The 72,089-nt window shown below is 43.7% G+C and overlaps 2 protein-coding genes across 2 annotated transcripts; both read left to right on the top strand.

Moving 5' to 3' along the window:
- The first annotated feature begins 42,890 nt into the window (after window positions 1-42,890).
- On the top strand, window positions 42,891-47,539 carry LOC127344423 (ethanolamine-phosphate cytidylyltransferase). Its single transcript, XM_051370692.2, has 10 exons — window positions 42,891-43,171; window positions 44,126-44,531; window positions 45,005-45,240; window positions 45,422-45,558; window positions 45,937-46,008; window positions 46,118-46,185; window positions 46,345-46,462; window positions 46,611-46,670; window positions 46,766-46,888; window positions 46,989-47,539. Exons 2-10 carry the CDS (start codon window positions 44,161-44,163, stop codon window positions 47,058-47,060), a joined length of 1,257 nt encoding a protein of 418 aa, XP_051226652.1. The 5' UTR covers window positions 42,891-43,171; window positions 44,126-44,160; the 3' UTR covers window positions 47,061-47,539.
- A 5,002-nt stretch (window positions 47,540-52,541) lies between these two features.
- Window positions 52,542-58,018, top strand: LOC127344424 (uncharacterized). Its single transcript, XM_051370693.2, has 3 exons — window positions 52,542-53,220; window positions 56,636-57,354; window positions 57,564-58,018. The coding sequence occupies exons 1-3, from the start codon at window positions 52,792-52,794 to the stop codon at window positions 57,598-57,600; spliced, it is 1,185 nt and encodes a 394-aa protein (XP_051226653.1). The 5' UTR covers window positions 52,542-52,791; the 3' UTR covers window positions 57,601-58,018.
- The last annotated feature ends 14,071 nt before the right edge of the window (window positions 58,019-72,089 follow it).

Genomic DNA, 72,089 nt, shown 5'->3' with positions numbered 1-72,089 from the left:
CGATTAAATAAATGTTTAGTTTAATGAGACAATGGTATTGTAAGTTAAGTTGGGTTCGCCTCGAACCCAGGAGTTATCCTCTTAGGACCCAAGAGGAGCTCCGAGACGACTTGTGTATGATGATTGTAATAATATGTGAATGAGTTATGGACCTTGCTATGTTCTGTTGTACTACTCTGAGGGATGTAATATTTGCGGAATGGTACTTCGCGAATGTTATATCAACGACTGGCATACTACAACATGCAGTGGTATGCGGGGTCACCACAGGTTGGTATCGTAGCAAAAGCTTTGACCTTAGGTTGGAACCTAGTAAATGGGACCAAACGTTAGGAGTCAAATAGGATTAGTAAAGAATTCTCTAAAAATATGGTGTATATTCAATTGAGAATACAACAATCATATCTTTTAGTGCGATAATTCTTTATTATCTCTATTATGATGCATTATTACTAATCTTATAATCTTTCTATTTCTACAGCCAACATGGCAAGTTCACGACCGGGAAGAAACGTGAAAGTTATGGATTCCACACTGAACGAATACCAAGGAGGACTTGCTGATATCCTACGAGTCATGTTACTGGAATTTGGGTGTGATCCCCAGATTCCAGTAAAGAAGTACATGTTCTATGATGGACCGGTGTTGGCCAAGTGCAGAGTAGGACTGCGACTTCCCGAATCTTTGGGAATGAGCATAGTCATGCCAGCTGGAGAAGCTAGGACAACCAACACAAATTTTCTACCATATAGCTGTTATGAGAGCCATAACCGACATACGGGAACATAAGACAAAAGAGCTTATGGATTCCGAGTTTTCCCATATTCCCCATAATCAGGAGGAAGAAGATCCCTTGCTCAACCACTACAAATACGCCAAACGCAAACCCATAGCAGCGGCAAAATATATGGATAATAGCCGTAACTTCATATCATTACTCTTTCAGCTGAATCATCATCTGATAGGAGCTATTGATACGATGTTAGAGGAATTTACCGAACCCAAGGAGGAGAGTAGGGAGAAAGAACCTATGGAGAATGTAGTGCACACACCAGTTTATTCAGCTGGTGACTACATCAGCTTTGATCCACTTGCACGTGAACCTACACCTGCTACACACAGGAACTACCTCGGGTAGTTCCTATGGGGGATACGAAGGCGGAGCGGAATCCGGAAACAACCAGCGTTCCGAGACTCCAATCGAGAATTCCAGGGGTTGGCGTTGGGGTAATGATACTGGAACCCATAGTACTACTGAGTATTATGATGGAGAGATGAACGATGATGCAACAACCCAGAACCAGAGCTATCCTAGTAATGAAGGAGTGGATGGAGGATATCCGACACAGGTTGAGTCGGGTATGGGTTTTGGTAACCCTTATGGTGGGGCTACAGGAGAGTACACCCGATGGGTGGACTATGATGCACTCAACGATCAGTTTGTGAACACTGATTTCTCCTTAGGGTCATCATCGGATTCGAACTACAAGCCAGCGGGGAGACCTTATGTTCCAGGGTCTATCAGGAGGACGACACGTTCGACCGGATGGAAGCCTGGAATGTATCGGGAGTGAAGACCGATTAGAAGTCCACCAAGGGAGGCGTGGCTATAATACACAAGTACCACGTGTATTATAGTTGTAATGTTTGTATAATTTGTACATATACTTTAATAAGTGAGTTTGCATACTCACATCGACTTGAGTATTGTAATAAGACCACTTATGTATGTATATACAGGGTATATGTTTTGTATGATTTGGATTTGCTTCTTGATTTCCATTGCGTGACTAGTTCTGTGCACAAAGTTGAGCTCAGAAAACTTGCGCATGGAGTAGTTATGAGTATCATCTTGTGTTGCAGAACTAGGGGGATTATGTCGGGAACGATAGTAGTAACCCATGTCAAACAAAAACAAGTCATTATGATCAATAAGTGCGCGTTTGACGCGGACCTGTTCATTTTACCGATGAAGGACATTGATGTCATTCTTGGTATGAACTGGTTAGAAGCTAATGGAGCATTGATCGACTGTGTAAACAAGACGGTGTCATTGAAAAGTCCCGATGGAAGTAGAATGATCTACCAAGGCGACAAACATACTCAGATTGAAGTGGAGCTGCAATGAACAAGATGAAGGAGGTGAAGTTAGAAGATATACCTGTAGTAAATGAATTCCAGGATGTGTTTCCTGCGGAATTACCTGGTATGCCACCAGATAGGGAGATAGAATTCACTATCGACCTAATCCCAGGAACAGCTCCGATTGCTAAAGCACCATATAAAATGGGGCCTAAGGAATTGAAAGAACTGAAGGAGCAATTGGATGACTTGGAACAAAAGGGATTCATTCAAGAGAGTGTTTCACCATGGGGATCACCTGTGATCTTCGTGGATAAAAGGGATGGAGGAAGAAGGATGTGCGGAGACTACAGGAATCTGAACAACGTCACAATCAAGAACAAGTATCCACTTCCAAGAATACAAGATCTATTTGATCAGGTTAGAGGAGCGGGAGTCTTTTCCAAAATTGATCTAAGATCGGGTTATCACCAGATAAAGATCAAGAAGGAGGACGTTCCGAAAACGGCTTTTGTCTCAAGGTATGGACACCATGAATACCTTGTAGTACCTTTTGGATTAACCAATGCCCCAGCAATATTCATGAATCTCATGAATAAGATTTTCATGCCATATCTAGACAAGTTTGTCATCGTATTCATCGATGATATTCTGATATACTCCAAGAACAAGGCGTAACATGCCGAACATTTGAGGTTAGTGTTGCAAACACTAAGGGAACACCAACTTTACGCCAAATTCAGCAAGTGTGAATTTTGGCTGGATCAAGTGGAATTTCTTGGACATGTCATTAGCAAGGATGGAATCGTTGTCAACCCGAGCAAGGTAGCAGCAGTTCTAGAATGGGAAGCACCTAAGACCTGTCAAGGAAATCCGAGGATTCCTAGGAATGGCAGGATACTATCGGAGATTCATTGAAGGATTCTCTAAGATAGCAGGACCTATGACAAAGTTGCTAAGGAAGAATACACCATTCGTGTGGTCAGAGGGGTGTGAGAAGAGTTTTCAAACTCTGAAGGAGAAACTCACCACGGCACCGGTGTTAGCAGTTCCGGAAGTTGGCAAGGATTACACCGTGTCTTGTGGATGCATCCAAACATGGATTGGGTTGCGTACTCATGCAAGATCGGAAAGTGATATCCTATGGATCGAGGCAACTCGTGACCTCATGAAGTGAACTATCCAACACATGACTTGGAATTAGCAGTTGTCGTGTTTGCATTAAAAACTTGGAGACATTTTCTCTATGGAGCTAAGTGTGAGCTCTATACAGATCATAAAAGCCTCAAATATTTCTTCACTCGGAAGGAACTCAACATGAGGCGTAAAAGATGGCTAGAATTGATCAAGGATCATGATCTGACAATCAATTACACACCAGGGAAGGCTAATGTTGTAGCAGATGCCTTGAGTAGGAAGAGTACCGGAGGAGTGGAACAAGAAATATCACCGGAGCTGAGGAAGGAAATAAGCCAAGCCCAAATACAACTTTGGGAGAAGGAAGCCCATGAAGGATTATCGGCGTTGCAAGTAGCCGATGAGTTGAATGTCAACCTGAAGAATGAGATAATGATGGGTCAGTTGGACGATCCATTCATTGTAGAAGAGATGAGAAGAATAGATGAGGGAAGACCATCGAATTTCACCGAGGAGAATCTGGATCTTTGTGGTTCCGTAAAAGAATTTGCGTTCCGGATATTGCTGAAATTAAGGAAGTAATACTCAGGAAGCTCATCAAACACCATATTCCATACATCCGGGAAGTACAAAGATGTACATGGACTTAAAGGAACTATTCTGGTGGAATAACATGAAGAGGGAGATAGCACAATATGTGGCAGAATGCCATACCTGCCAGCGAGTGAAGGCTGAACACCAGAGTCCGGCAGGGAAGTTACAACCTTTACCTATTCCAGAGTGGAAATGGGAGGAGATAGGAATGGATTTCATCACCGGACTACCCATGACTAATAAAAAGAAGGACATGATATGGGTAATCGTGGACCGGTTGACGAAAAGTGCACACTTTTTAGCGGTAAACCAGCAGGATAAAGGAGAGAAACTCATCGATCTTTACATCAAAGAGATCGTGAGTAAGCATGGAGTGCCTAAGAAGATCATATCGGATCGAGGATCCGTGTTCACATCAGCATTTTGGAAGCAACTTCACGAAGCTTTAGGATCCAAGTTGGACTATAGTACCGCTTATCATCCACAAACCGGTGGACAAACCGAGAGAACCAATCGTATCTTAGAAGATATGCTTAGGGCTTGTGCCCTAGACTTCGGAGGATCATGGGAGGAGCATCTACCTTTAGCGAGTTTTCATACAACAATAGTTATCAAAGCGGCATCAAGATGGCACCATTTGAAGCTCTGTATGGAAGGAAATGCAGATCACCAATATGTTGGTATGAAGCCGAGCAAGCAAAGAGTTCAACCCTGATTATGTCAAGGAAAAACAACAAATCATTGACATTATCCGAGACAAAGCTCAAAATAGCCCAGAGCCGGCAAAAGAGTTATGCCGATCAGAAGAGAAGGACATGGGAACCACAAGTTGGAGACATGGTTTATCTTAAGGTAAGCCCGATGAAAGGACTCCAGAGGTTTGGAGTAAAAGGAAAACTCAGTCCTAGATATATAGGACCTTTCAAGATACTGAGTCAGAATCGAGGTTTAGCCTTTGAGTTGGATTTACCTGAAGGCTAGCTCAAGTTCACAATGTATTCCATGTTTCACAACTTCGGAAATGTTTGAAGACCCCAGATGAACCCATATCACATGACGAGCTCGAGTTACAACCAGACTTAACTTATATCGAGAAGCCACCAAGATTCTCGAAGAGAGCTGAAACAACTCGAAACAAGGCGATCAAGTATTGCAAGATACAATGGAAGCATCATCCCGAGAGGGAAGCCACCTGGGAAAAAGAGGAAGACTTGAGGAAAACATACCCCGAGCTGTTCAGGTATTACAACCACAACTTCGGGACGAAGTTTTCTTTAAGGGGGAAAGGCTGTAATGTCCCAGGTTTAGAGACGATCGAGGGGTAGATTTTAGAAAGGGATGTGCATTGCATAGTAAATTGGGAAATTTCGCGCTTTTAAACAAAAGCGCATCGAAGGGGGACAAGTTTCTCTCTCGACACCTTACAGGGTTAGGGTTTCGAGAGTGCGACAAACTTGCATCTCACTTCACTAGTTTAGGGTTTTGAGAAGAGAGGGGAGAGTTTGCTTGATTGAATTCTAAATAATATGACATGGTTGAATTCAAACCAAGGTTGAATTTGAATTTCAAATTCAAACATTAAATAATTACCTTAAATAATTCAATTGAGGAAATTCATTAAGTATATAATCAATAATAAACAAGATGAACAATTATATTAAAGTAAAGCTCATTAGAGAAAACTTTGAGCTTTATTGATCATCACACACATTACAATGTCATTACAATATTCATAAGTGAAATAAAAGAATAATACAACACATTACATAAATGGGCAGAATAGAAGAAAGGAAAATAAAGAAAAATTACAAGTTAATAATCCTAGTCTAAATTCTACAAGGTCATCCTCATTTGATCTTGTATTTGATGAATTCCTTGTCCATTTTGCTCAATGGATGATCCCTGCACAAAATCACAAAGAAGAACAAATTATGTTAGAACAGAAGTTAAAATGGTGGATAATATCACAGCTCTGCCGAGCTGATCCTTTCCAAGCCAGATTCACAGGATCTGGTTCACACAGACACACAAGCAGCACACACATCAGGTGTGCATGCTCAACACCCAGTGCATCGTTGTGCATGTGGCACAGCTCACTCACACATCATCATGAGTCACCAAAGTGACCAGGCCAAGTCACGACCAGGGAGAGCACGAAGCACCATATTTAACCTTTCCAAGTAGCCCAAACCCTAGCCATTTGTTCATCCATCGACAAAGCGAAAGTGGTAAGTTCATCAAGAACACCAAGAACACTTAGAATAGGAAAAACCACAAGCCACCGTAAACCATCCAGTGGACAGTTTCACCAAAAACCGTCACATGTAAGCAAGTACCAAATGGAGTAAAGTACCACAAGCTTGTAAGGAGGAGAAGGGCAAGCAAACCAAGCATCACAGAAGCAATCCTCTACAACAACACTTAATTCTAGGAGCTGGAGTGAGGTATACCACACAAGAGCCTGAGCAAGATCATATCTTGCTCATACTTAAGCATGATTGCATCACAGAGCACATGTATGGGTAGAAAACCCTAGGTGTATCATCATTTGGTTACTAAACCAATTGGTGCCAAAGTACAACTAAGGCTAACAGAAAATAAACCAGGGAACACCGATTATGACAACACAGTTGTCAAAACCAGAGAAATCCGACATGGAATTATTCCTTGCACCCAATCGGGATCACAAAGCACCTATTGACCTAGCTAAAACCATCGAGACATAGACAGAATATCGTCTGCTTGTTTTCAACATCAAGAGTTCTCGCCATCCAATAAATGGATCACCAGACAACATTTGGTAAGTAACAACAAGCCAACAGATAGGGAGCCATCCCAGGGCGGCACATGTATACCGCCAGATCACCTCAACCCTTAACCAATTCCAACAAAGAAACCATGCACAGTATATCATCACCCAAAGAGGGTTCAAAAGGAGGGTTAGGTACACAAGCAGGTGTTGGCATCCATCTAACCCTACCAAATCCAAAGTGAGATGATCATCACTAAATCTCAGTTCACATCATTTATCCATCTAATCAAGCAAGGATAAACAGATAAATGAAACAGACAAGCAATTGATGCTTAAGCAAGCAACAGCACACATCAGGCCAGGCCTGTGTGATACACAAGAGAGCAACAGTGAGGCACATACACCAAAGGGCAGCTGTTACAAGCAACTGGTGATCATATGAACACCAGAAGCTTGATAGAGCATGCTACTGCATGCTAGAACTCTTTCTAAGCAATTAACACATGAACAGATAATTAAATAACTGAACAATTGCATCACAGATAAGGGCATCAGGCTTTATAATTGTATCCAGAAGCACATCAAAGGCTTGATGAACCAAAGGATCACAATATACAAGAAAAGCACATGACAATTCATCACTGAATCATACTGCTAAGCAAACAGTACAGCTCAATGGAGCATAATCATGAATCTGAACTCAATGAACTAGCCCAGAGGCACTGGCACTTGCTAATATGCAAGAATTAACCACCACAATCAAGCCAGGGATGTGATTAAGCACACACAAGATGCCCTAGTGACAAGAAAAGAATAGGAGCATGCCAGTAGGCCATGAGCATCACTGGATGCTCATGAGCAATCACAGGAGGGCCACAGCCAGAGATGAAAATGAACAGAAACAGCTAGGAAACACAGAAGCATGGTAATCACAGCACAGTAAGCAGCATATGCATAGTTGTAGAGCCAGCTAGGAGCCATGGCGCAGGTAGGCAGAGCAGCACGGGCACAAGGAACAACAAGAATGGCCAGAGCTAGTCTAGAAGGAAGGGGAGAGAGAAAGATCAAGCAGTAGAGCAGAAGGGAGGCGGTGTACACTTACGAGTAACGGAGGAACACGGCCATGGCGGCTACGGCGGCACGCGCCGGAGCACGGCGGCGCCAAGCCAAGCCGGGCCATGGCGACACCACGGCACCAACCGCACCACGGCGGCGGCTGTGGCGGAGTCCAAGCACCAGGAGCGCCAGGAACGGCGGGATCGAGCGGATCCCGTAACCCTAGCCGCCGCGAGGGAGGACGAAGACGAGCTGGAGCAGCGCCCGCTCCAGATCGACGTGGATGAAGATGACCGCCGTCGAGAGGCGCGTCGATTGCGCCCCATGGCGTAGGCCATGGCGGCCGGAGTCCGCCGGAATCGACCGGCGACGGTGCGGGCGACGCAGGTCGCCAGTGAGAGCGGAGGGGATTAGGGTTAGGACGAGCGGCGCGTGGCGAGGGAGTGAGCGACCGACCGCTCGGGTCGGTTGGACCCGAGCTGGTCTAGCCAAACCACTGGGCTCCATCGACAGTGGGCCCAGGGGCAAAACAGACTTTTCCAAATTCCATTAAAAACCAGGAAATTGGAAATTCAATAGAAAATTGATAAAAGCTCTAAACAAATAATTAAAAATATGAAAACAGATCAGCATAAAATTATCTATCATAATAAAATACAAAGGAGAGTTTTTGAAGACAATTAAAAATAAGTCTTCATTTGAGGATTTAAATAATCATCTAAATCACACATCAAATTTTCAATAATAAAAATAAGTCCATTAATGACTTAGGACTTCAAAAACACCTTGACAACATTTCAAGGTTGGATTTTACTTTAAATCATGTATCCCCAAATTATTCTTAGTATTAACCTCTTACATGAAATAATAACGATATCGGAAGGGGGGAACAAACCCTAAAAATGGAATCATGCATAATTGCTTCTTTAACCATTGCCCTTATCGGACAATGATGCTATTTTTCAGAACAGGAGGACAAGGGTCAGTCCATACCTTCCAACTGCAGAACTTTGCAGTGTTCAGGCAAGTTCATCGCTTGCTCATGTCATTTGAGTATTTTTACCAAATTACTTGCAAAGTACTATATTTATCACTATTGCATGAAAAACAAAAACACTATTTTCATAACTATGAATATGACTATGTGGTGGGCAATGGAACCATGGATTGTGTTGATATGGTGGAGGTTCCATTGCAAGGGTTTATATCCATCTAGGATTAAACAACAAATGTCGCCAGTGATTCTTGTGCCGTAATACCCGTGTTAACCATAAGATCTGGAGTGGGACGGAATAGTCAAAAGTGTTTCCACCTCTCGTTCATCAACGGATGCGCTTACCGTAGCGCTTGTGTCCAGGCGGAACAACCGGAGGGTGGGGAGCCCATTCTAATTCCCCACGGTAAAGCATTGCTTGCCGTAGCAGTTGTGTCTTGCGGAACAACCGGAGGGTGGGGATCCCATTCTAATTCCCCACGGTAATGCGGTCTATGATGGGTTGCAGCCACCGGCGTAGGAGTGTATGGTAGAGCCCAAAGATCGTTGTCGTGGTCGGGGTCCACCCTGAAATTACGGGAATAATGGGACCGACGTGGACCCGTGGTCGGCGCATGCAACAAAGGGTGGGTGTTCGAGGTAGCGGAGGAACATGATTGGCTAGACCTTATACCGGGCCTCACACCAAAGGAAGTGTGGACGGAAAGCTGCTCCGGTTGGCACCAAGGTTAAGATCTCTTATGGGTAAAGCAACACACCTCTCGCAGTGTAAAGAACTGTGACCTGTCACTCCCTGTTCCGGGATTGAGGAACTGCGAACGCGGCCGGAAAGGAGCTCCATGAAGTTCTAGTAAACCGGTGAAGGCTGACGGACATAGCTCTTTGAAATAAAAGCAATCTCTTGAAGAAATGTTTATCAAAACTTGCATTGGTATTAGACTTTCTGGTCTAGTATCGTAGCTAGTGCATAAAACACCTCTTATCTATAATGAACTTGTTGAGTACGCCCGTACTCATACCACTCTTAAACCCCATGCTTAGATTGTCTGAACCGTCTGGAGGAGGACTACGACAGCAATGATGGAGCCGAGATCATCGGCTACGAGGAACCAGACCTCTCAGGAGGAGTGGAAGGCGTAGACTACATCATCGTCTACGGATCCGGGGAGGCTTCCGGAGGAGAGCAAGCCTAGAGATCTCTGAGGAGTAGTAGTAGCCGAGCAGCACAAACTCTTACTACAGAGCTGCTCGATTAAATAAATGTTTAGTTTAATGAGACAATGGTATTGTAAGTTAAGTTGGGTTCGCCTCGAACCCAGGAGTTATCCTCTTAGGACCCAAGAGGAGCTCCGAGACGACTTGTGTATGATGATTGTAATAATATGTGAATGAGTTATGGACCTTGCTATGTTCTGTTGTACTACTCTGAGGGATGTAATATTTGCGGAATGGTACTTCGCGAATGTTATATCAACGACTGGCATACTACAACATGCAGTGGTATGCAGGGTCACCACAACCATTTTACGCTCTGATAAAGCAAGGAGATAAATTCCAGTGAAACGAAGAGGCCGACAGAGCTTTCGAGGATTTGAAACGCACAATCTCGACACCACCAATTTTGGTGGCGCCGAAGGAAAAGGAACCTCTCCTGCTGTATATTGCAGCCACGCCTCAAGTGGTTAGCACGGTGCTAGTCATTGAAAGAGAAGAAGAAGGAAAACTCCATGGAGTACAAAGGCCAATATATTTCATCAGTGAAGTTTTATCGCCTTCTAAACAGCGGTACCCGCAGTACCAGAAACTAGCATATGGAGTAATTGCAACGGCAAGGAAGTTGCGTCACTATTTTTCGGCACACCCGATAATAGTAGTCAACGAAGCACCTCTTTCAAATATACTGAACAACCCAGAAGCTACAGGGCGTGTCTCCCTTTGGGGAGTAGAACTTTCCCCTCGGGACATCACGTATGAAAAAAGAAAAGCAATCAAGTCGCAAGTTCTGCCAGATTTCATTGCAGAGTGGATGGAGCTACAAAACACGGGACCCCCAGATTTGTCGAGAACCTGGACCATGAACTTCGATGGGTCCAAGAGAGTAGAAGGAGCTGGCGCAGGAGTGGTACTTATATCACCTGAAGGCGACAAGTTGAAATATGTCCTTCGGATGACGTTCCCTAACGCATCCAACAACGAAGCAGAATATGAAGCCCTCATACACGGGATGAAGATGGCGAAAGCTTGCGGTGCAACTCGACTAAAAATCTTTGGCGACTCACAATTGGTGGCTCAGCAAGTTATGAACCAATGTGATGCAGTCAATGATAGCATGATGGCATACAAGGAGGTGTACAATGAGCTCGAGAAGTTGTTTGATGGATGCGAGGTAAATCACATCAGTAGATTGAGCAATGATGAAGCCGATGTTCTCGCAAACATCGGGTCGTAGTGCCTCCCAATCCCGCCAGGAGTATTTTGGGAAGAAATAGCGGAGAGATCCACAAAGCCAAAAAAGGTGCAGAAAAAAGCAAAAGAAGAGAAAACTTCGACGCCTCTCAAAGAAACCACGGAGGATGAAGAGGACCAAGAGCTTGTGATGATGGTACAAATTCCTTGGATGCAAGCGTACATATCATATATCCTCAGGAAAGAAATACCCGGCGATCCAGTTGAGGCAAGGCGAGTTATTCGACGATCCAAAACTTTCACAGTGATCAAAGGGGAATTATACAAGCGAAGTATTTCAGGCGTCCTGCAAAGGTGTGTCACACCCGAAGAAGGAAGAATAATTCTGAAGGATGTACACGAAGGAACATGTGGCCACCACGCAAGTAGTCGAGCTATTGCAGCCAAAGTTTTTCTGGCAGGATTCTATTGGTTGACAGCAATTGAGGATGCCAAAGAAATAGTAAGAACTTGCGACGCGTGTCAAAGATTCGCCGCCAAACCTCACTCTCCAGCGGTGGAATTAACACCAATACCATTGTCGTGGCCCTTTGCGCAATGGGGACTCCATATGGTGGGCAAGTTGCACAAAGCTTCCCCAGGAGGATATGAGTACTTGCTGGTCGCTGTCGACAAATTTACTAAGTGGGTAGAAGCGAAGCCAATAAATTCACCAGATGCAGCGTCGGCAATAAAGTTTGTGAAAGGCCTCGTTTTTCGGTTTGGGATGCCTCATAGTATTGTTACAGATAATGGTTCAAACTTCACATCCAAGGAATTCAAGGAATACTGCGCAGAAGTAGGCATTAAATTGCACTTTGCGTCAGTTGGGCACCCGTAAACTAACGGACAAGTCGAGAAAGCCAATGGTATCATCTGCAACGGCCTCAAAAAGCGCCTGCTAGGACCGCTTGAAAAAGCTCGACATACTTGGCCAGAGGAACTGCCAAGTGTTTTGTGGAGCATCCGAACAACACCAAATACGGCGACACAAGAAACTCCGTTTTTTCTCGTCCACGGAGCCGAAGCAGTACTACCAATTGAAATAGAGCATGATTCTCCAAGGGTAACAGAGTATGACGAAGAAACATCACAAAAAGCTCGGGAGGATGATATGGACGCACTCGACGAAGCTCGCGATGAAGTACTTTCACGAGTCACCAAATACCAGCAAGACCTCAAAAACTACCACAGTCGACGGTTAAGACCACGATCTTTTCAAGTTGGGGATTTGGTCTTACGATTAAATCAAAAAAGTACTGAGAAGCTCGAATCACCATGGTTGGGGCCTTACGTCGTCACAGAAGTCATCGACGGAGGAGCATACAGGATCAAGGACAAGAAGACAGGGGCTCCCGAAAAAAACCCCTGGAACGTGGCGCAGCTCAGGCGATTCTACGCCTAGAGTTGAAATATAGTCCTCCTCTGTAAAAATACAATGTACTGAAACGCCCGCGAGTTTTCAGACGCACTCTTTTCCTTTTCGGGGCACCGAGTGGGGCCGAAAAGGTTTTTAATGAGGCGGGCTCGCGGTGCTGCAATATAATAAATATAGTGGAGATATATTTCTTATTCTTCGACACACTCGGGGGCTCAACGCCTTCAAAGTCTCAAAATACGTACAATATAGACAAACTAAACTTACCGAAATATTTCGCCTTGGTACACTAAATACCTCGCCAAATATCGGAAGCTAACAAAATTATAAATATAGTGTACACGTCAAAAATCTTATTGCTTTGGTCCACGAAACCTCGCAACAAAATATAGAACTTCGACATTAAGATATTTGGAGGCTTGCAATCTATTCGGTGAAAAATAAAGATATCTCCTTACGGCAAGAAGAAAAGTCTTCGAGATGGAAAAAACAGTACAAACTCTAGCCAGAAGGCTCGGGGGCTCCAACAATATAGAGCACTTTTACAATATACAACAAATTTCTTTGGAAATTAAAAAAGACACAGACATAATGTTGTCCAATATAGTACAAATCAGTCAAAGCCTAAAATACTATCTATGGACAAGCCTCTGGTTGTTTTATGCTCAGCATAGGACCCCTTGACGAAGAATTCTGAGTCCATCCGAAGAAGCTCATCTATCATCGACTCGGCCACAGGAGTTACCATTTCATTGATTGAGTCAATATCATTCTTTCGCCGCGATTTCTTGGCCAGGCAATCAGCAACAATCTTCGTCAGGTCTAATTTTGGATGGCAAATATTTATCATAATCATGGCGAACCTCGCTCCAGCAGTTAATTGAGCTCGCACAAAATTATGAATGCGGGGAGCATCTCTGAATACCTCCAGCAATTCAGGAAGAGTTTTGGGAACTTCATTTCGAGGAAACAAAGTCTTGTAAACAAGGGTTAATGTTGTCGTGCAAAAATTGAGAAACTCGCGCACTTGGCAAGCACGATCTTGAAACCTGACAATTTGTTGGGTTCGTTCAGGGGAGGCCCAGAATAAACAGCCATGGTTAAGGGAAAGATTGACGAGAAGATTTGTTCTCTCGTTCACTCTTCGATCTTCTAAGCGGCATCAAGAACCGAGCCTATTAAGCGACAAGGCAAGAAATTTGAAGGGGGGCACAGCAAAATAAAGAGGAGGCATTGCGAGGTTGGAAAAACATACCTAACATATCTGTGCTAGCCTCCAACATTAGCTCGAGCATGCTATTCTCTCGGGTAGTGGCTCCCTTTGCTTCCAATAGAGCAGTATCCTTGGCAGCCATAGCCTCTTTGGCTTGTTGGAGAGCAAGTTTTTCTTGTTCGGATGCTTTCCGAGATTGTTCCATCATCGCAAGAGTTTGTTTCTTCATGGATTGAAGTTGTTGTCGAAGTTCTTGCAAATCTTCCGACAAATGTTTACTTGAAGAACCTTCGAGGGGGTTATCATCGATTAGCATTTTCTTCGAGAAGGAAGAAGCAGGAGAAGCATCGGCAGAGCAAGGATTGGTCGAATAGTTGTCAAATATTAACTGGAAAAGAAAGCGCCAGGATCAATGATAGTGCCAGAGGGAATTTCATTAATTTCTAGAAATATTTACATAGACATTACAAAAGAAGTTTCTCCTAAAGGACTACCAGGATAATTGTCGCCACAGCTAAATTGGCGACAAGGGCAAAAGAAACAGAGAAAGCAAAAAACAAAGAGGCATGCAACTAGACCTCCGGCCTTGATGAGCTAGGAGTTGAAGATGGTTTGATCCCGAGATAGGCCAGGATTTTCTTCGTGTTGGGCTTGGCTGCCTTAATCAACGACCTCCATCTTGATTGCTCTATCTGATCGGTGTCGCCAACCTTCATCCAATCAATAGTTTGTTGGCTGTCAGCAACCAAGGCAACAAAGGTTTCAACAAAGCAATCTTCATGTTCTCCGGCGCATTTTCAGTCCAAGGTCCTCTCGATGAATTGAAGCTCGGGCAAGGGCAAGGAAAGTCGTGGGCTCCTCTTTCTTCGGGAAGAAGTAGGGGAACAGCCTTCTGACAGTCCCGCACAAGATTCACCACGCCTTCACGAATTTCGGATCCATGAAACTTCAGATAAGAAATTGCGTCAAGGAGAGGATCATTGTCGAGATTCTCCAGATCAAACTACTGGTTTGTTTGGCCTGCCACACGAAATAAACGTTGGTCAAAAACAAGAAAAAGCAGGTCCTATAAAAAATAGAAGAAATCGATAAAATTACCTTTGAAGCGCCGACTTTGCGAGTTCAGGCGCTTGAGGATTCCCTTTTCACGATCAGCCTGTGCGGCTTTGTGCTCATTCAAGGCAGCCTCAGCATCCTCAAGTCTCTTCTGCAGTTCCTCGACACTAGCAGCTTTTGCTTTGGCTTCATCAGCCTCTGCTTTGGTTTCGCTAGCAACAAGTTCGGCTTTCTTGCGGGCCGCTTCACTTTGCTCCAGTTTTTAGCAAGTGCGTCGGCACGTTTGTTGGCCTCTGCAAGTTTCTCTGTAGAAATAAAAAAGAAAGGTCAAAAATTGCGACAAACGACAGGAGCAAGAAGTCAAAAACAACGACAGCAAAAAAGTTATTACCTTCGGTTCTGCTGGCATACTCACGGTACCCAATGAATTGGGATCCGATGCGGATAAGCTCTTTGATCATGGGCTGTCAAAGAAGAACAAAGAAAGAAAAACATCGGTATGGAAAAAGAGTGAAGGCGTAAAAAAGCAAAATAGAGGAAATATAGATATTGGCAAGAAAATTAAAAAACTTACATCATCCAAGAGCAGGGTAGAAGAGCTACCCAATTGAGGGGCAGGCTCAATGATCGTTTCAATCCTTGTCCTTTTTGGTGAAGGAGCAAGGGGGCTTGATGGTGGAGTAGTGGTGATGACGTTTTGTTGAGGAGGCGAGGATTCTTCTCCTTCAACTAGCGTCTCCGAAACAAGTAAAGTACGTGACGCGCTCGTTCGAGGAGCCACGTCACGAGTTGGTACTTCTTCCTCATCATCACTGCGATTACAAATCGACAGCATAAAAAGCAAGACAAAACAAAAATTTCGAGTACAGAAATGAGGAGAAATAAAAATGACTTACGAACTGACGAGGGATTCAAGATAAGGATCATAAGCTGCCTTCTGACATGAAGGATCAACTTCTTCGGCTTTGGAAGTGCCGGAATCTTCGACATCATTTCTCTTCCTTTTGCCTTTTGGAGAAACAGCGGGAGGAGGAGATAATGCCGAAGCAGTGCCTTCGGAAGATCCCGCAGATTTTCGAGAATCCACAGTTTCATTCACAAAAGACGGAGCTTCTTGATTGTCATCAGTGACAATGGCCCTTTCTTCGACTTCTCCACCTTCAGGAAGAGGAGGAAGCGAGACAAGGTCTGGATGATTCTGTGCAAAATAAAACAGGGAGAGATATCAGAAATAAAGTTACAAAAAAGATAGCAAAGCAATAACAAGACAATAGATAAAGATTACCTCGGGAAGTGGATTGGCGGCGCTAAATGGCGTCACACGGCAAGAAGAAGGGACAACATCTTTTTTGTTGAGAGATGAAATTTTTCGGACAAGTTTTTCTAAATCCTTGACCTCCAAATTCACCGACAGCCGATCTACGTCCTTGTCGCCGGCATATTTCCAGAGAGGATGTTTGCGAGCCTGAAGCGGCTGCACCCTAGTCCTAAGAAAGTATGCAGTGATTTGGATACCCGATAACTCTTTGCCGCGAGTATTTTGCAACTCGTGGATACGAGCCATCAAGGTTTCTGTCGACGCCCTTTCTTCTTCGGTGGCCTCCGCGTCCCATGAGCGGCGGCGAAAGATTTTCTCGGCGCCATCAAAAGGAGGGATGTTGTCCTCCGCACATCCATGGTTCTCCTCCTGAATGTACAACCACTTCTTGCGCCATCCTTGAACTGAGTCGGGCAGCTTGACGTCGAAGTAGTCGACAGTGGGCCGAACAGAAATCACAACGCCGCTGCGGTGACCCAGCATACCACTGCATGTTGTAGTATACAAGTCGTTGATATGATCTTTGTGAAGGGGCTTCCTCACAAGTTGCCATATCCCTCAGAGTGGTACAACAGAAACATTGCAGGTCATAACACTCCATACTTTATTACAAACATTGTCTTAACAAGTTGGTATTCTCATAGGTCCTATGGGAACAACCTAAGATATTACTTAAGTACGATTACAACTCATAACAAATATATAAAGAGCTCAACAACTTATTTAGGTAAATTCTACGTTGCTCGGCTCTAAGATACTAGGGTATGTCACTACTCCTCCACCTCCGTGTCATCTGGTCCGTAGACTATCCCATAGTCTACGCCTTCCACTCCGCCGGTAAGATCAGGTTCATCGTAGACCAACTCGTAGCTTCCTTCTGGTGCTCCATCGTTGATAGCCTCCACTTCCGGATCACAGTCTAGCAAGGGTGTCGAAAGAAAGTGAGTACAGAGGTACTCAGCAAGTTCTAAAAGAATAAAAGGTGTTTGATGCACTAGCTACGACCATTGATCAGGAAATCGCAGGTCAATGCATGTTTTGAAAACATTTCTTCAAAAGGTTGTTTTTATTATGAAAACTATGCCCGTCAGTCTTCACAGGTTGACTAGAACTTCGTGGAGTTCCTTTCTGCCGCGTTCGCAGCTCCCTTCCCGGAACAAGGAGTGACAGCCACAATTTGATACACTCTGCAGAGGTGCGCATTTTTCCCACAAGAGATCTCACCCTTTTTGCCATCCGCAGGGACTTGCCCCCGTTCACACTTCCTTTGGTGTGAGGCCAGGTATAAAGATCCAAGCCCACACCGCCTTCTCCGCGACTGCAAACCCACCCTTTTGTCCACCCGCACACCTCCAGTAGACTTTCCCCCGATAATACGGCTTACTCATGGTGTACTTTGGACAATCCTTCATAGATCGGAAGAGATTAACATCACCAATGGATGGGGATTTAAAAGGATTTCCCAACCTATTGCGGCAGTTAGCCTCCAAGACCCCACCGTCTCTCCGATCCGTTGGCGTGCGAAGGGAAAAGATACAAACTGGCTTTCCCAGAGCCATTATAGATCTCATGGTCAACGCGATTTGTACGGCGCTAGAATCACTGGACGGCATTGGTAATTAATCCTAGGGTGATATAACCCATTGCAATGGAACCTCCACCATATCAACACATACCATGGTTCCATTGCCAGCCACATAGTCATATTCATAGTTGGAAAATAACATTTCATTTACGATGCAGGAATGATAAGTATATAGCTTTGCATTAAAGTAGTAGAAAATAATCAAGTTGACATGAGCAAGGGTGAACTTGCCTGTGGACTGCGAGATAGTGCAGTTCAATGCAGTTGTTGGAACCTGGACCTCGGGTTCTCAGAAGAAGCATCATTGTCCGGTAAGGACAATGTTATGAAAATCCAAATAATGCAATCATGGATGGATTATTTTATGTTGAATCCCTTTATCCCAATGAGTTATTACAATTTAGGGTTGTATTTAAGATTTATGTCTTTGACGGTAATTTACAATTAATTTAAAAGTATTAATCATTGTAATTCACACAGAGTACAACAATTTAAAGTAAAATGATTTTACTTGATAATTACCTTAGTCATTCCAAAAATAATTTGAAATTATAGAGTTATCTCTATATTTTTTGGAATAAAAAGGAATATAGGATTTTTCTGGGTAAAATCCCCCTTTTCAAAGAAATGACTTGGAATAATAGAATTTCATTTTGAAATATTTGAAAATAAGTATTTGAACTTATTTGAGATTTTTCCTTGAATTTTAATTACAAGGAAATAATAATTTTAAATTCCAAGTTATTATTTAAATTCTGAAAATTCATCATTTTGAATTTGTTTCATAAATTCCATTTCATATTTTATTCTTGTTAAGATTTATTTTTCATTCATAAATCCAATTTTTATTGGATTTTTAAAGTTGTTTATGATTTATTAAAATTTGGTAAAGTTTTGGTCTTTTATTAAATGTAAAAAGACCAAAATACCCCTCGGACTCATATTGGGCCCAGCCCAATAACTCAAACCCAGGGACGGCCCAAATAGGCTGGCCCTTTTTGGGTTCGGTGGCGCCGAAGCGGCCCACCTCACTCACTCGCACTCGGCCCTCTCCTCACTCGATCTAACCCTAGCCTCTGGCGACCCCGTGGCGATGGCGTCGCCGCCATGGCCGCCGCCCTGCTCCGGCCATCGCCGAGTTTCTCCGCCGTAGCCACCTATCGATTCGGAACCGCCGCGAGCAGATCTATCGATCTGTCCGCGCCGTTTTTCCCCTCTCGTCCTCTCCTGGCGGATCGCCATCGATCTGGATCTCCTGGTGAATCGCCTCGGGCGATTGTGAAGCTCCGACGAGCTCTCGCCCACGCCGTCGATGTGTGCGCCTCCGAGACCGACCTGGCGCGGGTGCTGCTCGCAGCCGCCCGTGCCGTCGTCTCCGTGCCGTGCCGCCGTGGTGGTGTTCGTCGGCGTAACGCCGGCGACTTCCCTGGCTTTGCAGCTGCTATGGCCGCGCGGGCACTGCCTCGCCATGCCATAGCTTCTGCCTCCAGGCGCGGGTAAGGTCCTCTGCTCCTCCTCCTACTCTTCTGTGCGCCTCCCTTGCCACTGTTCTTCTTCCTCCTCATACTCGATGCTCTCTCGGTGGTCCCGTGATCATCTAGAGCCATGCCATGGCTGCGCAAGCCGCCTGTGTTCAGCTTATTTGCAAGCTCATGGCCCATTTACCATTTCTTGGTACTGCACATGATGCTTTGCTTGCTGTTCATGCTATGCTTGCTTTTCTGCTACTCCTAGCATGCTCTCTACTTATCATGCTATGTCATGCTTGCTTATGGCTTGATATACCTCATTGTTCATGCTTATGGGCTTGCTATGCTTACGGGTTTATCATGCTTGCTTGTCTAGGTGTACTTGTGTTGCATCCGTGACACTTGTGTGTGTGCCGTAGGTGCCTGTGATATGATTCAAGACTTCTTATGCAAGCCAATGATCCATTGGATCATTTCTTGCTTGTTGGCTAATCTCTCCGTGTAGCTTGGCTTGCTATGATTGGTTAATTTGATCAATTGATTGTCGTTGATTGTTTCATCAAGCTAACACCGTGGCTATATGATTCACTTATCTCTGGTGATGCCGATGCGCAAGCATCCCCGTGTCAGTTGCTTACTTGTACCGTTGCTTATTTCTAGCTATCTAGACTTGCTCTAGTGGCTATGAATTAAGTTGTATTGCTTAACAAGATGTCATGTCATGCTTAGCATGGATCTGTGATAAATTCATGCTTGGATTACTTAATTATGATGAACTCGCTTATGCAAAGTGATGATTTAAATGTCTTGCTTGTATATGAGTTTGTCTGTTCATGATTCTTTTACAAGCAATTAAAATCAATCCATTTCGGATAGTGATGTGATCTATTTGGCTTTCGTTAATTGGTGCTAAGTGTGATGTGACCTCGTAGGCCTTGCTACCGATCGGTTGCTCACATGATTGGTTGGATCTTGTTGGCTACTCAACTTTGCTTGCATATTAGGGGATCATAGTAAGTATGAATGCCAATATGCTTGCTCGTGAAGAAATCTAGGGTTTCGATGGTTGCTTGCTTAGGATCTTCTCGTGTAGTCTTAGCTGCTAATCTATGCTATCTAATGGTGCTATCTCATGCATGTGATCTTGCTAGTGTGCATCTCGTGCATGCTTTCTAGCCTCTCAGGCACATGATCTCGTATCCTGGATGGTTTCTGTCTTAGTAGCTTTTGGATCGCAAGAATCCTTGGTGAAAACCAAGTGATGATCTACCCATATGAGCATCTGCTCATCCCATGCTTATGCATATGATGGATTAGATCCATTGGATCTTTTCCAGAACTAGGTATACCTTGTTCCAGCCTCCTAGAAAGTAATGCTTTGTTGATGCAGATTTGGGTTTGTTCACAGCCCTTCACCTCCGTGAGCTTGGATGATCTTCTAGGTCACCATGATCTCTGGTGGCTTGAATGGTTGTGTGTGTTGGTTCTGTTCTTGCTCAAGAACAGATGAACTATGCTTGTTTTTGCTTCCCCCTACCTCGGTGATCTTATCTGGTCGACTGGTCACTGGTTTTAGGGTTTGTGCTCCTTTTATATGATCCCTACTTCTCTCCCTGCATTGACACACAAGCCTGGCATGCTTGGTGACTATGCTTTTGCATGGCCTTGCTGTTGCTGCCTGATACGTCTCCGACGTATCGATAATTTCTTATGTTCCATGCCACATTATTGATGTTATCTACATGTTTTATGCACACTTTATGTCATATTCGTGCATTTTCTGGAACTAACCTATTAACAAGATGCCGAAGTGCCGATTGTCAAGTCTGCTGTTTTTGGTTTCAGAAATCCTAGTAAGGAAATATTCTCGAATTGGACGAAATCAAAGCCCGTGGGCCTATTTTCTCACGAAGCTTCCGGAAGTCCGAAGGAGAGACGAAGAGGGGCCACGGAGGGGCCACACCATAGGCGGCGCGGCCCCCCTTGGCCGCGCCGGCCAGAGTGTGGGGCCCCGTGCCGCCTCTTGACCTGCCCTTCCGCCTATAAAAGTCTCCGTGACGAAACCCCCGCATCGAGAACCACGATACGGAAAACCTTCCGAGACGCCGCCGCCGCCGCCGATCCCATCTCGGGGGATCCAGAGATCGCCTCCGGCACCCTCGCCGGAGAGGGGAATCATCTCCCCGGAGGACTCTACGCCGCCATGGTCGCCTCCGGTGTGATGTGTGAGTAGTCTACCCCCTGGACTATGGGTCCATAGCGGTAGCTAGATGGTTGTCTTCTCCCCATTGTGCTATCATTGTCTGGATCTTGTGAGCTGCCTAACATGATCAAGATCATCTATCCGTAATTCTATATGTTGCGTTTGTTGGGATCCGATGAATAGAGAATACTTGTTATGTTGATTATCAAAGTTATGCTATGTGTTGTTTATGATCTTGCATGCTCTCCGTTACTAGTAGATGCTCTCCGGCCAAGTAGATGCTTGTAACTCCAAGAGGGAGTACTTATGCTCGATAGTGGGTTCATGCCCGCATTGACACCGGGACAAAGGATGTAAAGTTCTAAGGTTGTGTTGTGTCGTTGCCACTAGGGATAAAACATTAGTGCTATGTTCAAGGATGTAGTCACTAGTTACATTACGCACCATACTTAATGCAATTGTCTCGTTGTTTGCAACTTAATACTGGAGGGGTTCGGAGGATCACCTGAAGGTGGACTGTTTCGGCATGGATGCGGTTGGATGACGGTCTAGGTTCTTTGTCGTAATGCCCAATTAAATCTCACTATACTCATCATGATATGTATGTGCATGGTCATGCTCTCTTTATTTGTCAATTGCCCAACTGTAATTTGTTCACCCAACATGTCGTTTCGTCTTATGGGAGAGACACCTCTAGTGAACTCATGACCCCGGTCCAATTCTCTTTATCGAAATACAATCTATCGCAATACTTGTTCTCATGTTTTCGCAAACAATCATCTTCCACACAATACGGTTAACTCTTTGTTACAGCAAGCCGGTGAGATTGACAACCTCACTGTTTCGTTGGGGCAAAGTACTTTGGTTGTGTTGTGCAGGTTCCACGTTGGCGCCGGAATCCCTGGTGTTGCGCCGCACTACATCCCGCCGCCATCAACCTTCAACGTGCTTCTTGGCTCCTCCTGGTTCGATAAACCTTGGTTTCTTTCTGAGGGAAAACTTGCTGCTGTGCGCATCATACCTTCCTCTTGGGGTTGCCCAACGAACGTGTGAAATACACGCCATCAAGCTAAATTTTCTGGCGCTCGCGTTCTGGGAGATCAAGACACGCTGCAAGGGGAGTCTCCACTTCTCAATCTCTTTACTTTGTTTTTGTCTTGCTTAGTTTTATTTACTACTTTGTTTGCTGCACTAAATCAAAATACAAAAAAATTAGTTGCTAGTTTTACTTTATTTGCTATCTTGTTTGCTATATCAAAAACACAAAAAAATTAGTTACTTGTTTTACTTTACTTAATATCATGCATGTTTTTATTTCACTAGTTTGGCATAATGGACAAGAATGAGCTTCTATTTCTATTTCCTGATTTAAAACATGGATTGTTTGATGCGGAAATTAAAAAACCTATGGAATCTTATTTGCATGCTGGTAGTAATATTAGTATGAACGCTTTGAACACCATTGTTGATAATAATATAGAAAGTTCTAAGCTTGGGGAAGCTGGTTTTCATGATCTTTTTATTCCCCCAAGCATTGAGGAGAAAATTTACTTTGATGATACTTTGCCTCCTATTTATGATAATGATATTGGTCTTTTAGTACCGCCTGTTATGGAGGACAAATTTGATTATGATTACAATATGCCTCCTATATTTGATGATGAGAATAATAATGATAGCTACTTTGTTGAATTTGCTCCCACTACAACTAATAAAATTGATTATGCCTATGTGGAGAGTAATAATTTTATGCATGAGACTCATGATAAGAATGCTTTATGTGATAGTTATATTGTTGAGTTTGCTCATGATGCTACTGAAAGTTATTATGAGAGAGGAAAATATGGTTGTAGAAATTTTCATGTTACTAAAATGCCTCTCTATGTGCTGAAATTTTTGAAGCTACACTTGTTTTATCTTCCTATGCTTGTTACTTTGCTCTTCATGAACTTGTTTACTTACAAGATTCCTATGCATAGGAAGCATGTTAGACTTAAATGTGTTTTGAATTTGCCACTTGATGCTCTCTTTTGCTTCAAATACTATTTCTTGCGAGTGCATCATCAAAACTGCTGAGCCCATCTTAATGGCTATAAAGAAAAGAACTTCTTGGGAGATAACCCATGTGTTATTTTGCTACAGTACTTTGTTTTTATTTTGTGTCTTGGAAGTTGTTTACTACTGTAGCAACCTCTTCTTATCTTAGTTTTGTGTTTTGTTGTGCCAAGTTAAGCCGTTGATAGAAAAGTAAGTACTAGATTTGGATTACTGCACAGTTCCAGATTTCTTTGCTGTCACGAATCTGGGTCCACCTCCCTGTAGGTAGCTCAGAAAATTAAGCCAATTTACATGCATGATCCTCAGATATGTACGCAACTTTCATTCAATTTGAGCATTTTCATTTGAGCAAGTCTGGTGCCATTTTAAAATTCGTCAATACGAACTGTTCTGTTTTGACAGATTCTGCCTTTTATTTCGCATTGCCTCTTTCGCTATGTTGGATGAATTTCTTTGATCCACTAATGTCCAGTAGCATTATGCAATGTCCAGAAGTGTTAAGAATGATTGTGTCACCTCTGAATATGTCAATTTATATTGTGCACTAACCCTCTAATGAGTTGTTTCGAGTTTGGTGTGGAGGAAGTTTTCAAGGATCAAGAGAGGAGTATGATGCAACATGATCAAGGAGAGTGAAAGCTCTAAGCTTGGGGATGCACCCGGTGGTTCACCCCTGCATATATCAAGAAGACTCAAGCGTCTAAGCTTGGGGATGCCCAAGGCATCCCCTTCTTCATCGACAACATTATCGTGTTCCTCCCTGAAACTATATTTTTATTCCATCACATCTTATGTGCTTTTCTTGGAGCGTCGGTTTGTTTTTGTTTTTTGTTTTGTTTGAATAAAATGGATCCTAGCATTCACTTTATGGGAGAGAGACACGCTCCGCTGTAGCATATGGACAAGTATGTCCTTGGTTTCTACTCATAGTATTCATGGCGAAGTTTCTCCTTCGTTAAATTGTTATATGGTTGGAATTGGAAAATGATACATGTAGTAATTGCTATAAATGTCTTGGGTAATGTGATACTTGGCAATTGTTGTGCTCATGATTAAGCTCTTGCATCATATGCTTTGCACCCATTAATGAAGAAATACATAGAGCATGCTAAAATTTGGTTTGCATATTTGGTTTCCCTAAGGTCTAGATAATTTCTAGTATTGAGTTTGAACAACAAGGAAGACGGTGTAGAGTCTTATAATGTTTTCAATATGTCTTTTATGTGAGTTTTGCTGCACCGGTTCATCCTTGTGTTTGTTTCAAATAAGCCTTGCTAGCCTAAACCTTGTATCGAGAGGGAATACTTCTCATGCATCCAAAATACTTGAGCCAACCACTATGCCATTTGTGTCCACCATACCTACCTATACTACATGGTATTTTCCGCCATTCCAAAGTAAATTGCTTGAGTGCTACCTTTAAAATTCCATCATTCACCTTTGCAATATATAGCTCATGGGACAAATAGCTTAAAAACTATTGTGGTATTGAATATGTAATTATGCACTTTATCTCTTATTAAGTTGCTTGTTGTGCGATAACCATGTTCACTGGGGACGCCATCAACTTTTCATTGTTGAATTTCATGTGAGTTGCTATGCATGTTCGTCTTGTCTGAAGTAAGAGAGATCTACCACCATACGGTTAAGCATGCATATGTTAGAGAAGAACATTGGGCCGCTAACTAAAGCCATGATCCATGGTGGAAGTTTCAGTTTTGGACAACAATCCTCAAATCTCAAATGAGAAAATTATTAATTGTTGGTATATGCTTATGCATAAAAGAGGAGTCCATTATCTCGTTGTCTATGTTGTCCCGCATGGATGTCTAAGTTGAAGAATAATCAATAGCGAGAAATCCAATGCGAGCTTTCTCCTTAGACCTTTGTACAAAGTGACATAGAGGTACCCCTTTGTGACACTTGGTAAAAACAATGCATTGTGATGACCCGGTAGTCCAAGCTAATTAGGACAAGGTGCGGCACTATTAGTACGCTATGCATGAGGCTTGCAACTTATAAGATATAATTTACATGATGCATATGCTTTATTACTACCGTTGACAAAATTGTTTCATGTTTTCAAAATCAAAGCTCTAGCACAAATATAGCAATCGATGCTTTTCCTCTATGGAGGACCATTCTTTTACTTTCAATATTGAGTCGCTCACCTATCTCTCTCCACCTCAAGAAGCAAACACTTGTGTGAACTGTGCATTGATTCCTACATATTTGCTTATTGCACTTATTATATTACTCTATGTTGACAATATCCATGAGATATACATGTTACAAGTTGAAAGCAACCGCTGAAACTTAATCTTCTTTTGTGTTGCTTCAATATCTCTACTTTGAATTATTGCTTTATGAGTTAACTCTTATGCAAGACTTATTGATGCTTGTCTTGAAGTGCTATTCATGAAAAGTCTTTGCTATATGATTCACTTGTTTACTCATGTCATATACATTGTTTTGATCGCTGCATTCACTACATATGCTTTACAAATAGTATGATCAAGATTATGATGGCATGTCACTCGTAAATTATCTCGTGTTATCGCTTTACCGCCGGGACGAGCAGAACTAAGCTTGGGGATGCTGATACGTCTCCGACGTATCGATAATTTCTTATGTTCCATGCCACATTATTGATGTTATCTACATGTTTTATGCACACTTTATGTCATATTCGTGCATTTTCTGGAACTAACCTATTAACAAGATGCCGAAGTGCCGCTGCTTTGTCTCATTGCTTTTGGTTTCGTAAATCCTAGTAAGGAAATATTCTCGGAATTGGACGAAATCAAAGCCCAGGGGCCTATTTTCTCACGAAGCTTCCGTAAGTCCGAAGGAGAGACGAAGAGGGGCCACGGAGGGGCCACACCATAGGCGGCGCGCCCCCTTGGCCGCGCCGTCAGTAGTGTGGGGCCCCCGTGCCGCCTCTTGACCTGCCCTTCCGCCTATAAAAAGTCTCCGTGACGAAACCCCCAAGATCGAGAACCACGATACGGAAAACCTTCCAGAGATGCCGCCGCCGATCCCATCTCGGGGATCCAGAGATCGCTCCGCACCCTCGCCGGAGAGGGGAATCATCTCCCCGGAGGACTCTACGCCGCCATGGTCGCCTCCGGTGTGATGTGTGAGTAGTCTACCCCCGGACTATGGGTCCATAGCAGTAGCTAGATGGTTGTCTTCTCCCCATTGTGCTATCATTGTCGGATCTTGTGAGCTGCCTAACATGATCAAGATCATCTATCTGTAATTCTATATGTTGCGTTTGTTGGGATCCGATGAATAGAGAATACTTGTTATGTTGATTATCAAAGTTATGCTATGTGTTGTTTATGATCTTGCATGCTCTCCGTTACTAGTAGATGCTCTGGCCAAGTAGATGCTTGTAACTCCAAGAGGGAGTACTTATGCTCGATAGTGGGTTCATGCCTCGCATTGACACCGGGACAAAGGATGTGAGAAAGTTCTAAGGTTGTGTTGTGCCGTTGCCACTAGGGATAAAACATTAGTGCTATGTTCAAGGATGTAGTCACTAGTTACATTACGCACCATACTTAATGCAATTGTCTGTTGTTTGCAACTTAATACCGGAGGGGGTTCTGATGATAACCTGAAGGTGGACTTTTTAGGCATAGATGCAGTTGGATGACGGTCTATGTACTTTGTCGTAATGCCCAATTAAATCTCACTATACTCATCATGATATGTATGTGCATGGTCATGCTCTCTTTATTTGTCAATTGCCCAACTGTAATTTATTCACCCAACATGTTGTTCGTCTTATGGGAGAGACACCTCTAGTGAACTGTGGACCCCGGTCCAATTCTCTTTACTGAAATACAATCTCTTCGCAATACTTGTTCTCTTGTTTTCTGCAAACAATCATCTTCCACACAATACGGTTAACTCTTTGTTACAGCAAGCCGGTGAGATTGACAACCTCACTGTTTCGTTGGGGCAAAGTACTTTGGTTGTGTTGTGCAGGTTCCACGTTGGCGCCGGAATCCCTGGTGTTGCGCCGCACTACATCCCGCCGCCATCAACCTTCAACGTGCTTCTTGGCTCCTCCTGGTTCGATAAACCTTGGTTTCTTTCTGAGGGAAAACTTGCTGCTGTGCGCATCATACCTTCCTCTTGGGGTTGCCCAACGAACGTGTGAAATACACGCCATCACTGCCCAGCACACTTGAGCTGTGTGCTCTCATATGCTGAAACTTGAGCCCTGGTGTGTGCTCAGGTTTGGTCTGCTGCTGCCCTTATCTTGTGCTGTCCCTGGTTTTGGACAAGCACAAGTGTGCTGTGACTTGGTTCTGTCCAAACTGAATATTGTGTCACTTGCTAACTGTCTAAACTGAATCTTGAGCTAACACTTATATTCTGGCTAGTGTTGGTGCTTTATTATTGCAGGTTTGTGAAGATGGACATGGCCAGAAGATCTTCTCCAAGCCATTTAGTCTAGGTTTTAGTTTAGGAATAAACTTGTAATCTGCATTTTCATTTCTGTTTCTTATTTATCAATTCTTGTATCAAGAATATTGTAAAGACTTTGTAATCTGTGTTGTTATCAATAAAGCCCAAGTTTTTTGTTTATGAGCTTGTGATTATGTGACATTTATATTCTGGAATAAATATTGTATTTGTGATTCACTTTGAAATTCAAAGTTGTTTGAATTCATAAGTTGTTTGAATTATGAATTCCATTTATATTGTTCAATGTTTATTGTTTAATGTATTGACACTTGTCAAATGAAATCAATTCCTCAAATCAACAAGATACAAAAGAGATCATGTCGAAATTTCCCTAACTCACAATGCCTAACCCTAAGTGCAAAATGAGAGAGAACCTCGATCCCTCTTAGGTTTAGTTGCAATAAGGCGCGAAAATTTCCCCCGTTTTGCGATGAAATGCACATCCCATTTCTAAATCTACCCTTCGTTGTTCCTATGTTCTGGGTTATTACAGCCTCTCCCCTTAACGAAACTTCGTCCTGAAGTTAAGATTGGTACCTGAACATCTCGGGGTAAGACTTCCTCAATTCTTCTTCCGTCTCCCAAGTTGCTTCTCGCTCAGGATGATGTTGCCATTGCACTTTACAATATTTGATTGCCCTGTTTCTTAACTTCTTCCATTGAACTTCTAAGATCTTTTTAGGCCTTTCTACATAAGTTAGGTCAGATTGCAATTCTATTTCTTCATATGTGATAGGATCATCCGGTGCCTTCAAACATTTTCTGAGTTGTGATACATGAAATACATTATGAACTTGACTTAATTGTGCCGGTAACTCCAACTCAAAAGCTGTTCCTCGATTCTGACTGAGTATCTTAAATGGTCCGATATATCGAGGGCTTAACTTTCCTTTCACTCCGAACCTCTTAAGTCCTTTCATTGGGCTAACCTTCAGATAAACCATGTCTCCCACTTTCGGTTCCCAATCTCTTCTTTTTAAGTCGGCGTAACTCTTCTGACGACTCTGAGCTATCTTGAGTCTATCTCGGATCACCTCGATGACGTCTTGTCTCTCCTTGATGTAGTCCGGTGTAAACTCCTTGTTTTCTCCGGTTTCAAACCAACAAATTGGTGATCTACACTTCCTTCCGCATGCTGCTTCGTACGGTGCCATCTCGAATGCTACTCGATAACTATTGTTATATGAGAACTCCGCTAAAGGTAAATGATCCTCCCATGAGCCTCCAAAGTTTAGAGCACAAGCTCTAAGCATGTCTTCTAGTATCTCGATTGGTTCTTTCGGTTTGTCCTCCGGTTTGTGGATGATATGTCAGATCAAATCCAACTTGGATCCCAAAGATTCTTGTAGTTGTTTCCAGAATGCTGATGTGAAAATCGAACCTCTATCTGAGACTATCTTCTTTGGTACTCCATGCTTACTCACAATTTCCTTTACATATATATCCACAAGCTTTTCCGCAGTATCTTTTGTGTTTACGGCTATGAAATGAGCACTCTTGGTAAGTCTGTCCACTATTACCCATATCATATCCTTCTTCTTACTAGTCATTGGTAAACCAAGAATAAAATCCATTCCTATTTCATCCCATTTCCATTCCTATCTCTAGTGGTTTGAGTAATCCCGCAGACTCGATGCTCTGCCTTCACTCGTTGACATGTATGACATTCCGAGACATATTGTGCTATTTCTCTTTTCATGTTGTTCCACCAACATCTCCTTCAAATCCATATACATCTTCGTACTTCCCGGTGTATGGAATAAGGGGTTTCATGTGCTTCTTTTAATATGATTGACTTCACTTCTGGATCATCTGGTACACAGATCCTTTTCTGGAAGTATAATGAATCAAAATCCCCTAGATGAAATTCCGATGGTCTTCCTTCGCCAATCCTTTTGATCTCCTCTTGAATGAACAAATCATCCGCTTGCTTTCGGATAATCTCATATTTCAAGTCTGAGTACATCTCATCCATAATCCTCATGGTTGCTATACTTCCTTTGACATCACCTTGAATAAACAAAATCTGAGCATCCTCTAACTCTTTCCGAAGTTCCTTTGGAATCTCCCATTCCGTAGGTTGATTCTCCGTACTCTTCCTACTTAAAGCATCTGCTACTACATTAGCTTTGCCTGGGGTATAGTTGATCTTAAGATCGTAATCCTTAATCAACTCTAGCCATCTCTTCTGCCTCATGTTTAATTCTTTCTGGGTGAAGAAATATTTCAAGCTTTTGTGATCGGTGTATAACTCACACTTGGATCCATATAGAAATTGTCTCCAACTCTTCAGAGCATACACAATCGCCGCTAACTCGAGATCATGTACCGGGTAGTTGTGTTCATGTGGTTTCAACTGTCTTGATCCATAAGCTATTACCTTCCGATCTTGCATAAGAACACATCCAAGTCCATTCTTGGAAGCATCACAATACACCGTATAATCCTTTCCAGGTTCAGAACCGCCAATACCGGTGTGGTTAACTTATCTTTGAGTGTTTGGAAGCTGGCTTCACACTCATCAGTCCACACAAATGGAGTATTTTTCTTGAGTAACTTGGTCATTGGTCCTGCAATCTTCGAAAATCCCTCTATGAATCTCCGATAGTAGCCTGCCATACCAAGAAATCCTCGTATCTCCTTAGCATTTTTGGGTGATTTCCATTCCAATACGGACTGAACCTTGCTTGGATTCACCGCTATGCCTTCTTTGGTTATAACATGTCCAAGAAATTCAACACTATCTAACCAAAATTTGCACTTGCTGAACTTTGCATATAGCTGATGTTCTCTCAAGGTTTGCAAAACTATCTTCAAATGCTTGGCATGTTCTTCTTTATCTTTGGAATAGATTAGAATATCATCTATGAATACTATCACAAACTTGTCCAAGTACTTCATGAATATCTTGTTCATCAAATTCATGAAAATTGCTGGTGCATTTGTTAGTCCAAATGGTACAACCAAGTATTCATGGTGTCCATACCTTGATACGAATGCTGTTTTTGGTACATCCTCCTTCTTGATCTTGATTTGATGGTATCCTGACCTTAAATCAATCTTCGAGAAGACTCCTGCTCCTTGAACTTGATCAAAAAGATCTTGAATTCTAGGTAAAGGATACTTGTTCTTGATAGTTACATTGTTCAAATTTCTGTAATCTCCACACATTCTCTTTCCTCCATCTCTTTTATCCACAAAAATAACTGGTGTACCCCATGGTGACACACTTTCTTGAATAAATCCCTTCTGTTCCAGTTCATCTATCTGAGCTTTAAGTTCCACTAACTCCTTTGGTCCCATCTTATATGGTGGTTGTGCTATTGGTGCTGTGCCTGGGATCAGATCGATTGTGAATTCAATCTCTCTATCGGGTGGCATTCCCGGTAGTTCCTTAGGAAATACATCCTTAAACTCATTCACTACAGGGATATCTTCAATTCTCACTTCCTTCAAGCTATTGAGTTCCAATCCGATCTCCAACTCACTGTACCTATCTCCTTGGAACACTATTCGACCTCCTATGGAGTTGCGAAGTGATACTGTTTTGTCTCCACAGTTAATCACCGCTCCATTTTCTGTCAACCAATCCATCCCTAAGATGACTGATATGTCCTTCATGGGTATGATGAATAGGTCCGCGAAATACACACAGTCGCATATGGTTAGGACTTGTGCTTCTTTCACGTGGGTTACTAAGATCGTTCCCCCCGCGGATAGGACAGTTATAGGGGTTTCTAACTTAGAACATCTAAGCCCGAATTTTTCCACAAATTTCAATGCAAGAAATGATGTGGTTGCTCCAAAGATCAAATAATACTTTGCCAGGATGAGTAAGAATGCTTAGCGTACCTAAGACTGTTTGATCTGACTCTTCCGCTTGTTCCAAAGATGTGCAATTCAGCTTCCCATAAGGCTTTCCCTTCTTGTTGTTGTAGTTATAGTTGCGGTTATTGTTGTTGTTGTTGTTGTTGTTGCGATTGTTGTTGTTGTTGTTGTTTCCACCTCGTCCTCCAGAGCTCTGTCCGCTCCAAGATGACTTGTTCGGACACTCCGGCTTGATGTGTCCTTCCTTCCCACAACCATAGCAGATGATTCTGGGTTTCTGACAATCCTTCTGCAAATGCCCTCTCAGGCCACAACTGTTGCAGATGATCTGGTTAATTGGGTTCTGACTCTGACCTCCCCGGTTGTATTGATTACCAGTAGTAGGTCTGTATCGAGGTTTGAAACTCCGATCAGGTAATGGTTTACTGATTGGGTACTTCCTTGGCTCTATACGAGCTCTCTTCATCCTGTCCTCCTGGACTTGCCTGTAGTCATCCTCGAAAGTGATTGCCGAGTCAATCGCTTCTGGAATTCGGCAGTCCGTGCCAACCTCAGTTGCATCTTCATGTATGGATTCATGCCTTTCATGAACCGCTTCTTCCGCTTCTCCTCTCAGATCCACATCCTCGTGTGCATACCTGGATAACCTATTGAAATCCCGAACATACCGCATGATTGGTGCAGATTCTCGCCTTAGTTCTTCAAACTCCCTCTTCTTTAGCTCCACCACGCTGTCCTAACATGAGCATCCCGAAACTTCTTCTTGAACTCCTCCCGTGTGAATACCTTATCCGAGGGTGTACTGCTACAAGGTTCTCCCACCATGATGTCGCCGGTCCCGACAATGATAAGTGGTGTATCTAATCTTCTCCTCATCGTTACAACCAACGGTCTTCAACTTCCGTTCCGTATCCATGAGCCAATCTTCAGCGTCCATTGGTTCTGGAGCTGATGTAAATGGTAGTGGTCTTGCATTTTGGAAGTCCGATAGTGTTACTCCCTTGCCTTCATTACCCCTATCATTGATGACATGGGTAAAGAAATCCTGCATATTCTTGCTCTGGCTTTCCTGGTAACGCCTCCTATCTTCCTCCATTGACCTCATATCTTTGTTGGAAGTCCGGGTGCAACATTGGATGTGGTGGTGGTGGTGCGTTTTCGCTCTAGCTGCCGCATCTGCCTCCTCTTTCTCTCTCGCTTCCCGCTCTCTGCGAGCCTCTTCAGTTTCTACTAATGCCATTTCCCCTAGTCCTGTAACAAAGAGCGATTACTCATAATTACACCATGCAAATGCTTTCTGAGCTCAACTCAATGCCCAGAACTAGTCACACAATGAAATCAAGAAGCAAATCCAAAACAAACATTTATTATGTATATACACCGTATAATACATAACACACTCACAAACTTATATTACATGTGGTACATATAAACCACTTATTTGGCTCAAAGCCCAAGCCAACGGGAATTTAAAATACGTTCTATTACAATACCACCTAGATTACTTTATTCTTCATTGGAGCCCTACTCCTCATCGTCTTCATTCGCCTCCGCGTACATCCGGGGTCCATCCGGCATAACGGTCTGTCCTCCGAAGACCGTCCTAATGAAAGTTCTTCCCGTAGGTATGTAGTCCGAATCGGACGAAGTGCCGAGACAGAGATCTGTCATGCCAAAGTAACTAGATAAAGACTCATACATATCCCCAAAGGAATACATCTCCTCTTCCCAGTCATCCATGGAGGATTCCTATTCACTTGACACCTCATCTTCTTCTTCTTCTTCTTCTTCTTTGTTCCAACTCTCACCTACGACGCATCGGGATGTTTTGGGTAATCCCATCTCCAAATCTAAAGAAATGGAGTTGGTGTCTTTCTCTTCTGCTCAAAGCTTTGGTTAACATTCGGTTAACCGCATCACTCTCATCTCCGTATCATATGGAATTGGCTCCTCCTCATCACCGAAAGGTTCCCCGAAACGCCAACCCGTCGAGTTCTCGATCGGCGACTCCGAGCAGCTTTATGTTCCATGAATGATCTCCCCATATCCAAAGATCATATGATGCTGACACGTGTGGATAGTGCGGAACAAAGTTAGGTGTAAGTGGATCTCTTGTAGGTAGATTTCTCTTGAACCACTGGTCACTCAAATCTACATCGCTATCTGGGTTAAAGAAGGGTGTAGTATGTTGTGGTTGTGCCCTCAAATCACGCATCCGAGTTTGGACTTTGTCAGGGTCCGTGAACTCAGCTAGCATGTGGTCAATCTCACCTCTCATCTTCATGTGTAAAAGGTACATCGTGGTCAATAAAGACTTACAACTATCCATGTCTTTGTCTTTGCGACTTCAGGACTTACATTGTGCTAACACCAAATGATTAAGAGTGGGATCCTCATCTTCCTCGGCATGAGGTATATGAGAAAATTCTGAACATAGGAGTTCTACTGACTTGTGCTGCCTTATCTCAAGGATTGCCTTGAATAGGCCCATATGGTAGGCTGTGGTGATAGTTTTGGCTTCTCCGTATGGCATTATACGACTCATCGCCAGCTTTTTCCGGTAGTTGGACCGATACTCGCACTTGGCTAGGATTTCTCCATCATAGTAAGTATACTTGATAACAGTATCCGTGGATCACAATGAAGTTCCTTCAAAGATCCCACACAGGAGAGCTGTTATTGGTCCATCATAATCACCGAGCCAACCCTCAACTTTCCTCAAAGTCCTCTTAGGAAAAGTGTTCGCCATTATGGCTGTATACAAAAACAGAATATTAGTGGTGATAATGTGTCATAATAGCTATAATAAAGAATTATCGCACTAAAATATATGGTTTTGCTATTCTCAAGTGAATAACCACCATATTTCTAGAGAATCCTTTACTATTTCTACTAGACTCCTACAGGTTTCTTCCCTATACTAGGTTTTTCCAACCTAAGGTCGCAACATTTGCTCTGATACCACCGCGGTGACCCAAAGATACCACCGCATGTTGTAGTATACAAGTCGTTGATATGATCTTTGTGAAGGGGCTTCCTCACAAGTTGCCATATCCCTCAGAGTGGTACAACAGAAACATTGCAGGTCATAACACTCCATACTTTATTACAAACATTGTCTTAACAAGTTGGTATTCTCATAGGTCCTATGGGAACAACCTAAGATATTACTTAAGTACGATTACAACTCATAACAAATATATAAAGAGCTCAACAACTTATTTAGGTAAATTCTACGTTGCTCGGCTCTAAGATACTAGGGTATGTCACTACTCCTCCACCTCCGTGTCATCTGGTCCGTAGACTATCCCATAGTCTACGCCTTCCACTCCGCCGGTAAGATCAAAGTTCATCGTAGACCAACTCGTAGCTTCCTCGGTGCTCCATCGTTGATAGCCTCCACTTCCGGATCACAGTCTAGCAAGGGTGTCGAAAGAAAGTGAGTACAGAGGTACTCAGCAAGTTCTAAAAGAATAAAAGGTGTTTGATGCACTAGCTACGACCATTGATCAGGAAATCGCAGGTCAATGCATGTTTTGAAAACATTTCTTCAAAAGGTTGTTTTTATTATGAAAACTATGCCCGTCAGTCTTCACAGGTTGACTAGAACTTCGTGGAGTTCCTTTCCTGCCGCGTTCGCAGTTCCCTTCCCGGAACAGGGAGTGACAGCCACAATTTGATACACTCTGCAGAGGTGCGTTACTTTTCCCACAAGAGATCTCACCCTTTTTGCCATCCGCAGGGACTTGCCCCCGTTCACACTTCCTTTGGTGTGAGGCCAGGTATAAAGATCCAAGCCCACGCCGCCTTCTCCGCGACTGCAAACCCACCCTTTTGTCCACCCGCACACCTCCAGTAGACTTTCCCCCGATAATACGGCTTTACTCATGGTGTACTTTGGACAATCCTTCATAGATCGGAAGAGATTAACATCACCAATGGATGGGGATTTAAAAGGATTTCCCAACCTATTGCGGCAAGAGCCTCCAAGACCCCACCGTCTCTCCGATCCGTTGGCGTGCAGAAGGGAAAAGATACAGCTGGCTTTCCCAGAGCCATTATAGATCTCATGGTCAACGCGATTTGTACGGCGCTAGAATCACTGGACGGCAGTGGTAATTAATCCTAGGGTGATATAACCCATTGCAATGGAACCTCCACCATATCAACACATACCATGGTTCCATTGCCAGCCACATAGTCATATTCATAGTTGGAAAATAACATTTCATTTACGATGCAGGAATGATAAGTATATAGCTTTGCATTAAAGTAGTAGAAAATAATCAAGTTGACATGAGCAAGGGTGAACTTGCCTCGTGGACTCGCGAGATAGTGCGCTTCAATGCGCTTGTTGGAACCTGGACCTCGGGTTCTCAGAGAAGCATCATTGTCCCAAGGACAATGTTATGAAAATCCAAATAATGCAATCATGGATGGATTATTTTATGTTGAATCCCTTTATCCCAATGAGTTATTACAATTTAGGGTTGTATTTAAGATTTATGTCTTTGACGGTAATTTACAATTAATTTAAAAGTATTAATCATTGTAATTCACACAAAGTACAACAATTTAAAGTAAAATGATTTTACTTGATAATTACCTTAGTCATTCCAAAAATAATTTGAAATTATAGAGTTATTTCTATATTTTTTGGAATAAAAAGGAATATAGGATTTTTCTGGGTAAAATCCCCCTTTTAAAAGAAATGACTTGGAATAATAGAATTTCATTTTGAAATATTTGAAAATAAGTATTTGAACTTATTTGAGATTTTTCCTTGAATTTTAATTACAAGGAAATAATAATTTTAAATTCCAAGTTATTATTTAAATTCTGAAAATTCATCATTTTGAATTTGTTTCATAAATTCCATTTCATATTTTATTCTTGTTAAGATTTATTTTTCATTCATAAATCCAATTTTTATTGGATTTTTAAAGTTGTTTATGATTTATTAAAATTTGGTAAAGTTTTGGTCTTTTATTAAATGTAAAAAGACCAAAATACCCCCTGGACTCATATTGGGCCCAGCCCAATAACTCAAACCCAGGGACGGCCCAAATAGGTCGTCTCTTTTGGGTTCGGTGGCCGAAGCGGCCCACCTCACTCACTCGCACTCGGCCCTCTCCTCACTCGATCTAACCCTAGCCTCTCGCGACCCCGTGGCGATGGCGTCGCCGCCATGGCCGCCGCCTGCTCCGGCCATCGCCGAAGTTTCTCCGCCGTAGCCACCTATCGATTCGGAATCGCCGCGAGCGCATCTATCGATCCGTCCGCGCCGTTTTTCTCTCGTCCTCTCTCGCGGATCGCCATCGATCTCGATCTCCGGCGACCGCCTCGGCGATTGTGAAGCTCCGACGAGCTCTCGCCCACGCCGTCGATGTGTGCGCCTCCGAGACCGACCTGGCGCGGTGCTGCCAGCAGCGCTCGTGCTGTCTCCGTCTTTGTCTTCTTGTGGTGGTGTTCGTCGGCGTAACGCCGTGACTTCCCCTGCTTTGCACCGCTATGGCCGCGCGGCACCGCCGCCATGCCATAGCTTCGCCTGTGCGCGGGTAAGGTCCTCTCGCTCCTCCTCCTACTCTTCTGTGCGCCTCCCTTGCCATCGTTCTTCTTCCTCCTCATACTCGATGCTCTCTGGTGGTCCCGTGATCATCTAGAGCCATGCCATGGCTGCAAGCTGCCCGTGTTTCGATTATTTGCAAGCTCATGGCCCATTTACCATTTCTTGGTACCGGCACATGATGCTTTGCTTGTCGTTCATGCTATGCTTGCTTTTCTCGCTACTCCTAGCATGCTCTCTACTTATCATGCTATGTCAGTGCTTGCTTATGGCTTGATATACCTCGCTGTTCATGCTTATGGGCTTGCTATGCTTATGGTTTATCATGCTTGCTTGTCTAGGTGTACTTGTGTTGCATCTCGTGACACTTGTGTGTGTGCCGAGGTGCTCGTGATATGATTCAAGATTTCTTATGCAAGCCAATGATCCATTGGATCATTTCTTGCTTGTTGGCTAATCTCTCTCGTAGCTTGGCTTGCTATGATTGGTTAATTTGATCAATTGATTGTCAGTGATTGTTTATCGGCTAACACTGTGGCTATATGATTCACTTATCTGGTGATGCCGATGCGCAAGCATCCCCGTGTCGTTGCTTACTTGTACTCGTTGCTTATTTCTAGCTATCTAGACTTGCTCTAGTGGCTATGAATTAAGTTGTATTGCTTAACAAGATGTCTTGTCATGCTTAGCATGGATCTGTGATAAATTCATGCTTGGATTACTTAATTATGATGAACTCGCTTATGCAAAGGATGATTTAAATGTCTTGCTTGTATATGAGTTTGTCGCTCATGATTCTTTTACAAGCAATTAAAATCAATCCATTTCTCGGATAGTGATGTGATCTATTTGGCTTTCGTTAATTGGTGCTAAGTGTGATGTGACCTCAGTAGCCTTGCTACCGATCGGTTGCTCACATGATTGGTTGGATCTTGTTGGCTACTCAACTTTGCTTGCATATTAGGGGATCATAGTAAGTATGAATGCCAATATGCTTGCCTCGTGAAGAAATCTAGGGTTTCGATGGTTGCTTGCTTAGGATCTTCCGTGTAGTCTTAGCTGCTAATCTATGCTATCTACTGGTGCTATCTCGTGCATGTGATCTTGCTAGTGTGCATCTGTGCATGCTTTCTAGCCTCTCAGTGCACATGATCTGTATCCTGGATGGTTTCTGCCTTAGTAGCTTTTGATCGGCAAGAATCCTTGGTGAAAACCAAGTGATGATCTACCCATATGAGCATCTGCTCATCCCATGCTTATGCATATGATGGATTAGATCCATTGGATCTTTTCCAGGAACTAGGTATACCTTGTTCCAGCTCCTAGAAAGTAATGCTTTGTTGATGCAGACTTGGGTTTGTTCACAACCCTTCACCTCCAGAGCTTGGATGATCTTCTAGGTCACCATGATCTCTGGTGGCTTGAATGGTTGTGTGTGTTGGTTCTGTTCTTGCTCAAGAACAGATGAACTATGCTTGTTTTTGCTTCCCCCTACCTCGGTGATCTTATCCGGTCGATCGGTCACCGGTTTTAGGGTTTGTGCTCCTTTTATATGATCCCTACTTCTCTCCTCGCATTGACACACAAGCCTGGCATGCTTGGTGACTATGCTTTTGCATGGCCTTGTCATTGTCGCTCAAAGACACTTGAGCTGTGTGCTCTCATATGCCGAAACTTGAGCCCTGGTGTGTGCTCGTGTTTGGTCTCCGCTGCCCTTATCTTGTGCTGTCCCTCGGTTTTGGACAAGCACAAGTGTGCTGTGACTTGGTTCTGTCCAAACTGAATATTGTGTCACTTGCTAACTGTCTAAACTGAATCTTGAGCTAACACTTATATTCTGGCTAGTGTTGGTGCTTTATTATTGCAGGTTTGTGAAGATGGACATGGCCAGAAGATCTTCTCCAAGCCATTTAGTCTAGGTTTTAGTTTAGGAATAAACTTGTAATCTGCATTTTCATTTCTGTTTCTTATTTATCAATTCTTGTATCAAGAATATTGTAAAGACTTTGTAATCTGTGTTGTTATCAATAAAGCCCAAGTTTTTTGTTTATGAGCTTGTGATTATGTGACATTTATATTCTGGAATAAATATTGTATTTGTGATTCACTTTGAAATTCAAAGTTGTTTGAATTCATAAGTTGTTTGAATTATGAATTCCATTTATATTGTTCAATGTTTATTGTTTAATGTATTGACACTTGTCAAATGAAATCAATTCCTCAAATCAACAAGATACAAAAGAGATCATGTCGAAATTTCCCTAACTCACAATGCCTAACCCTAAGTGCAAAATGAGAGAGAACCTCGATCCCTCTTAGGTTTAGTTGCAATAAGGCGCGAAAATTTCCCCCGTTTTGCGATGAAATGCACATCCCATTTCTAAATCTACCCTTCGTTGTTCCTATGTTCTGGGTTATTACAGCCGCCTATATTATAGGCGACATTGGGCGAGCCATTACGGCGGCAGAAGAAAATGCGCTTCCATAGCGCCCAGTTAGGCTGGACGCCAAGGAAGGCCTCGCACAGAGTGATGAAAATAGAGATATGGAGGATTGAATTTGGCGTGAGGTGGTGGAGTTGCAGACCGTAGACAAAAAGAAGTCCACGGAGAAAAGGATGAATGGGGCGGAAAGACCGCGGATGAGGTGGTCGACAAAACTTACCCGATACCCCATTGGAGGGGTTGGGTAGCTTTCCTCACTGGGGAAGCACAATGCCTTGGGTTTCTTGCTGATCCCCAGCTTCCTCAGCATGTTGACGTCTTGAGTGGAAATCTTCGATCTCTCCCACTCCGCTGTCCCCAGATCCGCGGCGGCCATGGAGGATTCCGGCGTGCTGTGCCTCGTCAATCGACGTGGTGGCATCAACAATGGCGCGAGATTCGCAGCTTGGAGACGAAGAGCTTAGGTGGCTGTGGGTCGCAGGAGGAAGTTTGCAGATGAGAGCAGGAGGACGGCGCGAGCGGAAGTCCCCAAGGAGGAAGAAGACGGATTTATATACGGGTGCGGTGAAACGACGAACCGTTGGATAAGGAAAATGTGTGACAGATGATAGCCACGTGGCAACAAGGGTAAAAAAGTAATTCAACGTTACGGAAGTTACGGTGACTGCGCCAGAAAAAGCGGAGGACGTGTGTCCCCCACTTGCACGACGTGTCAAGATAGTGGATTAATTGGGCCCGCATGCCAGCGGGAAAAGACTTGTCACAAATTTTTGACAAAGCAATCGTGGCTATCGTCAGCAACAACGTCATCTTGGCAGAAGAAAAAATTCGACTCAATAGCTTCATAAAAGGCGACACGGAAAAATAATGTTGAGCCTTTGAATCAAATACAAGTTTTTGATCAAATGCTCGGGGGCTACTTTGGAAAAAAGAAAAAAGATCCAGAAAGACAAAATAGAAATGGCGTGAGCCTATGACCAAATACAAATATTTGTTCATAGTCTCGGGGGCTACTCCCATCGGGAGCGCTGTTCGCGCACCCGAGAAATTATAAAACTTCGGGAGATAAAAGAAAATATATCGGCATAAGGCGCGGAGCCTACACCCAAGTACAAGTCCTTGACTGTAGCCTCGGGGGCTACTCCCATCGGGAACGCTGCTCGCGTGCCCGATGAAGTTATAAAAAGAAAGAAAGAAAGAGAAAAAGAAAGATAGAAGAGCAAAAGAGTATATTTCGAGTTATGATTAACTCTACATATACTCCCATCGGGAGAGCAATATAAGTCATCTTTGACTCAATAAAATGTGCCATTCCAACAGCCGAAAAAGCACTCGACAATATATTCTCAGAACGCCAAAGTTGCGATCAATTTCTGAATGCCGCAAATTTGCGAAGGTAAGACCCCAGATCCGTTCACGTGGTGTGGTATCGTCGAAGACTCGCGCTCACATTTTTATCCGTATCAACAGATACGAAGAAAAATCCTAACGGACGTGTTAGGTACCCGATAAATTTTACTAGGACTCGACAGAATGGTAAGACCTTAAGCGGCGCCTGTCGAAGTTTACACTGGTATCCCGAGGTCATGTCCAGGGACGTGATCTTGAAGTAGGTTTTTGCGGATTGCCACTAGAGCAGTTAACTAGTACCTGATCCGTCAGATGAACTAGCCCCAACTACCATTATCCCTGTACAATATAGATGTTTATGAGAAGAAATATAGAAAAGTCAAAGCTGTCGAATAAAGATAAACAGTGGAGATTTTCCTTGACCCTACGATTCAAGCAAAATCTCGGGGGCTACTGACATAGGCATCCCAAATGGGCCTGCCGAAGATAGTACCCGGGGTTTACTGAAGGCCCACTACCCGAAGAATAAGAAGATTCGGAAGCCCAAGATATTATTAAGTAAAGCTAGAATTGTAATAGGAAGCGTTATTTGTAATCTTACGGGATGAGTTAGAAACCATCCCGGACTCTGTAACTTGTACAACACGAAACCCTCGGCTCCGCCTCCTATATAAAGGGGGAGTCGAGGGACGAGGAAGGCATCGAATCATTGTTACAAACCCTAGTTTTCATAATCGTCGAGTACTTTTCGGCTGAAACCTTCGAGATCTACTTGCCCTCTACTTCCAACTAAACCCTAGCCTACAATCCATAGGCATTGACAAGTTAATACCTTGTCACTGGGAGCCTGGTGGACACACACACGTAACCTGTTCGACGAAATGCAATAAGAACAGAGTAGATGTAGCTCATAGTGGTGGATGTGCCGGTGTTGATCAGGAGTGAGGACTGGAAGGAGCATGGGCGTCTCATTGGTTAAAGGGCTGGAGGAGCAGAGGGCATGGCGCGCGGCAGCCCCGACCACAACTACAACGTCGATGGCGTCTTGCCGACCTTTGTTGGAGATAAGCGTGGTGTGGTACGTGTGTGCCGTTCTCCGTATGTACCTAATCAATCTAGCAAGTTGCATACGTGAAGCTAGCTAGCACGTTTCGATCAAGCATTCAAGCTAATTGATCGTGCTGCTTGCTTGGAGTATGGATTTCGATCAAATCAGAGCTGTGGAGCCTGGGCTGATGGATCCCGTGCTCGCTTCCACCTGCTGCCAGCCGTTGGTGTGTCCGTGTGCCCCGTGCGTGCGTGCGCCCGCGCGTGGCTTCCACGCGAAGACACATCTTTACTCGATGGTTTGGAGCTGTGCTCTTGGCGGTACTTCGGCAACACAGTGGTCCGCCGTCTGCACATCGGTATCGGCCATGGTGGCCGGTCGTCCACTCTGCTCATATAGGAACTACAACGTGAGGAGAGATGGTTCTGGTCAGCTAAACAGGCATTGTGGCGCTACATCAGGACGACGTGGCATCCACATCTGTAATACCAGTCAACAAAACTGGTTTTGACTCAGCAAAACAGCTTTCACTAGGCCCGAGGGGGTGTTTTGCCCGGTTTTTGATAGTTAGGGGGGTTAAGTGTGCTAGTTTAAACTTGAGGGGGTGCTGGGTCCAATCTCGAATACATGTGGGGGTTATATGAACTTCTTTCTTAATTGATCAATAAAGCATGAAGTTCTATAAAAAAAAACCCACCTTTTGCAAGCCGGTGCAAAATCAGCAAGATGGGAGAAGAGGAGAGAGCACACGTGAGGCGAGACGCTGATATTTAGCGAGCAGGCGCAGGGTGGGGGAAGCAGTTGGTGAAGGGGAGGAGCCCACACACAGCACCACACGCCAATTTGCGAGACGTACAAGACCTGTCGTCTCGTTCTCGTCCCGTGCGCGTCTCGTCTCCGGCTGGCTGGCTGGCTCTTCCCCTGAAAAACCGGGGACGGGCGGAGACAAGACAGACGCAGGGATTCTTCGCCGCGCCACACGCAGCACCGCGTCGCGGCAGTGGCAGATCTCTCCCTCCCCGCCGCGCCCCGCCCCGGCGGAGATCCCCGCGCCACCCGTCGCCCGATCTCGCCCGCCGCCGGCTGCCGTTGCCGCCTGCCCCCCTCGTTCCGGTGCGCCTCTTCTCTCCCTCTGAATCTCGCGCGTTGTTCAAGGAAAACAAAATCGCGAAAATTGTTTGTACTAGTGTTTTTTTTTTCCTTCCCCCAACTTTCGGTTCAGCATCTGCTGGCACCTTACCGATCGATCCATGCCGCATCTGACCACGGATCGTCCGCGGGTGGACGCGCGCGTGCACGGCGCCATTTGATCGTATCTGCCGTTTGCGGCATTTTGGAGTTAGCATTTCACTGGTGGGGCGATTTGAGCTGTTGCATTCGCTCTCTCCCATGTCCTGTGATTGTGTCCGTGCTCCTCCTCCCGGTTGTGGCTACGCACCTATAGATTCTGCTTAGTTTTGTGCATATTTGAAATTGGGCTAGGCTGTTTGCAGTGGGAACCAGATTAGTCCTCACTCGATTATTGTGAGAAATTCGAGGTTTCAATAGCTCAAGGTTATTGTCCCATTTTGCCAGGTTTTCCCCTTGTGGTACAAATTTAGATGATCAGTTGCTTCAGATTGTTGCGTGACAAAAGTTTCCACATAGAAAAAAAAACAACTCACGGATTCCTGAGCTCCACTAGTTGCTACTATGTAACTTGTACTCAACGCAAATACAAGTTTGTTCTGAACTCTCCAGCGCTCAGACTGTAGCTTTCCAAAATGTCTGGTGGTTACGATTCTGTCAACGTGACTTCTTAGCTAACCACGTTGCGCAAATTTAGTTAGTTCTGGTTATGCGTCCAACATCAATCTGACCTTTCACAATTAAGTATTGAAAGCGGTGCATACTACTTTTGGGTCACTCTCTTGTTCTAAACACAACAAAATATTTGGGCTGCAAAAGTTTGGACAGCGAGACTTTTTTTTTTGTTTCCATTTACTTACATGTATGGGTACCCTTTCTTGCCATGGGGATGCATCCACTGTGAAGTCTCATTTTGGCCATATACTTTATTTATTTCAGAAGCAATACCCCGGACAGCACATCTACTCCTCAAGATGATGATGGGTATGCTAGCGTTTGAGAACAACCAGGGGCTCTGGAATGGTGGGTATTATTCCCAGTTTTTCGGAATCGGGGGAGTTATGGTCACCGTAGCAATTCTTTGGTTATCTACGGGCTACTTTGGAGGAATTGGTGCTCCTTTTGCTCCATACTTTTGGCCATATCTAGGACAACTTCCCAAGAAGAAGGAACAGCAAAGGCCCGTGAGAGTGTACATGGATGGATGCTTTGATCTCATGCACTATGGCCACGCAAATGCGTTGCGACAGGCCAAGCTGCTGGGAGATCAGCTGATCGTGGGAGTTGTCAGTGACGAGGAGATTGTGGCGAATAAGGGTCCGCCTGTGCTTTCGATGGAAGAGAGGTAACTACACTACTTTCTTTGTCCTGTGAAATGCATTATTCTGTTTCAACAGAGCGTGTTGATGACGTTAGCAATAGTATAGCAAATTTATCTGGAAAGCTTGTCAAAATAAGTATGAGTATGCCATATTCTCTGAAATTTATCTGAATACCTGGATTTCGTGTCTCTCTCATTATTTACTTATCTAATATTGCAAGTTAGCTGCAAGAGTTGGGATTCTGTGCTAATCTTCTCATGCATAAATCTTCTGAATTTAATTTTGCGAATGCTCAATTATATCATCGATGAAGTTACGTTACCTTTACCCCCTGCCTCAAAAGATCGATTTCGTACTTTTTTGTTCCTCGCGAAATATAGAAGTATTGAGATGGTCTAATTCTGTCTTATTTTTGCAGCAACTTTGAATTACTAAGTTTTCATAAATGTATATTCTCACTTACTATTCTGTGTTTATTTATGTTTTGACATTCTAGGTTGACACTTGTCAGTGGATTGAAGTGGGTGGATGAGGTCATTCCCAATGCGCCCTATGAAATTACAGAAGAATTCATGAATACGCTCTTCAGTAAATACAACATTGATTACATTATACATGGAGACGATCCTTGTCTTCTACCTGATGGAACGGATGCTTATGCGTTAGCAAAGAAGGCAGGACGATACAAGCAAATCAGGCGAACTGAAGGTGTTTCAAGCACCGATATAGTCGGTAAGATGACCATATGGATTAGTAATGCCACTAGTTTTTTTTTTTTTTTTTGAATAGGATACTCTTAATGCATATTATTTATAATCTTGTATAATAGAAAAATGCTTTCCATGCTCATCCTAGAGAATATCATTTTCTTGCCCATTGCAATCTTACATGGGAACAATTTCTTTCGACACAGGGAGAATATTGCTAACATTCAAGCATAAACAGGGCAGTAATGAAAATGTTGGAGTTGAATCATGCGATCAGAAGAAACCTCAGCTTTCCAATTTTCTTCCAACTTCCCGCCGGATAATGCAGTTTTCAAATGGGCAGGTATGAGATTTTAAGGAACTCCGTCTCAGTTGTTGCTGCTTATTATTCTTACTTGATAGTTCCTTTATTGATCAGCTTTCTAGGCACTTATAGGAAAAAATGTCCTGATAGATTTCAGTTAATGTAACCAAATGTTAAAAAATGGCTTACCCAGTGCTGAAAGCTCCCACACAGTGTGGGGTCTGGGTGGGAGCTTTCAGCAATGGGTATGCCGAGCTTTCAGCACTGGGTACGCCCTTTTATTTTAACCAAATGTAAAAGTACTACTTAATGCCTCAACTGTACCGTTTTATCCATGGTCTTACTGCTACCTTTGGCAGAATTACATTGACTATGCCATTCCGTTCCATTTATTGAGAAGTACTCATGTGCATTCAGGCTCCTTCGCCAGGTGCTCGCGTGGTGTATATAGATGGTGCATTTGACCTTTTCCATGCCGGCCATGTTGAGGTACCTTTTGTGGTTCTCATGCAAATTATTTTCTCAACACCTCACAGAAGATGGTCTTTGGTGTGGTTCATATGCTGTCATTAAACCTAGATGTTACTGTCTAATGTAGATCCTAAGAATTGCCAGGCAACTTGGTGACTTCCTTCTTGTCGGTGTTCATGATGACCAGGCCATCAGGTGCTTATTTAATATCTTTACTTAAGATTATTAAGGGATTTTTTGAGCATAAATTAGCATCAAATATATATTGTTACGAGTGTTACTACAAAAAAAAAAAAACATGTAGCTTGTCTTGTATAAGGTTAGCTGCCATGCTTATGAGAACCAGTTGTCCAGGGAAAGAAGAGGCTGTTGTCCTATCATGCACCTCCATGAGCGTACCCTTAGTGTACTTGCTTGTCGCTACGTCGATGAAGTTATAATAGGCGCACCATGGGAAGTTTCAAGGGATATGGTATGTTACAAAATTTTGCAAGTTGATTTAGTCTATTTCTTGAACCTGAGTGTTAGTTTCAAGCATATGGTTTGAAGGATAATTGAATACAATGCAGAGATCTTCTGCTAGCGGACCCTCACATATTTTGTTTTGTCACATGATGCAGATTACTACGTTTAACATTTCATTGGTTGTACATGGGACAGTAGCCGAGGGTACTTCTGTTGTAAGTATATAATTAAACCTAATGTATCTTGATGGCAAACTTACCGAAATTAGGTGCACAAATTGATATTGAAACTTGTTGGACGCATGCTGCAGGGTGAAGATGATCCCTACGCCCTTCCAAAGAGCATGGGTATTTTTCAAATAGTCACAAGCCCTAAAACTATAACATCAGTTTCAGTCGCTACAAGAATTATTGATAACCACGAAGCTTACAAGGTATACACTGCGGTAGTGTAACTTGCTTGATAAATATACATATTTTTCCCTAGGATTTTATACCCTACTAAACATTATTCTTGGGGGTTTCTCCGAACAGAAAAGAAACTTGAAAAAGAAGGCGAGTGAAGACAAGTACTACACGCAAAAGAAATTTGTCTTTGGAGACTGATGCTGCAAAAGGAGCTTACAATTTTGCAGCAAGCTGAGGAAAGGCATGGTGCCTCCCCATACTGAAAGCTATTCTACAACAGTATTTGCAACACTTACTCAGCTATGGAAAGTAGCCAGTCGTAATTTGAGGCCATTTGGCAGAGGGAATCAGCTGAAGAAATTAAATTAAAAGACTGTCATATTCTTCTAGTGTTGGCCCTTTTTCAGCTGGAATGTCCACTTAGCAACATGAGTTCACATACATGATTCTTTTTTTTTCATTGTTATCCCTGGAGGGGAAATATTCTTGGCTGAACACCTTCATCAGATCATTGTTGTATACTTGTATGTTACAGTATTACCTAAGAGTTTATGAAGTGATTAGAGTTGCACCCTCCTAATTGTACCAAGTATATACTTGATGAAGAACTAGTGAAAGTCATCTGGGACTTTCGATTTTTCTGACCGTAGATGGTTATGTTCAGCTTTCCTTGTTCATCCGTATTTTGTCATTACCAGGGTGCACTAGAGATCTATATATGCTGTGATGCCAGTATGCATGATTATTTGCTACAGAGAAAAAATATGTTTTCTTTTTGAGAAAATAAGTAATGTATTATTAGCTGAACATATATGTATTCTTTTTGAGAAAATAAGTATATCCCTAGGTATTTTTTAGTTTCATAATGCCAGCATAAAAGATAGCTAAAGTTATTTGAAAATGTTATCAACGCATATACTTTGTACAGCTGAATGGAATTGAGGCTATGATCTTGTGCACTGGGGAGATCCAGTCCTTGCAGTGGCATGAAACAGTTAGTTTATTAATTCTCAGATATTCAGAGTCGTACATACAAATAATTCCAAAATCATGTGTACCTTCCGTAAGGATCATGGTTAACAACAAATCTGCGGACAAAGTTGATACTCTACATTTCAAAGCATATTCTGCTTTTAGGTGACGGTGAAGATTACATGCTTAATGGTTACATTAGCATATTTAGAGCAGCAACATGTACTTGTCTAGATGGTGCCCACGTGCTTACACCACAATGTTCAGTTGAATGTACACTAGAAAGAAACCTGCAATTGGTAGGATACTTTGTATTCGCTTGGAAAGAAACAGACGCACAATATAGCTTCAAATAAATCTAGCTTCCCAAATATTTACATTCTACATGCTACCAGGATCCAATAGACTCAACATGTCAACTTTGTTCTCTTTGGTAAACAATGTTAGACAAACTTGAATTAAAGCTCCGACAAATATTATGGATTGGAGGGACTAATATTTGTGCCACCTGGGCTAACCCATTTCTATTAAGACTTATCTGAAATAACAGAGCGAAAGAAAGGGAAGTGAGTTCGTGCACATATTGGAAACCAGCTGTAGATGCTCTCACAAAACATCTACTACGGATCCCTCCGTTTGCAAATAAGTGTACTTATAGCTTCTATCTTAAGTAAAAAAATGAGAAATTTATAAAGAAATGTAGCAACATATATGGTACTAAATTAGTATCAATACATCCATTTTAAAATGTTGCAAGGTGGATATATTATATGGATATATTTCTACCTTATGATGCAGATGAAGTCCACACCTTGATGATGAAGGTTATGGTGCGTGCCTGCCTGGTACCCAGAGTAATCTTCGGTCCTTTCAGAGCAGTACTTATAGGCATGGCCTTGATATGAAAATGCATTCTCAAACTAGTTCAAATGCTATCCCTTATGGAAACGAAAGCATGTGGGATTTGATTTGGAAACCAGATGTTCCTCCGAAGGTAAGAGTGTTCACCTGGAAGCTGGCGGTCAACTCCTTTTTTGTTGTGTAGGCCAACAAATGTAAAGAGAATTGCTAATACACCTCCCTTTGGGTCATGTGGTATGCTACGCTAGCACAACATAAATTTTCTACTGCCACGCCGATGAACAATGCTTAGGTGTTAGATCAGGAGGTTACCACTTGACATGTAGGCCCGTGTCGATAGTAGAGTCGACATAGCGCGTCATGCTAGTATAGTCATATTAATTGATATTTCATCCTTGTTTGATTCCCTCGAAGAGCTCAGCGCAGATCCCACATGTTGTTCGTCCAAGTGTCACAAGTGCAACACTTCCAAAGTATATACACGAGGAGGAACATCAAGCAGAGAATTGCTAGATCAGATCGTACAACGTGGGCTTGGAGGTGGTGGTGGATAGGGTTTCCAAAACCCTCGAATCAACTCTTCACTAACCGGCATCTATTGTCTACACCACACCTTCAACTTATATAGACGTTCTCTTTGGCCCACAACACTTGTGACCCGATAGGACTCTAACGTACTTCTACTAAGATCACATCCAGGTAGGTTCCTAACCCCTGAATTGTGTGACCATATAGGTCCACAATCACAAGGACACGACTTGCCCTTTCCGAGTTCCCACATGTGGTGAGCTCTCGGACTTAAGTCGATAGCTGGTAGCGCCTGCTAGCACAGAACATGCCAACTCCCGAGTATCGCAAAGTCATTCCGAGGAACCTCGACAATGTGTCATATGGAACACTCCTTTTGCCTCCGATATGTATTGTTGATCTCAAGTCGAGTGTGGATAGTTTGACCTATATTCTCGATCCCTGATACATATTCCAAACTGGGTTAATTAGCTCTTGACCAAGTCGCAAGGCCATGCTTTACGAATTTGATCACTCAGAGATGGCTTAGAGAATATATATCTCCAAGCCAGATGGGCAAATCCCATATGGTCGACCAAAACCTTGTAGATTGTTTCACGACTAACCTGAAATCTACCTTTATAACTAGCGAATTAATAAGTAGCATTTGATAAACCCTAAGTAAGTCAATTCTCAACTCGAGAACATGCGAATACTTTAGGTCTAAGACATAGCATATACATTGTACTTGAGACTAACAAATGAATATCATCTCGTTGTCTCAAAGTGGATATGTCCAACTCAGTGGTATCGATCCCCGAGTCAATACTATCGAGTCATGATCACCATGTACATTACTCGTGAAACATAGTCAACAACCAAATAAGTGGAGATGTGTCCCCACAGCCTTATCGACCAGGGGACCATTAGAACTACCATCATACAATATATAGTCTCACAAACAAGTAATGTAGATACTTGTTGATACGTAGAAGTGTTCAAGAACAATATTAATAACTCATTAGTACATAGGAAAATATCATCACCACATGATTGTCCCGAGGGAATATCTCAAAACAAGATGAATTCGTAACAATTGATATTGCATGGTTGTAACAAAAATTGTGCTACTTAATTAATACACAATTTTTTTTTAGAAAAGTTGATCGTCAAATGGCTATGGATAAGTCTTATACATTTAAAAATCACTCTATGTTTCGCTCATTGCTTCCTAATTACTCAATAGATTCATTTTTCATACATGAGAGAACTATTAGATTTTCTTACTGAATTTTCTTTTTGGTGATGTTCTTTATTTGCTCATCAAGATTTGCATGCTATTGGAATCTTCCAATATTTTTATATATCATAGATTTGTAGGATGATATGTTTATGTGGGATTACATTTTCTATGTGCTTTAAAACATCGATTATACAAGAGTCTTTATAAAGAGTGTGCAAGTTACCCGTGTTGTTTTATGTTTATATTTCTCTTCCTCATAAACAACATTCCAATAAGAAAACATGAAAAGTTATCAGAAGTATGGTAGTAAATCTGAGGAGGCTTGTATTTTCTTCATGTTTTACATTAGTCAAACATGATTGGCACACGTGAGGTTACTAGTTATCCTCTAGGTTCTCACATTTTTTACACAATAGCAAAATATAAATTGTTTGATAAGAGTACGAAGCAGTGCTAGATTTTAGTCCTAGTGTGCATTGTGCAAACATTGCTATGCCGTCACTAAGATTCACTTGATATTAATATTTTGGATGTATTTTATCTCTTAAACAATATACCCATGTGACGATCAATTTTTATTATTTGCTTAGTATCGACTCACGAGGAGATTTTCAAAACTAGATCACATATTGAAATATTTTAACAACTTTTTTTTGTAGACAATGGTTAGATTGCTGACCTTACTTGTCAGGCTATATTTATCTGGTTATTTAAAAATTATTGGCATGTTCCTGAACATCATTTACACAAATGCAAAACTCTTGTATGAACTTGTATGGTATGGTTATCTTCTAGTTATTGATTGATTTGCGTATCCACCCTCTATCCTTGCAAAACATTACAAGCTTAAAATCATGTCGAAATTATTTGGCAAATATGCTCTATTATCGTGATAAGTGTTCTTTGCCCATCTAATAGCATGTGCATATTATATTCTGGCCTTGTGGGAAACATGATCTAGTTTTGAATCATATAGGTTGTCGAGGCGTGCTCGACAATGAGGATTAGGAGTGCGAATCAATTAACAATTTAGAAATGAAAACATTTGTAGTTTCTAAATTTAGCGATTAATGTGATAATATCAGCGCGAGTTGACATGTTCATCCATGCATGTGGAGACAGGAAAGAAGGCAATACATTAAAATTACGCTTGCATGCATTACTAATTTGATTCTACATAAGCCATTTAGCACAATATCGCCTATTAATAAATATGAGATGAAGTGACGCTAAATTATGTTTGGTGGAAGAAGCTCAGATGGTGAAAAAGGAATAAAGCTGTCATGTCTAGGTTAGAACCTAATTTAAGGTGCTAGCAACCGACTCAATAGTATTATTACAATATACACAAATTGCTCGGTACATTGACTAGTTGAAACTTTGGGAAGCATCATGTAGTATGGAAATAGAAGTGGATGCTCGAGATGAGACAAATAAGTGCTCCCTCGGTTGGATTCATAAACAACGTGAGATGATCGGTGCTCTTGAGAAGCAGACGTTTAAGAGGAAGGCCGATGCATGCATTGGGCTCAAAGCGCAAACTTGAGGTAGATGGTGGATTCACACGCTCATGTCGTAGAACTTAAGGAAGACGGAGACAATAGATTCATCGAATCTTCGTCTTCATCCTAAACCCTAGCCTCATCCATCTCGTACATTGTTGCTTCACATCTTGCTAGGGTTAAACAGGAAGGAATAGAGCACGGCGACATGTGAGAGATAAGAGATACATAGTATATGCATATACGAGTGGACCATTTATATTTTTGAAGGTTTTTTTAGGAAAGACCATCATAGCTAGCTTTATATATTTTTCAATGGCTTATATTATCTTATAAAATTAATAAAATGGCTCAAATCATCGCGCCTTTGGATGGTCCATATAAAGGGAAACCCTAACCCTAGCAATTCATGCATCTCCTTCGTCCGATAAAAAATAAGTGACTCAGATTTATCTAAATTCACATATATCTATACAGCCTTTTCAAATCTAACAAATTCAGCTCACTAATTTCCAAACGAGGCAGCACATAAAGTAAATCTCTTGGAAGATATATACAGTAGCCAGGAGGGGCGGTTTTGACAAAGTTTCTTTCACCCAGGCCCAACACGCTGGCCTCCACGAATCGCAACACCGCTCTCTGCTCCCTAGAGAGTAGAGACCCTAGCCTAGAACATTCCATAATTCCGTCCCAATTCTTTTCAAAAGTTAAATCTCACAATACACCCAAATCTCCAATTCTCCATCCTCTCAGCCAGCCACCGGCAGCGGCAGCGGCGAGCGGCAAACCCGCCTCAGCCAGCCGCGCCGCCGCCACCACGACGGGTGGCGGCGCCCGTGCTCCGATGGTCGGTATGTACCAGAAGCAGCTCCTCGATGCCCCCTTCGCCCTAAACGGCCACTGCGGTGACCAGCCACGACACACGCCGCCCGCCGCCGCCGCCGCCGCGTCCTCCTCGTCGTTTCCCCCTTCCTCCTCCTCCACCTCCTCAGGCGTTGTCGCCTCGCCGCAGCCGGATGGCGCCGGCGAGACGCGGCGGCCGTTCGAAGCGCTCGTCGGGGAGATCCTGCAGCGCGGCGCGGGAAGCGGCAACGGCGTGGCCGCCGGGGATCTGGAGGCGGTGGTGTGCTGGGCGCGGGAGGTCGCCGTGGATCCCTGCGCGAAGCGTCCGGCGGACAGGCCGAGGAAGAGGCAGGTGCTGGCCTTGCGGCGCGCGCGCTACCTCAGGATGGAGGACGTAGCAGACGCAGCAGAGCTCCCCAGCTTCTCCAAGGTGAGTGTTTCCTGACGAAGTCGCAAATCCTTAGCGTCGTGAGTCGCGATCTGTTGTTAATTCGTTGAAATAGCTATGGATTGGGTTGACTGTTGCGTACTAGTCTCTGCTGGTTGTCTTCTCCGGCTGCTCCGTACAGATGGGACTTGCGCCGCATCTAGGATTTGGCACTATATGTTATCCCACTGCGTTCCCTAAGGTCCGTATCTAGGCTCGCTTTCCTATGAGTGGATTTGTGCATGGAGTCGCAGGGTATGGAATGGAAACTGACGGTTGTTCCATTTCAAGCCAAGAGAATCTCAGGTACAGCCGAACCTTCCACAGACCATAGAAGATCTTGATTGGGGAAAGGCCTTTTCATGTCAGCATCTCAGCTGGTGACTTAGGCTTTGTTTGGCATTGCGCTGTATTATGATAATCACAGCGGAGTCGCAGTGTATTTTACCCATTTGGTTAACCACCATTTCTTTCTTCCGTGGAGTTTTTTTCACAACGGACTCTAAGCGCATCACAATTCAACAACTCCAAACAGAGCCCTATAAGTCAGCAAAGCGCATAGGAACCGCCTATGGTGGAATTGAGGTTCAGCGAGCATGCCACTTGACAATTGACATTAACTCACTAGCAGAAACTTGTTGCCTGCATTCATGATGGTTCCATTATTAGCTAATAGTGTATTCCGTTCAGTGGTCATTATTAATCATATCGCTTTGTTATACATGTTGTAAACAGTTTCTCTTCTTCATAGTACACCCTGTGACCACTCTCATCTATGGATCCTCCTTAGAGAGGGAACATGAGAATGGAGAGAATAGCTAGATCAACCTGGAGTAAGAGAATGGCATGGCAGTCATTTTAGGGCTTTAGGCCGTTCCTGTAGTCTTATGCCTTTGGTTAGAGCAGCCAATATTTGTGAACTGTTGGAGTAACATTTTGTCAAGATCTGTTTTTGGCATTGCGCAAGACTACATCAAAACGCGTAGCGCTAAATCCCTGGGCGCTAGGCGACATTAAAACCTATATTGGTGAACTGATGGAGTAATGTTTTCTCAAGATCTGTTTTTGGCATGGTTAAAAAGGCGCACCTGGGCGCTAGGCGACAGCAAAACGTCTAGCGCTTTATCTTCCATGAGCTTGTAGGTGCACGCTTACGCGAATAGGCTCTAGGCAGACGCAAAACTAGGTTTGAACCTTGACTTGTGGGCTGACAACTCTAAGAACAAAACATCCAGAACATTCAGTTACATGCCTGAATCCATTTACTCAAAAACACATGCCATTTAAAGTTTTTTGGTCACAATTTCATCTATTAATTTGTTAACCATTAAAGCATCATTATGGTTGTGCTAGAACAGAAACCAAGTTAACGAATTACACTCTGAAGACTTCCTAGTGAGAACGCCAATGACATGTTAGTCGTTATATAAGTGATGCTTGCCAAGGGGTTGATAACATGTTTTTATTCAGTAGGGTGTAGACTAGGACTCAGGTGTAAGACTAAGGGACTGAAGTGGACTTGCTGAAATGGGTGTACATTACACATGCATGTTCACAAATGCATGCATCCTGAACTGATCTGCATTGTTTTCTCTAGTACTATTGTAAAATAATTATTTGAATGAATGCTCATGTTTTAATGGAAATGAAAATTATATATCTCGGAACTTGATTGTTGTAAAATTTATCGTTGGCGATTTAATGTAGTCTTCTCTTGTATTGAATATATTTTACCTGATATCTGTGGCAGAGCTACAAACAAATATCTGGGCGGGCCAAACTAAAAAAAGAGCACTATTTTTTTTTTTGAGCTACACTTATTTTTGTTGACTAACTAAGAATATTAACAAAATTTTAGTGAAGAAATCATGCTATTGAACTGGTAACTATTAATTAAAAAAAGGAAGAGGTTACACGTGCTACACTAGCGAAGATACAAGAACCTTCAAAACTGACTTGCAAAGATAGCTAGCTACCAACGACATTTTTTCTTAGAAAAATCGACAAAGCAGTCAAAAGAGCGCACTGTGTCTTCTTGGGCTTTTCTTCTCGTTACCCAGTACGCTCTTTGGTCGCTTGCTCTGAATCGCTGCATGGATACCGGTCTGCTTGGTGCTTGCTGGTTCGCTGGCTTGGCTGTGCTAGTGGATTGGGCCATCGATACAGATGTGTAGATGTTTTAGGAAAAATCCTGGGCGGGCCATGGCCCAGGTCGGCCCCAACGTAGCTCCACCAATGCCTGATATCTAAAAGCTACCAAGTGTCCTAGATTATCATATTGGAAACGTGATCTTGGGTTTTGTGGCATACTCCCTCCGTCCATAGCAAGTGAAGTAAATTTGAATCTTTTTGTCCTGTGATATTTGGCGTAGCTGTCTGCAATGCAGTTCTTTTCCATCTTTACCCCAAGGCCCTTGAATGTGTGGCGACTGGCGAGGAAAAACTCGGCAGCTGCTGCATAGATGGCAGTATAAAGAGGGGTGCCTGCATGTGAGGCTAACAATGAGGGACGTGGGGCCTCGGGGATTGAACATCCAGGTGTAGAAAATGAGCTGTATTGGTTCATGCCGTTTAAGGGCATCTCCGTATGAATTTCTCTTCAGCACACCTTACCCGGCGAAAAAGATTCGGCGCCACAAAAAATAGGACGGAGGGAGTATAAATTTTTTTATGCCTTTCTCCATGTAGAACTACTGAAAACCTTTGAGAGCATATTTTTGGAGAAGCATTTTTTTAGTCTGTCCAGCTTTGGCATGAAGCTGACAGTGATATGTGGCCTACAGAGCTACTCTGAGATAAAGAGGTCGTGGAGAACCGGAACTGTATAATTATCTTGTGTTTGGGAGGACTGATAATGGTGGTGTCATTTCCTGAACTTTAGGCATCACCACACCATGTCCATCCTACATGTTCGTGTGAACAACATACAAGGCATGCTGATGTCTAACTGTCAAAGAATAATAGGTAATAGGTACATCAGTGACAGATCCAAAATATTTTAAATTGGAGAACGATACAGATACAGAATCATCGGTATCTTGTCCTTTATGTGCCTGAATAAGTAAGGATTTATTTGCACAGGTAAGGTCGATAATTTGATAAATTGGAGGTATGGACAACAGTGTAGCTTTTCAACTATTTGCTCTCTGTGTCAAATCTGAAATCCTCAAACAGTAGGCATATAGCATTACCCAAGTGGTTTTTTGTAGTCCATATTTTGATACAGATTACTGGAATTCGTAAGTGGGATGCTATGAATGTTTGTCCGCCCCGTGTTTATTGTTTCCTTGTATTTTCAATTTCGTTAACTTGGTTTTACCCCATTTTTTTTTAGTTTCCGTTTTGGGATGTGGATTTCAAAGCAATTGCCTTTTCTTTACCTTTGTAACTTTGTTACATTTTTTTTTTCATCTTTCAGAAAAGGAAGTACAAAACTCACAACAATCATTATGAAATGCCCAGGAAAGGGTCAATGCCAACAAGGAAATCTGAGAGGCTTGCTAGGAGAATGGTACTCATGACATCAGTGCTTCTCACCCAACGGAAAAAGATAGGAGTAGGTGAGCACTTTCAGGCAAAGATACCTGAATGGACTGGACCACCTTCAGATGCAGAGCTTTCTTGCTATAGGAATGACCCGGACATCTCAAAGATGCTAGGAAGCAGAACTTGGCCCCCTGAAGGTGAAATGTCGCAAACAGATATTGTGGTAGCTGGTCGGGGAAGGCCTGAGTCTTGTAGTTGCCCATATCCAGGATCGTACTTCTGCAGACAGGATCACATAAATGCAGCAAGGGATCAGCTAAGGTCTGAAATTGGCCAAGCTTTCTCGGAATGGAAATTTGATTCGATGGGTGACGAGGTTTCTAAGATGTGGAGTCATGACGACCAACTAAGGTTTAATGGACTTGAGCGTTTGGTTCCTTCGCTGGAGAATAAGAGCTTTTGGGCGATAGCGTCGAAACATTTTGCCTCAAAGCCCAGGAGGGACTTGGTGCAGTACTACATGAATGTTTTCCTGATGAGAAGAGTTTTAAGCCAGTGCAGATTGAGTCTTTTGGAGATTGATAGTGATGAAGATGAAGCAGAGGAAGAGGAGGATGAAGATCAATCTGATGGCTCCAATTCTTCCCAGAGGTATTGCTCTACTCATGGCCCCATATGTTTGTGTAAGCAGGTGTAGTATATTGCTCTTCCTTATCATCAGATTTTGTATACTCAAATCACTGCGTCCTTTATACACTGATGTAAGCTGCAAGAGTAGACTAAATGACTTCCTTTGAATGTATACACATTAGCTGGTAAGAATGATGCTTATTTTTGCTAACTTTAACATTTTACTTCAGGGCCCAGGATGTCCAAGATGTGAAAAAGATTTCATGAATCTGCTGACAGCTACCTGGCATGTTTTTTTCGGCATGGCACCTGTTTGGGGGCGTTGAGAAACACATCATCTCAAGTGATCTTTCAGTCGTTCGATTATGCTAAGTCATCCATTCTGCGCTGGAACTTGTTCAAAGTGCACATCATTCTCGATACTTGTTTCAAGTCAGCCCAATCATTTGCAGCTTGATGCTCAAGAGCTCATCTGATCTGAATTGTTTCCCGTGTACAGGAAATATGAAATAGAGATCTAAAGGGGGTAGAAAACAAATGATCATTGGTTTCCTTCTTTTAAGTCTTGAGAGGGTCAATGTAAGGTGTGTAAACCAAAACCCATTTGGCGCTCTTAGCAAGCTGTTCGGCAACTGTGGTTTAATCCCCAGTTTTGATACAGTAGAATTGTTTGGGTGTTGACATATATGTTTCTCTTGAGAAATACCCTTTTTTTTTTGGTTTAGATATTCTTTCTAATTCCGTGTGCCCGCCAAGTTTATTCTTCACCCAACCTCTAGTACGGATTACATTTCCAGTGGCTTCGAATAATAAAATTTACTTTCTCTGATCCATAATAAGTGTTAGTGGTTTAGCACAAAGTACAAACCACTTACACTTATTATGGATGGGAGTAGTAGAAACGTATCTATGCTCTCTGGCGAAAATATTGTGAATTACAGCAAAGTTTAGATTGAACTACTTTGTTTAGGAGTAAACGAGAAACCGTTCGGTAGGGATTGGACTAATCCTATTTGTTCTATTCAGTTAAATCGCCTGCTCACACGATAACCCGGCGGAGCCTTGACTGACTGTTAACGCCCTCCAACAGTCTAAGCGCAGAAGCATGCAATAGTCGTTCTTGGTGCCACGGCGCTAGCGGCCATGGATATCACGGCTAAGGAGGATTTTTTTTTTCTCGAGATAGTATGCCAAAGGCGAACCGTAGTTTTATAAAAGGCAACAACAGTTGTTGTGAGCAACACAAAGCAAGTGAACACATCCACCTACGCTGGAAACAACAACTACTAGTTTCCATCGCTGAAGACTTGAAGTTGACATATTTTATCTGGTCAAGTTGCTGAAAACTCGGCATTGCGCTGCTTCCAGAGATTCCAAGCAGTTAGAATGATCAGAGAATCGACTCCTTTCATTGCTTTGGACAATTCTTGATCTGACTTCCAGCCACCAATCTTCCAAATTGACCTGCGAGCTTGGCACTCTTGCTTGAATATTCGTTGTTTTAAAGAGAGTAATGAATTTTTCGAAAATGGGAGTCAATCCCCAGCCTCTGCATCAGTTTAAAATTCAGAGTGTTACATCTCAAAGATCACATGGGGTCGATACAAAATCAGCCAACGGAAAATCATAAATCACCTATGCATTTAGGATCCTAATGGCCAGCCTGGCTGAAAATATACTGAGCAACCATCGGCAAGAGCTGCTTTACATCCAGTAACTATAAACTCCAGCTGGTCCTGTAAACAAAGTTCCATAATATTATTTTTACATTTCCAGTAACTCTAGCTGAATCCAGTGTACAACCTAGAAGGTAACCTGTAAAAAAAATGAATCCCCAATCTTGTTAAACACAATATTATTTTACAATTCCATTTTAACTAACATAAAGCTGAAACACTAATTTGTATCCTAGCTTTTGCTTTCTTGTTCATGCCATTAAGCCAGGTAACAAACATATTGATAATATTGAAAGGTGACAGACTATTGTAAGTCAAGTGAACAATTCGCCAAACAAGATGTGTAAAAGGGCATGAAAGAAAAAAGATGTTTTATGGTATCCTTAGTCACGAAACAACAATTATTTTAGTCCCATCCTAGTTTTTTTTGTCTAGGTTATCTTTTCTAAGTAATACTTTGCGATTAAGAAACCACATGTAAACAATTATTTTAAGTGGGATTTTTAGCTTGCATAAATATTTTTGGAGGAACCGTATGTGTCCATTCATCAAATTAATCAATATACATAGACTTCACAATGAAGTTTCATGTACTCGCTAATTTTCAAACGAATTTATCCGGCTCTTCTGATAGATGGCACCATCATCAGTCTTTGGCATAACTACAACCACACATTCCACTTACTACTACTTCCTTTGATTCATATGATTTGCATCGGAATAGTGTAGGATTTTGATCCTAAGGGAATTTTTTTCCTATGTTAGTTGTTTGATTCATAGGAACATAATCCATAGAAACTAATCCTATAGGAATCTTGTAGTGTAAATGCTATAGGGAAAAAACATTAGGTCATACCTCATGAAAAATTCCTTTGCTACAATCAGAGAGAACTCATCTTCCCATAGAATTCAACCAGGCAAGACATCCCTATTCCTATGCCTTTTCTATTCTTATAATTTTTCTATCCTATAAATCAAATGAGCAAATTGTATGTTCAATGGTGTTGAGGTCATAACACTAGCAGCAGAAGCATCTTTCCTTAGTACTATGTTATGTAAGGATGGGCACTGCTGCTCTAGAGGGCACCCAACCAGGTGTCCTTCCAAAACCTAGTACTAGCATCATCCCCAATTTGGACAAAACCTCGGTTAAAGAAATCATCCTTTGCACGCACAAGGCCCTTTCAAAATGGTGAATTGGTTGGCTTTACTTGTACATGTGAAAATGTCTTATTATTGAAGTATTTATCATGATGTAGCTCTTGCCACACGCACCTTCTTCATTTAATAGCTTAAACAACCATTTGGCGGCTAAATATTTGCTTTCAATATCCATTACTTCGATACCTACACCCCCTGATCATTTGGTCTGCAAATAATACTCTATTTAGTCAACCTATATTTACATTTACTATCATCACTGTACTAGTTAAGACTGCACCTGAGGATGAAATGGTCTTCGTAGGAAAGCATCTTACCCTTCCACCATCCGAGCTTCCTTTCGAAGCGACCCTCCATCGGATACCATAAAGAATTTCTAAGTTTTATGTAACGAATAAGTACTCCAGTGTATCTAGAATGTATCTATCTGGATTTGTATTGGTATTCATCTTCTTTAGCCTTTACAAAACAAAAAATCTCACTTTGATGAAAATATGTTTTGAGAGCAGATAACTGCTCAAGGATACACAATATTAATTTTACATGTATTGACGGCTTTCCCTGTTGCATGAAGAATCGCCGTTGCATGGAGCGATTTGTAGAGTGGGTCAAGGATTTTGGCAGGTTGTCGATTTGATCCGAAACATTGTGAATAGGGACTCTAGCTAATGTCAGACGAACAACGCGATGCTGCATCTGGGCATCTCTGAACACGCCCGAGATCAAAGTTATGAGAAACCTGATGTTTAGGTGCAGTGATTAGCAGGAGCTGGAGCTCTCGCAGATCGAGCGCGCAAGATGCTTTGCCATATGTTATCTGCCGGCTGATATCGTTGACGAGACCACAGTCTCTTGCTCTCGATCATCCATCCACAGAGAGAGGCAGACAGGGCGCCCGAGATCCAAGCGTGGCGGCAATGATTAGGCAAAGAAATTCGATCGGGAACGGAAAGGATCGATCGCGCATGCTTCCACGTAAAAGCGATCGCGTCTCCCTCCGATCATCATGCTAAGCCTGCCTGCACTAAGCCACGGCCGTCATGATCGCGCGAGATTAGGTGCCCGATTGCCTCGGGATGCGAGGCCAGGCCAACGTGCTCTCCTCATTTGCACCTACACCTGACCTCGTCGCCGCCTGCCGTCGTACTTGTACACTCGTGTGTGTGCTGCACACTCGATCTACGCCTGCTATACACTGAGGCTTTGTGCTTCAAAAAGAGAAGGGCGATTAAAGCTGTCGCTTTGGGTTGAGTTTGCTTTGCTTTCTGTGGTGCTTTCTTTGGCTCCCCTTTGAACCGTAGGTAGCCGCCGTCTGAGTTTGATTCCCAAGCATGCAAGTGCTGTCGACAACGGCATCACTAGCCTCGATTACCATGGTGGTGATGTTGGTAGGAATGTCAAGATAGTTGCGCTATGAAGACCAGAGGAATCTCGACAGGCTCATGTAAAGTTCGTGATTACCATGTGATGGCTGAGGTGGAATTGGATAGGGTGAAGATGATGCATCAGAACCATTTCTGCGGAAGCGGTTGCATGGCTAAACCGTTCACTCACCCCACCAAACTTCAAATTTCAGATTTAACACTTTGGTGTCTCGCAAAAGGCGAATATATATTTTTTAATTGGGAGGTTATGTTTTCGTTAACATCGAGGTGTCTGTTGTGAATTCGTCAATATCAAGATCCGTCAAATCAGTTCTTGGACTCAATTTCTTGGAAGCTCTCATAGGGGCACGGTGTGCGTGTGTACGTTCATAGGAGTCACTGTATGCACGTATTTATGTGCGTTTGAGTTTATACCGTGTTTCGTAAAAAAAAAAGCCTGATGATCGGTGTATTGCATCACAATCTTGGAAAGTGGGGACGATATCACATGGAGACTTGGTTATTGGTGGTGCTCTCACAACTCACGTAACGAGGCTCGAGTTCTAGGTAAAACGCTAGGTCTCGCAGTGGTGGTCTTCTAGCTGTTACCTTGATGAAGGTATTGTTTGGGAGCTCGTTCTTTCTCAAGGGTGAAACCCCATGGTCGGACATTCTGGTTGGAACAAATAACCGCAAAGCTTGTGCATTGTTTCTTTTGTGAAGGCGTCAGACCCACGTACTTATGCAGTCCGTGATAAACGGTGTACGTATACATGTATTGCACCCATCTAATACCCTTGATTTCACACTTCTGGGCTAGTCTAATGGCGACAAAAAATGTCTTTTTTCGCCATGGAACTTTCTCAATTAAGAATGGAGCACAGATACGGTTCTGAGAAGATGCTTGGTTAGACAATGCACCCCTAAGTGAACAGTATCCTGCGTTGTATAGTATCGTTCATCGCAAAGGAGATACCATTGCTACAGTAATGGCTACCTCTCCTCCGAATGTGACGTTCAGACGGGTTTTGCTAAGACAAAGACTATTGGCGTGGAATACCTTAATTCAACGGGTAAACAAGATGAATTTAGGTGGAATTTACACGTAGATGGTTCTTTCTCGGTCAAATCTTTATACAATGCCATACTTCATTCTGATGTACCAGTGGATAATAATAAGAAAGTTTGGAAGATGAAGATACCATTAAAAATAAAAATATTCGGATGGTATCTTCGTCGAGGTGTCATCCTCACCAAAGACAATCTTGTTAAGCGGAATTGGCAAGGAAGTAAGCGATGTGTTTTTTGTCATCATGATGAAACAATTAAACATCTCTTCTCCCAATGCCAGTTCGCGAGATCTATTTGGTCTGTCATCCAAGTAGCGTCTATCTTGTACCCTCCGACTAGTGTGGCCAATGTCTTTGGCAATTGGTTTCATGGTATAGATTCAAGGTTTAAGTTGCTTCTTAGGGTGGGGGCGCTAGCAGTTATCTGGGCGCTTTGGCTGAGTAGAAATGACAAGATTTTTAATGATAAAAATTGCTCTTTGTTGCAGGTCATCTATCTCAGATGTACAGGTATTCTCCGTTTGTGGTTACCTCTTCAGCGCATGGAGAACCGAGACCTGTTTACGGAGGTCTGTACACGGTTGGAGGCTACGGCGAGGGATACTTTTTCCCTACATGGGTGGCAGCATAGTCTACGGATTGAAGCCCCACCCACTGTTATCACCAGAATTTGACCATGTCAGAGGTGGGCCGAGATCAAGATGGGCTTAAAGATTATATACGGAAGAAATACGTGGATCGGCCTTATATGCAAAGTTGGGCTAGATTGCCCATATATCTGTAATATAGTAGATTGTATCTTAGATAGAGTTTTACCCGTGCACGGTTAGGTGCACGCCTAAGTTAGAAAGTCCCCTGGACTATAAATATGTATCTAGGGTTTATGGAATAAACAACAACCAACGTTCAACCAACAAATCAATCTCGGCGCATCGCCAACTCCTTCGTCTCGAGGGTTTCTACCGGTAAGCATCATGCTGCCTAGATCGCATCTTGCGATCTAGGCAGCAGAAGCTTTATGTTGTTCATGCGTTGCTCGTACTGAAGCCTTTTTGATGGCGAGCAACGTAGTTATCTTAGATATGTTAGGGTTAGCATTGTTCTTCGTATTATATGCTATCGTAGTGCAACCCTTGCATATCTAGCCGCCCTCACACCTATCTTAGGTGTGGGGGCGGCATCCCGCTTGATCATTATTTAGTAGATCCGATCCGTTACGGTTGCTCCTTGTTCTTCAAGGATTAGTTTAATATCTGCAATAGTTAGGCCTTACAAAGGGTTGGAGGATCCAGCGGCACGTAGGGTGTCGTTTGCTAGTCCTAGACAGGATGTTCCGGGGATCAACCTCGTGTTGGTTTTTAGGCCTTGTCTAGGATCGGCTTACGATCACCGTGCGTGGCCGCGAGGCCCAATCGTGAGTAGGATGATCCGATTATGCGGTGAAAACCCTAAATCATCGTAGATCGCATTAGCTTTATCTTGATCAAGCAGGACCACCATATATTCGTGCACCTCGTACGAATCATGGGTGGATCGGCTCCTTGAGCCGATTCACAGGATAACCTGAGAGCCGATCGAGGCTCGTATTTAATGTTTACGTGTATGCCATGCAGGAAATTAAGCGAGGCATCTCCATCACCTTCCTGACCAGGTATAGGTCAGGTGGCACGCCTGCACCAAGATCGGACGTGTGTACCAGAGGCTTTGCGGGCCGTCGCTCGGAGGGACCAGGGCCAGCCGCAGCCCTAAGTTGTTCCCGGCTCTACTGTGTTGCCCGTCGCTGCTCGCCGGTGGGTTTCGACCGCAACACATTCTGGCACGCCCGGTGGGACGAGCCACTCCAAAGGACGAGTATCCGATGCCTGTGGCAGAAACGTTGATAAATGCCGCCGCTGGCCACAAGGTGTTGAGCTTCATGGATGGCAACGCCAGCTATAACCAGATCTTCATGGCTCCGGAAGACATACACAAGACCGCATTCAGAGTACCAGGGGCAGTAGGCTTGTTTGAATATGTGGTCATGACTTTTGGGCTGAAGAATGCTGGTGCAACGTACCAACGAGCCATGAATTATATATTTCATGATCTGATCGGTAAGTTGGTGGAGATCTATATCGACGACGTGGTAGTCAAATCTGTCTCCATGGAGGGACACTTGGATGATTTACGGCGCGTCCTAGACCGAACTCGGAAATTCGGACTGAGAATGAATCCGAAGAAGTGTGCCTTTGGCGTGACGGCTGGTCAATTCCTGGGTTTTCTAGTTCATGAACGGGGAATTGAGATCGGCCTGAAAAGTCAGGAGGCGGTGCGTACCATGCAGCCGCCAACCACGAAGAAGGAGCTCCAACGTCTCATCGGCAAGATCAATTTCGTCCGACGATTCATCTCTAACCTGTCAGGGCGAATTGAGCCGTTCATGGCGCTGGTGAAAACTAAATCTGACGACGAGTTTCACCGGGGGCGAACAACAAAGCGTTTGATGAGATTAAGCGGTATCCGACGACGCCGCTCGTGCTAGTTCCGCCCCAAGAAGACAGGCCGTTCTACATCTACTTGTCGCAGTCGACACATCCATCGCTTCGGTAGTGGTGCAACTCTACGAGGGCATTGAAAAGGTCGTTTTCTACCTCAGCGTAAGGATCTTGGACGCGGAGACAAGATATCCTGAGGTCGAGAAGCTTTGCCTCTGCCTGTTCTTTACCTGCACCAAGCTTCATCACATCCTTTTGACGGCAGAGATCATCGTCATATGCAAGTCAGATGTTGTCAAGCATATGTTGTCGGCCCCTGTTTTGAAAGGCCGACTTGGTAAATGGATGTTTGCGTTGTCAGAGTTCGATCTCCGGTATCAGCCTGCGAAAGCAGTCAAGGGACAAGCGTTGGCCGATCTTATCGCTGAACGGATCAGTACCAATATAGCAGCACTATCTATACGTGCATGGGCTATGTTCTTCGATGGATCGGCTTGCGACGATGGTTGTGGCATCGGCATTACGCTCGTGTCGCCCGGGGGCGTAATACTCCTTCTCCATCAGATTATCTACCCCTTGCACCAACAACGTAGCGTAATATGAGGCAATACGTAAGGGAATGGAGTTACTCTTTCGAAGCCGGGCGGAAGCGATGAGAGCTTTTTGGAGACTCCAAGTTGGTGATTAACCAGCTCACGGATGAATATAAGTGCGAGAGTGAATCGCTTTTCCCATATTGGATGGAATGCCGTGAGTTGATGACACAGTTTCGGTACATCAACTTTAATTGGGTCCCAAGATCCCAAAACACCGAGGCCAACAATCTCGCACAAATGGCGTCGGGCTACATAGATACAAATTGACGGGTCGAAGTTCAGGTCCAATTCCTGGAACAGATGATTGGAGAGCCGAAATCTTCAATTACTTAAAAGATTCGGCTCGGGGGCACCTAAACGGATAAGATACAAAGCCATGAAGTATATCCTCATAGGAGACGACATGTTCTACAGACGTTGGAAGGGTTGCTACTCAAGTGCCACGGGACCAACCGAGTCTAATCGGCTCTTACATGAGGTGCATGAAGGCGCTCGTGGAACGCATCGATCGGCTCATAAGATGAAGTGGCTGATCGCACGATCGTGGTTTTATTGGCCCACCATGCTTGAAGATTGCTTCAATTATTACAAGGGGTGCCAAGCGTGTCAGATGTTCGGGAAGATTCAGATGGTACCAGCATCAGCGATGAACCCCATCATCAAGCCTTGGCCGTTTCGGGGGTGGGGCATGGATATGATCGGCAAAATCCATCCGGCGTCGAGCAAAAAACACGAATGGATTTTGGTTATCACAGATTACTTCACCAAGTGGGTGGAAGCCGTCCCTATGAAGAAGGTGAAATCAGAAGATGTGATCAAGTTTGTGAAAGAACACGTCATTCATAGGTTCGGGATTCCCCAAACTATCACGACCGATGGAGGTTTGGTCTTTGTTTCTAAGGAATTCAGGAAGTTCTGCGATGACATGGGGATTAAACTGATCCGATCATCTCCATACTATGCTCAAGCTAATGGGCAAGCTGAAGCGTCCAATCAGAGCCTGATCAAGCTGATCAAGAGGAAAATTGACGAGAACCCTAGGGATTGGCATGAGAAGTTATCAGAAGCGTTATGGGCCTACCGCATGTCGTGCCATGGAGCTATAAAGACTTCGCCGTACCAGCTTGTCTATGGACAGGAAACCGTATTACCTTGGGAAATTACGGCTGGATCAAGACGTGTCACGTTTCAGAATGATCTGACAGCTGAAGAATATGCAGCCTTGATGAGTGACACTATTGAGGACGGAACAGAACTTAGGCTTTGGTCGTTGGAGAAGATTAAGGAGAACAAAGCCAGGGTGGCTCGTGCCTACAATAAGAAAGTTAGACCAAAGGAGTTTCAAATTGGTGATCTAGTATGGGAAGCTGTGTTGCCGTTGGGAACCAGGGACAAGGCATATGGCAAATGGTCTCCTAATTGGCACGGTCCGTACAAAGTTGTCCAGGCCTTGAAGGGTAATGCATACATGTTGGAATAGTTGAACGGCGAGAAGTTCCCAGTAGCTGTCAATGGTCAACACCTCAAGAAGTATTTCCCAAGCATGTGGGATGATGGGCAGTAAGATGTGGGGGCCGATTTTAATCGGCCAGTAAAAAAAAAATTTACAGCCGATGCGCAGGACATCGACTTGAGAAAACATACGGAGATAACAGTATGCAAAAACAGCTGATGCACGGGCATCGACTTCAGAATAACAAAGCCGATACGCTGATATCGACTCTAGAGGAATAAGCTCAAATTAGCAAGTTAACGGAATCGGTTCAGACCAGAAATCTGATGTTGTGGACGAGAATTAGGCCTATTGAGGCCTGTTGGACTGCGTGTTTAGGCAACAGCTTGGCCTTAGATCGCAATGCGAGCCGATGTTCTGCTATCGGCTCTCTGTATGGCAACTCCATTCGACGATCGGCAAAGTTGACAAGGAAGCAAAATTAATGGAGGGACATTTTCTTCATTAATAGAGGGATTTCTTACAAAGAAAGAGCCGATTGCTCAGGCAAGAGGAGGGCAAAAGCCAACTACTACTACTGATCCCTAATCTAGGGGCCGTTGCTACCCTCGTCGTCGCTGCCTCCGGCGCAGCTGCTGAGAGGCTCCTCATCAGAGCTTCCGTAGCCTTCTACGGGAGCCTCATCTTCCTCATCGTCGTCATCGCTGTCGTCGTTCCACCAGGTGCGGAGGCGCTTCGCTGGTGGGTAACCTTCGAGGGAGTCGTCGTCGTCGTCCTCCTCCTCCGCCTCTTCCTCGGAGGAGGTGAAATCGTCCCAGGAGAAGCGGTCATCCTCGCTCTCCGCCTCCTCTTCCCCTTCGACGAGGAATTGAAGGTCGCCCTCTCCGTCGGTCAGGGATTTGTCATCCTCAGACCAGATGGAGGAATCGTGTTCCTCCTTGTCCCACGTCGTTGGGGCGAGAATGTCGTGCGCCGCCAACGAGCCCCACTCCGGCGTCGGCTCGCGGGATGAGGAGGAGTCAGAGAAGACCGACGAGGTGGAAGAGGAAGAAGAGGAAGACATGGCTATGGGAGATTGGGGGTTTTTTGGGTGCCGATGGCCAGAACAGAGCAAGGTGATGAAGTGGCAAACTGCTCAGAGCGGTTAAATAAAGGGGCTATAGTAGAAATTCAATGCCACAAAGAGCTTCAGAGGAGGCGGTGCCCAAAGACAACAGTCAAATCACGCGGAATAGTTGAGAAGACAGGGCATCATGATGAAGAATGCTGCGACGGTTCTGCTCTGCCATGACATGACCCGACGAAGAAAGAACAGAGTGATTTTGGAATTATCAATTCCAAAACCAGGGGGGCATGTGTTATCACCAGAATTTGACCATGTCAGAGGTGGGCCGCGATCAAGATGGGCTTAAAGATTATATACGGAAGAAATACGTGGATCGGCCTTATATGCAAAGTTGGGCTAGATTGCCCATATATCTGTAATATAGTAGATTGTATCTTAGATAGAGTTTTACCCGTGCACGGTTAGGTGCACGCCTAAGTTAGAAAGTCCCCTGGACTATAAATATGTATCTAGGGTTTATGGAATAAACAACAACCAACGTTCAACCAACAAATCAATCTCGGCGCATCGCCAACTCCTTCGTCTCGAGGGTTTCTACCGGTAAGCATCATGCTGCCTAGATCGCATCTTGCGATCTAGGCAGCAGAAGCTTTATGTTGTTCATGCGTTGCTCGTACTGAAGCCTTTTTGATGGCGAGCAACGTAGTTATCTTAGATATGTTAGGGTTAGCATTGTTCTTCGTATTATATGCTATCGTAGTGCAACCCTTGCATATCTAGCCGCCCTCACACCTATCTTAGGTGTGGGGGCGGCACCCCGCTTGATCATTATTTAGTAGATCCGATCCGTTACGGTTGCTCCTTGTTCTTCAAGGATTAGTTTAATATCTGCAATAGTTAGGCCTTACAAAGGGTTGGAGGATCCAGCGGCACGTAGGGTGTCGTTTGCTAGTCCTAGACAGGATGTTCCGGGGATCAACCTCGTGTTGGTTTTTAGGCCTTGTCTAGGATCGGCTTACGATCACTGTGCGTGGCCGCGAGGCCCAATCGTGAGTAGGATGATCCGATTATGCGGTGAAAACCCTAAATCGTCGTAGATCGCATTAGCTTTATCTTGATCAAGCAAGACCACCATATATTCGTGCACCTCGTACGAATCATGGGTGGATCGGCTCCTTGAGCCGATTCACAGGATAACCTGAGAGCCGATCGAGGCTCGTATTTAATGTTTACGTGTATGCCATGCAGGAAACTAAGCGAGGCATCTCCATCACCTTCCTGACCAGGTATAGGTCAGGTGGCACGCCCTTGCATCAGCATCGGACGTGTGTAGCAGAGGCTTTGCGGGCCGTCGCTCGGAGGGACCAGGGCCAGCCGCAGCCCTAAGTTGTTCCCGGCTCTACTGTGTTGCCCGTCGCTGCTCGCCGGTGGGTTTCGACCGCAACACCCACATCTTAGGCGTTATATGTTTCATCGTTTCGATATGTATTTCGCCTAGTTCCTTTTTTCAAATTTGACAAATTTTTGGTCCTAAGAAGACTCATAAACGGCGGTGTGCACCCTGGTTGTGCAGAGGCTGGATGTAATTGCTTATCAAAAGTAATAAAAGCATCCTTTATCGAAAAATCTAATACCCTTGATATATACACGGCCCTAGGCCCATTGTGAGTTGTGTGAATTACCCTACCAATATTGGTTTTCTCTCCCATTTTCATGGCATCAAAGCCACTGTGGCTCGACTATAACCCTACATTGATCCTTCTGCTTTGCCATGGGTGCCTCGCTGTCTCCCTTGATCAACAATTGTAAGGGTTATTGTATCGTTGACTCTGCTGGTTAAGTAATACACACAACCCAGTTTCAAAAAAAAAATCCTCTTCCACGACTCTCCATTTCGACAACGCCGCCCCGGTCACTACGGGACCTCGGCTTCTCTTAGCTCCGGTGTGTCGTGAGCATTGTCCGGTTGTTGTCATTGGCGGTGGTCGGTTCCAACCGTTGCGATTAGTGGATCACATGGCGGGGTTTTATTTTTATTTTTTCCTTTTCGTGTTTATCATTTTGGCTGTGTGCTTTCTTAATGTCTCACTACTTCTTGACACCATTTCCGCGATGTAATTTGTTTCTTTTTTATATTAATATATTATCTTTTTTCAAAAAAATCAATCCCTTATCCTTACGTGGAAAAACAGAGTGTTTTTTCTCCCTAATGTCGCGTCCTGGGCCATCCCTGCACGCAGCTGTATGGCCCCGTGTTCGCGAGCTTCGAGGCAGGCTAGGCTACGCTCCGAGCCATTGTTGTCAACCCGACTATGATGAGTAGTGGGCCGGCCGGCTGGTAGTAAATTCCATGGATGCTGCCATCGCCAGCCCTTGTTGGCTGGCGTTAAATGTTGCTTGGCAATGGCAGGAGGACGAGTAGTGTGTGTACGTACCTTTGTGGCCTTGGATTCCTAGGCTCTTTCTTTTTTTATCGTCGTGGCTGGCTTTAAGTCGGATGGAACAAATGGCATGTCTGCATCAGATGCAGGCACACAAGCACAGCTGTTCGATCGAAACGTAAAGCCATTCACTCCTTCATGCTTGGTTGGATGTGTCATGTGTGTCACCGATTTGTGATGCCCAAAGCTTGTTTCTACGTCTCTCTGTAGGCTGTAGCGAGGCAATGCTAGAAACTTAAAACGGAGGCCGAGCTATACATGCTTCAAGTTACCAAAGCCATCACGAAGTTTCTTCCCTGAAAAAACAGAACAAACATCCAGTAGTGAACAAGATTATTTTTTAGGATAAAAATTTAACAATTTTGTCGCTGTGTCGACTAGCAGCACTGCGCAAGTACAGCTACACAAGCAGTAAACTCGAGTGTAAAATAATGTTTGTAGCTGCCTAGGAGGGCTGCAGAATACACAGTAGAGATACAGTCATAGAGATACCATGGCCCTGCTCGGCTGCAGTGCAGCAACAGCATCAGCCAGCCTCTAGCAATTTCCTTGCCCCAGCAGCTGCAGCCCGCAGCGTCGTCGTCAGGCCTCCTCGCCAGACACGCGCGCTGCACACGCACAGGCGCAGGCGCGCACGTAGCTCCAAGCCACCACCGGACGCCGCGCTTCCGCCTCGGCGTCGGCATGGACACGTCCCTATACGCCTCTGTAGTTCTGCTGCCGCTCCTGCCCGCCCTGTCCCGTTCCTTCGTCGCACGCCGAGCAGACCGATCAGACCTCACCTCACACACCGTCGCGATTCGCGAAAAACACGACACGATCTCCCTTTGCGATGGATCCGAACGAGCGCCGCGACGGTGCCGGCCGGCTGGGGATCCGCGCCGGCGCCGCCTCGGAACGAGCGGAAAGATAAACTAAACCGTAAACATGAGCCCCGACGAGCTTTGCAGGCGAGATGCGATGCGATCGCGCCCCCATGCATCGTGGATCGATCGATCGAGCTCTAATTTTGGTAAAGCTCCTTCGCCCGGACCAAGAACGGGGGATCTCCGCTTTTCTTTCCTCCCCACCTCCCTTTATCGCTTTGCGGTTGCATTGCAGGCGAGCTCGCAGTTCAGTTCATGTTCATGCTCGCCGGCCGATCAGGTCAATCGCGCGACCCATCCGTCGTCTCGCTCGGGGGATCGGGAAAGCCATGTCCTTTCGCACGTTACGGGCAATCATGGCATGAGCATCTATCTGCTATCTGCCTCCCGCCTGACGCTTTCCTTCCTTCTCACCTCGACCGATCTTTTCTACTACGATCCCGTATAGGTATAGCAGTACTCATCGATCACGATCGGTTAGTTAGTTTGCACATCACGTTCCTCGTATCCTTTCTCTGTTCCTCGCTTCTTCGTTGGCGTCTTGGCATTGGTGGCATGGCAGGATTTTCAGCCTGCAGAGAGAGAGCTT

The sequence above is a fragment of the Lolium perenne genome, chromosome 3 (genome assembly GCF_019359855.2).
Source record: "Lolium perenne isolate Kyuss_39 chromosome 3, Kyuss_2.0, whole genome shotgun sequence".
Taxonomy (NCBI): Eukaryota; Viridiplantae; Streptophyta; class Magnoliopsida; order Poales; family Poaceae; genus Lolium; species Lolium perenne.
Note: the sequence above shows the minus strand (reverse complement) of the source record. Positions and strands in the feature narration are given on the sequence as shown.

What these genes read in the sequence shown, in the direction of transcription:
- LOC127344423 (XM_051370692.2), top strand. Translation starts at nt 44,161, where the DNA reads ATGATGATGGGTATGCTAGCGTTTGAGAACAACCAGGGGCTCTGGAAT. An exon ending in GTGCTTTCGATGGAAGAGAG is followed by an intron (nt 44,532 to 45,004) that starts GTAACTACACTA and finishes TTGACATTCTAG; the next exon opens with GTTGACACTTGTCAGTGGAT. An exon ending in TTCAAGCACCGATATAGTCG is followed by an intron (nt 45,241 to 45,421) that starts GTAAGATGACCA and finishes CTTTCGACACAG; the next exon opens with GGAGAATATTGCTAACATTC.
- LOC127344424 (XM_051370693.2), top strand. Translation starts at nt 52,792, where the DNA reads ATGGTCGGTATGTACCAGAAGCAGCTCCTCGATGCCCCCTTCGCCCTA. An exon ending in AGCTCCCCAGCTTCTCCAAG is followed by an intron (nt 53,221 to 56,635) that starts GTGAGTGTTTCC and finishes TTCATCTTTCAG; the next exon opens with AAAAGGAAGTACAAAACTCA. An exon ending in GGCTCCAATTCTTCCCAGAG is followed by an intron (nt 57,355 to 57,563) that starts GTATTGCTCTAC and finishes ATTTTACTTCAG; the next exon opens with GGCCCAGGATGTCCAAGATG.